This window comes from Alnus glutinosa, chromosome 4, assembly GCF_958979055.1.
Source record: "Alnus glutinosa chromosome 4, dhAlnGlut1.1, whole genome shotgun sequence".
Lineage (NCBI taxonomy): Eukaryota > Viridiplantae > Streptophyta > Magnoliopsida > Fagales > Betulaceae > Alnus > Alnus glutinosa.
In genome coordinates this window covers 28,763,704-28,835,792 of record NC_084889.1, presented here as the reverse complement: position 1 = coordinate 28,835,792, position 72,089 = coordinate 28,763,704, and the positions used below count along the sequence as shown (strand labels likewise).

General features: G+C 34.8%; 4 protein-coding genes, 1 non-coding gene and 1 pseudogene across 5 annotated transcripts; 2 read left to right on the top strand and 4 right to left on the bottom strand.

Moving 5' to 3' along the window:
- Positions 1-9,522: 9,522 nt before the first annotated feature.
- LOC133867147 (transcription repressor KAN1-like) lies at positions 9,523-12,416 on the bottom strand. The gene is made up of 5 exons (XM_062303838.1): positions 12,101-12,416; positions 11,936-12,012; positions 11,512-11,563; positions 11,048-11,099; positions 9,523-9,988 (listed from the first exon to the last, which is right to left on the bottom strand). The coding sequence occupies exons 1-5, from the start codon at positions 12,258-12,260 to the stop codon at positions 9,958-9,960; spliced, it is 372 nt and encodes a 123-aa protein (XP_062159822.1). The 5' UTR covers positions 12,261-12,416; the 3' UTR covers positions 9,523-9,957.
- Positions 12,417-20,993: 8,577 nt separating this feature from the next.
- On the top strand, positions 20,994-23,168 carry LOC133865989 (purple acid phosphatase 17-like). Its single transcript, XM_062302534.1, has 7 exons — positions 20,994-21,289; positions 21,511-21,667; positions 21,789-21,896; positions 22,023-22,150; positions 22,351-22,479; positions 22,590-22,657; positions 22,737-23,168. The coding sequence occupies exons 1-7, from the start codon at positions 21,095-21,097 to the stop codon at positions 22,948-22,950; spliced, it is 999 nt and encodes a 332-aa protein (XP_062158518.1). The 5' UTR covers positions 20,994-21,094; the 3' UTR covers positions 22,951-23,168.
- A 34-nt stretch (positions 23,169-23,202) lies between these two features.
- Positions 23,203-26,347, bottom strand: LOC133866278 (glucan endo-1,3-beta-glucosidase 11-like). The gene is made up of 3 exons (XM_062302806.1): positions 25,885-26,347; positions 24,677-25,321; positions 23,203-23,238 (listed from the first exon to the last, which is right to left on the bottom strand). Exons 1-3 carry the CDS (start codon positions 26,332-26,334, stop codon positions 23,203-23,205), a joined length of 1,131 nt encoding a protein of 376 aa, XP_062158790.1. The 5' UTR covers positions 26,335-26,347.
- Positions 26,348-31,512: 5,165 nt separating this feature from the next.
- On the top strand, positions 31,513-34,216 carry LOC133867093 (purple acid phosphatase 3-like). The gene is made up of 7 exons (XM_062303776.1): positions 31,513-31,817; positions 32,151-32,307; positions 33,066-33,173; positions 33,291-33,418; positions 33,519-33,647; positions 33,786-33,853; positions 33,943-34,216. The coding sequence occupies exons 1-7, from the start codon at positions 31,644-31,646 to the stop codon at positions 34,154-34,156; spliced, it is 978 nt and encodes a 325-aa protein (XP_062159760.1). The 5' UTR covers positions 31,513-31,643; the 3' UTR covers positions 34,157-34,216.
- A 630-nt stretch (positions 34,217-34,846) lies between these two features.
- Positions 34,847-37,745, bottom strand: LOC133866277 (uncharacterized; annotated as a pseudogene).
- A 4,631-nt stretch (positions 37,746-42,376) lies between these two features.
- LOC133867519 (small nucleolar RNA R71) lies at positions 42,377-42,483 on the bottom strand. Its single transcript, XR_009900078.1, has one exon. It is a non-coding gene; the product is annotated as a small nucleolar RNA R71 (small nucleolar RNA).
- Positions 42,484-72,089: the final 29,606 nt, after the last annotated feature.

Genomic DNA, 72,089 nt, shown 5'->3' with positions numbered 1-72,089 from the left:
ATGTACACCGCTAGATAGCAGTGTACATGTTGATGCAGATGCAGTTATTTGCAGCATCCGCATTCGCATCCGCAACCACATCCGTAAAATGCAGATATCACTTTTAGATATTCACATCCGTATTTAGGGATGTAATTGAGCCAAACCGAGCTGAGCTTTAAAATTTCAAGACTGTCTCGTTTATGAGTTGTGTTCGAACTCGAGCCGAGCTATTAAATCTATGTTGAAACTCGGCTCGTTAAAATGCGGATATCACTTTTAGATATCCACATCCGTATTTAGGGATGTAATTGAGCCAAATCGAGCTGAGCTTTAAAATTTCAAGACTGTCTCGTTTATGAGTTGTGTTCAAACTCGAGCCGAGCTATTAAATTTATGTTGAAGCTCGGCTCGTTAAAAACTCGGGCGAGCTCAAGTTCGAGCTCATTGAGAATGCCGTTTAAGCTCGTTGAGAATGCCATTCGAGCTCGTTGAGAATGTCATTCGAGCCGAGCCGGGTTACTTGATAAGCTCGGCTCAACTAGAGCTCGAGCTAGGTTATAAAATTTTTCAATGTGTGATCAAAACAGAGTTCAAGCCCGAGTTTGTGAACAACCTTTATACATTTATTTATAGCATAAATATATAATATGTAACTATATAACGCATATTACAAAATATAGTACATAATTATAGTCTATAAATAACAAATTAACAATCTGTTATTAAATATAATTAGAGAGTATAAACTATGGTATATGTATACTGTGAGTAAGTAATAAGTCTAATATATTCCATATAACTAAGTAATTATAATATGATCAAGTATAATATATAACTATTGTTAATCATGTGTGATCACTGTGAGATATATGTGTATATATATATACTAACTATTAATAACTTATTATGTTAGTTTAATATACTAAATACTACTATAAGCCTATTGATTGCAAATGGCTTTCAAAACCAAGTGCTGTTTTATGGGGACATTAAAAGATATAAGATAGGGAAATTGAAATGAAGAAAGCTAAAATTTATATTTTTATCTTACCACTAATTCATTATGATGATGTTGTACAGTTAATCTGCTCTTAATTTTTTATTTTCCTTTTAGCTAGGGCTGATTCAAAGATTAATCGACAGTACCACATCAGCATAGTGGAATTTCTAGATTACTTAATTGAAAGATATAAGACCAAATTTGTGGTCATGTGAGTATCCTCATAATGGATTTTCTAAATTTCTATCTAAAATAGCTGACCAGAGCTTCTTCTTTTTTCTTTTTCTTTTTTTCTTTCTATATTAGCTGATGGCTTTTTAAAAGCATTTTTCATCCAATTATCTATTATTTCTTTACACCATTTAAATATCCTTTTATGATTCTTTATTTTTTTTTTTAACCCAAATAGTAAAGAGAAAGAGTGAGATAGAAATAATAAAGAAAGAGAGTGGGAGAGAGAAAAGCATAAAATACTTATTCATTGATGCACAGTACTTCTCCACATTTGGAGAAACACTTAATTAGTTCAAATGCAAAATGCATTTGATTTAGAAAATTGGATAGACACATTTTTTAGGCTTTTGATTAGCCATTTTACTTCCAACTCTAAAATACACAGGCCACTACGAATGTGTCGTTGTCCATAAAATTGTATTTGTTATAAGAAACCTTGTCAACAATCTTCATTAAAGATTGGGTAATCATGATTTTGGAAAAACACAATTGGGTTAATCATGACTTTAAGTATAATCTTTTTCATTTCTCTTATTTCTTTTTGTCTACGCAACTTTTTTTCCTGCTTACGTTAAAGATATGCATGTTGATGATAAGATAACTTTGAATTGAAATTGCTTGAATTGGATTAATTATGATGTCTTAAGCTTCCTCATAATAGACTATTACATAAATAAGAGATTCCTCATTAATCTCCAATAGTTACAAATGGAAAAGAAATTATTAATTGGCCTTGGTCAAGGGTTTATTTGGGCATATATTTACTTCTACGTACGCAGTTGCTAAATTAACATGAGTAATTTGTTGAAGAATGAAGCAACGGTCCAAAACAGGAAATCCTTCATTAGTAATTATTTAAGTTATTTCTTTGCTATGGTCTATCGAAAGGTCAAAAAAAAAAAAAAAAAAAGAAAAAAAAAAAAAAAGACTTGAATAGTTTTTAGAGCATTCTAATTCCGGATTTTAGCTAGCTGTGATGCTAAAATGAGAGCAAAATGCTGCATTCCGCTCAGCAATTTGGAGAAATATTTAGCGAGCTATTGCAATTAGGATCCGAATCCTCTACAGTTCATTAGAACTGGAGAGTAGTCAGTTGACAGCTTAGATCTCTTTAAAGAGATCAAAGCCTAAAAATAAGCTACGTGGTTCTCAAAATTTACAAAGAAAAAGTAAAACCATTTTGGCCTATCACCCAAAGTAAAACAATAGCTCACACGACTGCTTTAGGAGGGCACAACCAAACCCAAGGATTCTCTCCATTTCTTCCATTTTTCCCTCTCCCACCGAAACCCTCCTCCCTTCCCCCCAAGTTCAGCCTACGCCACCAAAAACCACTGCCGCCACCAACAGCTAACCTAACCCACTGAAAACACCATTGGAAAACGAAAGCGTTGCCCACCACAACTGGCACCATCGAATGAAATTTGGCTACCCCGACGAACGTACAGCACCACCTAAACCTATCGGCTTCCGCCACCAACAACCACTGCCACCACCGACATCCAACCTTACCCATAGAACCCACCATCGGAAGACGAGAGTGTCGCACACCAGTGAAAAAGGGCTACAACCAAAACAATGAAAATGTAAACAAGAAATAATCGTAAACTTCTGTAAAAAAAAAAGAGGGGGGGGGGGGGGGGGGGGGGGGAGGGAATTCAGAAAAACCTAACATTGGTCCAAATCAGGTCTAGTTCTCAGAAATAATCTACTCAAAAGGACGCCAGTGAAGAACGGCTACAACCGGATCTGGGCGCCAATTGGAGAGAGAGAGAGAGAGATTTCTCCAATGCTAATCTTTGTTTTTAAATAAGAAAACGAATAAATAAATAAATAAGAAGTCATGTGAGATATGGAAAAGGATCTTGGGTGACAGGCCAAAATAGTTTGACTTTCTCTTTGTAAATTTTGAGAACCACGTGGCTTATTTTTTAGCTTAGATCTCTTTAAAGAGATCCAAGTAGTCAACCGTCTACTCTCAAGTTCTAATGAACATGAGAGGATTTGAATCCTTACAATCAAGGTTGTATTTAAGCTTAGCCGAGTCGAGCCGAGCCGAGCTTGGGGTTGTCGGATTCGGCTCAAATACATAGAATAAGAGTTTGAGCCGAGTTTTGAAGGGTTGTTCGAATTCGACTTGTTAAGAGCTCAGTCAAGCCTCCAATCAAGCTCGAGTGGCTCAAGCTCAATTGGAGTTTTATAATAATTTTTATTTTAAAAAAAAAAAATATTAAAATTCAGTACAATTTTAACTTTCATTTATATTTCACATTCTAAATGGAATATTTGTAATATTACATATATTATGTTTACTAGTTAATATTTATACACTATAATTATAGAATCTTTATATATATATAAGCGAGCAAATTATTCGAGCCGAATAAGTCGAGTCAAACTTATACAAGTCGAACTCATGAGCTTTGTTCGAGCCAAACCGAATTTATACGAGTATGTCTCATTTAATAAACGAATATATTATTGTGTTTACGAACGGTTTATTTATTTTTTGAATTAAAACTAAATTGAATTTAAGCAAATTGAGTCAAACTGAATTAATGAGCAGCGAAACTCATCTGCTACTCCTATTATTATAATGCTCACCAAATTTTGTAAGTATTGTTTACTCGCCAATTGTTCTCCAATATTTACTATACTTTCACCGGAGGTCGAATAAAGAAACTATCTCGAAGAAGAAGAAAAAAAACTTTGGGCAATCAGTTGTGTGTTTCTCACGAGACAGACAGAGAGAGATGGATGCGGAGATTCCAAGGTAATAGTGAGGTGAGGGAGGTACAGACTACAGAAGAGATGAGTGAGAGAAATGCATGATTATGCAATCGATTGCTTTATGATTGAGAGAGAGTAGAGAGAAAGAAAAAAGCTTTTTTTTTCCAACAATTCCACCCATCTTTTTTGACACAAAAAAAGAAGCGCTAGTTGGGCTACGATGATAGCCCCCCTCTTTCTTTATGTCTTTCTTTATGGTGAAATGGGTGGTTTTGCTTTGCCTTTATTTGGGATTTTCAAGTTTTTATTTGACTTTTTGTTCCCTGCTTCCCTTTTCCCTCTTAACCCGAGGCAAAGGGCAACAGCCCCAAAAGACTGAGAAGCAGAGTTAAATGTAAAACTGGTTGTCACTGACCTTTCACATCACATGGAATACTGAGAAGTTAGCCCTTTTCCACGCTTTTCAGTTCTTTCCTGCTTTCTCCTCTCCATCTGCTCTCCCCCCATTTGCAATTATGCTGCAAAATTTCAAGGCCATTTTTCTAGGCTGTAGCTCTCTCTTTCTCTCTCTCTCTCTCTCTCTCTCTATATATATATATATATATAACTTGAATACGAGAGCTTTGTTTGAGTAGGGGGCTCACCTGCGAGCTCTCTATGCGCGGGTAGGAGCTCCCATGTCAATTCTCTAGTTATTACCTATACTATTCTCTTTTGACTGAAAATAACATGATATTTATATCCCATCTAATTAGGCACTCTAGTTGAGGACGGCGTGTTTTAAGGATGAGTAATGCAATTTATACTTAAAACATTTTTCTAATTTGTTGACACGTGTCGGCATGTGATTGGAGTCACATCAACCACTACAAAAAAAAAAAATTTCAATCACATGCTGACATGTGTCAATGAATTGTAAATTTAATAAATTAAGTTGAAGAATTTCTTCTAACTTAATTTAAAGGAAAACTTTATACTATGAAGATATCTTCTTCATGTTTTCTTGCTACAAAATTTCATCTTAAGCGCGCAATATTATTACAGAAACATTTAATTCAGTGCATTTATTGCACCTTCGTGTGAGAGATTTTGGAGTGATTAATCGGCACAAGGAACAAAAGGATTTGATCACACAATCATCCTATTTTTAAGCATGAGATCGATTGCCCAACAAAGTCAAAGTAGTGAGTGTCGCAAAGAAGCAATTGTAGGCTTATCCCTCCCTATCCAAATTCTCCAAATTCACAGCTATGAATATTTAACCGCTACGTGATTCTCTCACAGGCAATGTTTCGGCCCAGATCTGGTAGTCTGACTTGAGCCCAATCAGCCCTTTGGCTAGACTTGGAAGCATTTAAATCCAAAAGAATCATTAGATCCACCATCAATAACATGGAAAGTATGTATCTTATCAATATTATCAATAAGCTTTCTACATCTTCATGGCCGGCCCAGCAAGGTTGTTGTGGCGGCAATAGCAGCAGCCGTGGTGGAAGATATATATATTAAAGACCAATGGTCTAACTCATTCATAAAAAACGACCTGAGAGAAGGAATGCCTATGACTTACAAAACTTGTGACAATGTGACTCTTTAATAAAGACCTTGGCCTATCAAGACCATAAGATCCAGACCTGCACCAAGCAACCCAGGTTCCACGTCACCCTGGGTCGTGCCGCCTCAGTTGTGGCCATCGATCTGAGAGTGGCGCCGAGCAGCTTGAGCAGCTCGGCATCCAAGAAGGAGCTTCTAGCCACGAATTCAATTCAACCTGTGCCACCATTAGTAAAGCACTGGAACAAGGTGCATGCATGTATAGTTATGGATTAAAGAAATCATTTCTTTGCCGATCGAATTACCAGACAAGGATTTGCACCAGTATGATGTGAGTCGCCATCTCGCAATTGGTTCTGTCATCGATTTGTGGGTTTGTGAAATTTTCTTTTCTCCCTTCAATTACAGGTTACACTTATTGACGAAGATGATGGATCTGGTGGACAAAGGGTCGTATTGAGTGTCTTTTTATCTTTCGTTTTAGTTTTTATTTAATAATTTTCATATTCGTCTAGGTGTTTTATTAATATGATATTGCAGAAAATACATTTAACCCTCTGAATTAAGTATATATAATTACTTTTGTGCTTTAGCCTTTAAATTTCAAAAAAGTGATATTCAATCCTTATAACTATCAAATTGTGGCAAGTTAGCCCAACCATTATAGAGGAGGAACTACCTTGAGAGAGAGAGAGAGAGAGAGAGAGAAGAGGGAGCCCCTGTGAGTATGGTTTTCACCGGGAGGAGGGTGGCCTCACGCCTCCCTCCTCCCGGTGGTAATTTTTCCTCTGGCTCCTCGTGAGCCAGGGTAGTTTTTTGTTACCCTCTGGTTTGTTTCAGTGGGGATAGATTTCTCCCAACCACTAGGGTTGTTGAGCTTTTGTTTACCCCGGCTAGATCCGATGGTGGCTGTGATTCTCCTAACTTTAAAGCTATGGAGTTTGTTTATTTGCTTTGTTTTTGCTTCTTTTTCCTCTTGTTTTAGCATATCGGAAGGCTGGATATGGTTTTGAGGAGTAACCTTAGCTTGTGTCTCCGACTACTTTCGAGCTAGATCTACAACATTTCGTTGGAGACCTTGCGACATGACCCGCTCAGCCGTGTTCACCGTCCGCTTTTGAAGCCACCACCTCAACCACTGATGGTGTCAAGCCTCCACGCACGGAGCGTGGTCCTCACATGCACGCCGAGGGTGGCCCACGCGTGGAGAGCCACGCTCCACTCTTCCGACTAGGTTTTGGGGGTGTTTCAAGTTGGAGGGGTGTCTAACGGCAGTAGGGGAGGTCCAAGGGTGGCGCGTGTTTTACACGCACCGGAGACCGGGCAGTTTTCTTCCTCCTGCAGTATCTGGGCTTCTGTGATCTTTGTTTTTTTTCTCATTTTTGTACATCCTTGTCTTGTTCACAGTTTACCTTTGTAATTGGCTGTAAATTACTTGAATATTTTAAGTGGCTTGTAAGCTAGACCAGGCCATGTCAAAAAAAAAAAAAAAAAAAGCTAGACCGGCCCTCTCATGTTAGTTGGGTTGTGCTTTATTGTAAAGAGTTGAGTTTGTTCCTAGCTTAGTTGTTAGGGATTCTGTATCTCTATTCATTACCTTGGCCTACGTGCTTGTGTTTGTAGCTTTCGGGCTGATTGTTTGTCTTCAGATTGTTGTATTTGCCTTCGGGCTTGTTATTAATAGAAGTTCTAGTTTCCCATTCAAAAGAAAAAAACAAAAGGTTAGCCCAACCATTAACTTTTTTCGTCTTTTCGGATGAAATACAAATTATGTGCGTTGCACATAACTTTTAACGACCTAAACCCAAAAATGCTCCATGAGTAAAGTGTTAAAAACAAATTTTGGGGATATGATGGCTCAACCAACCCCTATGGCCGGCCTCGTAGTGACCAAGCCACTCTTAAATGTTTGTGGGGTGGTTTCGGACATCCTTATTTGTTAATATGGGGTGGTATAGAGACACGTCCATTTTTTTTTCTTTATTCTTTTTTTTTAATTTTGTATTTAATCATTTTTTAGAGTTTAGATGGTTAAAAGTCACGTGTGACACACGTTATTGACATTCCATCCAAAAAGACAAAAAAGCTTAACATATGGGCTAACTTGTCACAGTTTGATAGTTTGTAGGAGTCGAATGTCACTTTTAGAACATTGAAGGCTAAAATGCAAAAGTTGTCATACTTGGGGGGGGGGGGGGGGGGGGGCGGAGTTTAAGTGTATTTTTCCTAATGATTTTCCTTTTCTTGTCGATAGATAAAATTTAAAGTTGTGTGATAAAGTTGGATGCACGTACATACTTGCACCATTTAATTAGGACTCTTTTTGCAAGGTCAGCAAGCTGATGATGCATTACATGAAACCATCCAACTTCTTGATATTGTCTTGAGTTGAAGCGGATGAGGTTCGTTCGTGAAGGTGATCCATGCACAAGAAGGCTTGAGGTTCTGGAGTCACGATAGTGGGAAGTAAACGTATCATTTGTTGGAATTACAAGATTGGGTCTTCGAAATTACAAAAATTTTATAATTAAGTAAGAACAATTTGCAACACAAGTATTTTATAGTGGAGACTTTTGGAGTTGGCTGGCCTCCAAAGTTTTACTGTTGAATATTTCTTCAAATGTTTCCATTTCGTCATCAAAATCTTTGTGTTGATTGATTGTATGATTTCTTTGATTTTGGTATTGATATCTATGGTGTTTGGATTGAAGATTGATACTCTTGACAATCTGAACTATGCTTGATAAAATTGAGAGATTTTTCTGAATTGTTTAACTTAGGGTGTAAATCAGAATTTTTCATTTGGTATGAGAGCCTAGTTCACTTTGATTGGATTAATTTCTTGAATGTGATCTTTGAACCCTGTTGTCATAAAAAATAAAAAATAAATAAAAAAAAAAATGTTAGCCCCTTAGTTTGACTTCTCAATTTAGAAGACAACTTGAGGGTAAAAAGGATAAAATACTCAAGGCATCATGTGCCACCATTAATTGTGAAAACGACTTAATTTTTTTATTATTATCTCCTCAAGTATAAATCTCAAGAGTACTTTAAATTATTGAGTATCTAATATTGGAATTATGCTTTCAATATGTTTTTGGGTGAAAGTTGGAATTTGAGTTAGGGGGCGACTTGTTGTGTGCTTTGAAATTGCATTACAAGGTATTGCAAATTAAAGTTAGACATATTTATGGTTTGAATTTTACCTTTTTGTTGGGGGGTTTTTTTTTGGTGGTCCAAAAATTTATCATTTTATGATAAAAAGGGGGAGTAGGCTTTTGGTTAATATTATGACTAACATCGATAGTTTTTGTAGTTATGGGCTGCATGATGTGTGTGTGTGTATTTCATCTATGTACTTTTGACTGATGGTTTTATAATAGTTAATTTTGATGACAAATCGTTGTGTTCACGGATTGCTAATATTTGATCAAAATCTGTTTATTATAGAGTGTTATTTCAGGAAACATGGTCTTCATTAATGAATAATTAGTGGTTTGATAGATTTTTTTTGTAATTCATTGTAATTTTTCATTAAGTTGTAATTTTTTTTTTTTTTTTTGTCACATTTCAATATGAGAGTTTGTTAGGCTTTTAGTGTTGGCAAATTTAGTATAAAAATATATTTTGTTGTAAGGTTTAGGTATAGGGCTGAGTCAGAGTAAAACAATAATATATATTTTTGATTTAGAAATAATATGATTAAACTCTTGGTGGTGTAAAAAAAAATTGATCCAAAGGGCTACAAGTTTGTATTCTACGAATATTTTTCAATTCCGATTATAATATAGATATCTGTGACGACATGCATGTGGTAGTCGTTACGAAAAGTGTATACATTTGCAATGACTTCTATTAGTCGTTGCAGATTTCGATATATCAGTGACAACGACAATTCAAAGTCATCACTGATAACTTATTTATTTATTTTCCAATTCCTGTAGGCCATTTGTGCTCTTTACTAGCTACATTATTGCATAATCCGTTAAAAGATATTGCATCACTACAACAAATTAAACATGTTCTCAAACCAAATAACATCATTACTGCATATATAGAAGTTCATTAATTACAATAAAAGTTGTCATCACTACAAAGTTTCTAAGCATAACATATAAGTTTCTTACCAAAGAACCCCCACACTCGTCACAAAAAACACCCTCACCCTCATTACAAAACCTAGCCACATTAGTTTTAGCATCAACCCACATCAACAGATCGAACACGTACTGTATTCAACAAAATAATATAGACTACCACCTCACATTCCATTACAAAACCTAGCTACATTTTGGCATCAACCCACATCAGCATAACACTATATATATTCAACAAATTAAAGTAATATAGGCAGCAAATTGAGGGACCTTAAAGTCATCGACAAGCTCATTAGCTGTTGCATGCTTTCAAGTCTTCATAGTACAGAGATGAAGCTTATTGCTTGGTTGATGATCAAATTAAAGTTTAGATAGTGGAATACGACCCCAACTGATCCATTCACAACAATGTACAACTTTGGAATTATTTGTTGGCCATAAAGAATAAAAAGAAAAAAGATCAAATCCAGACAAAAGATAGTGTAGGAATGTGATAAAGTTAAAGTCTCATATTGAGTGGGTGAATTGTGAAGGCATTGGATAGGTGTTAAGTCCTATATTAATTACTTATATTAGGTGAGATCGATTGAGTTATATAAGTGATTTTAATTAGAAAACTCTAATTATAAAATTGACTAATCCATTTGAAGTATAACATTTACGTGGCTATCGCTTCCCGCCTAGTTTTTGACAAGGTGGCATGCACTAACTCTTAATTATTTAAGATCACAATAAGATTATTAGAAAGGCATCAGTTTCAAAACATGGTTTCAATAATATTTAGCTGAAGTCCACAAAGAACATGGAGAAATGCAAAAAAAAAAAAAATGTAAGCACGAATCAACAGCAAGCTAGATTTGGCTCAAGATAAGTTGATCAGTTCTTTATAGATTTTTTTGGTTAAGCAGATTAAGGGGCGTGTACATTCTAATAAACTATTCAGACTAATAGGAGACAGTATGACCTATATATGGAAGGATTTTACACCCTAAAAGGAAGGATTTAATTTACACAAATGCCTTTTTAGTTATGATCGATCGAATATATATAGGGGATAGTATATATATGCAAATATGCAATTTTTTTCGTTGTGTTCTAATCGCTCTGAGTTCGACTCTTTATGATCGATCATCCATTAATTAAAAAATAGCTAGACATGGAAATTGATTTAAAAAGTAGTAGATCGATTCTTGCCGTCGTTTTAGTTATTTTTATTCCAATTCGATCAGTTCTTTAATTAACTTTTTCTTCTAATGTTAAATCATATAAAATGCATGTTAAATCACCAATTTTAATTTCAAATGGAGTTTAATTAATATTCTAATATCCCTTCTCTTACTATAAATTAATTCAAATAGATTCGTTTCTTATATATTCTAAATATATTCTAACATTGTATATCCATGGGAGGGAGAGAGAGAGAGAGAGAGAGAGAGAGAGAGTTAATTACCTGGACATAGCTGGTGTTGTGTTCAAGAAATCTAATTTATCTCCAAATCCATCTGATACAAGCCCCCAAGAATTAGGTCAAGATCTTAATATGAATAAAAATCAATACTTTTACTTAATTTGGAGTTTTCTTACGTCTTATGACTTGAATTTTAATCACATGTATGTTGACACTGTAACTGATATATATACATCTCACACAGAAAACGAATAAAGAAAAGCTTTAAATGTGGAAGCTTTAAGCATGCCTTCTACAGGTGCATGCATATATAAACATGTACATCTATATACCATAATTGTATGCTTGTGGTACATATGTGCATCTGTAAGCATGCATGTATGTTGGTAGAGATGATGAGAAGCATAAAGCAGAGTGATCGAGAGAATATTTAATAAAACAAACTTGCTGTAGAAGAAATCAAGGAATTAATAAGGGCAAAAAGATGGCTAAGCAATATGAATTACCTGAGTAAGCTGCAGGTTTGTCAGTGTTGATCATCTTAACAGTTCGATACATCTACCAAGCAAAACCAAATATAAAACAAGAAAACACCAATAAATAAACAGGAAAAAAAAAAATACAAGTAAAAACAATTATGGAAAAATTTCTTAAAGGAAAAAAAAAATGTTATAAAATCCCAGTAAAAAAATATAAAAAAATCGAATCAGATGCTTCGCTTTCTGGATTTTTCTTGGTTAATTCCTTTAATAGCCAAAAGGTTGATGTTTGGTAAGGTCAGTATAATTGCCTCTATTATTGATAAATGATGGCTACTCTCTCTCTCTCTCTCTAAAAGTAGAAGTTGTCTTGTTTCATAAAGAAGAGACTCAACTGTTCATTCATCGAAAAAAAAAAAGAGGAAGATGAGTGTTTTTTCAGCTGCAGTACCTGTAAATGGCTCTTGACATGAGAAAGTGTTAGATCTTTGACGTCCATTAGCCCTAAAACTGACTTTGGAGTAGCCCCTAATAGCCAACAATACAAGCAAAAGAAGAAAATCTAGGTTAAGATATTGTAAGAATCTCTAAAAGTAGCAGCTAGGGAGATCTGTACTTTCATGGCCACCAAGGAGCTCAGCAGCATCGATAAAACGGGCATGAAGAGTAGTTGTCCAACGCATTCTTGGTGCCCTCATGTTCCTCTTCAACCTTAATCTCATGAACCCATTTGAGAAATCCGAGGCCCCAACCCCATCTTGATGTGAAACAGACATTCTAAGGAAGAAGAGAGAGAGATGCGTGATGTTGCAAATAAACAATCGAAAATATGGTACAGCTAGCTAGATTGAGAAGGAGAAAGATCTTGGTTTGTGTTCTTCCTTCCTCGGAGTATATATAGGAAAAGAGCAAGTTAGAAATTACATTTTTAACTTTAGCTTATCACAATGTTTATGTGGTTATTTCAACTAATAATCAATTTTTGTTAAAAATATAAAATAAAAAATTATGAATTAATTAGCACCATCACGTTATTATCATATGATAATTATGAAATAACGGGCTTGTTTGCCAACTCTTTTTTTTTTTTTTTTGTCATTTCTATTAAAAATTAAAACATCAACAAATAACTTTCTTTACAAAAATTCAAAAAAAAAAAATTCACATTTATATCATATCGAAACATATACTTTTTCAACCAAAAAAAAAAAAAAAACACTTTCTTAAAAATGGTTATCAAACACTATAATAGTTTCTAACCTTTCTCCTGTATATTGAAAGGTCAAATTAGCTAAAACAAATTCAAGGGTTTCATTATAAAGTGAATAGTTTTAACTAAAAATTAATTAGTTATTTCAATAAAGAAAATGCATCAATATTATATAATGGATATAACAAAGACAAGGCAATAATAGGAGAATAAGATGTAATAAGTTGCAGGCATGCCCAGGCCCCATGCAGTCTACTGAAATCCATTCCAGTACGTTTAATCCGTGCTTCCAGTACTTCTGTGTTTCTCAAACACACATCGATCGATCGATCGATGCGGAGATTCCAAGGTACGTAAGAGATGAGTGAGAAATGATTTTGCAATCAATTGCTTTATGATGGTGAAAGAGAGTGGAGAGAAAGAAAAAGCTTTTGCAACGTACAATTCCAACCATCTTTTTGACACAAAAGAAAGGAAGCCCTATGATAGCCCTTGTGTGCTTTATGCTGAAATGGGTGGTTTTGCTTTGCCTTAATTTATTGACCTTTTGTTCTCTTTTCTCTTAACCCGAGGCATAGGGCCCCACCCAAGTATTTGGATCTATTTTAACTGAGGAGGACCCGGTTAGTTTAAGTGAAATGATAAAATTGTCAAAAAAAAAAAACAAAAATATGAAAGGATTATTTTATCCTGTTTTTTTATACTAACCGGCTCAAGAGGAGCAGGAGAGGATCCTTATCCGTAGAGAGAGAGTTTTTTTTTTTTTTTTTTTTTGAACAAAAATTATCATACTCTTAATTCAAAACAGAACAATACACTTGATCCTTAAAAGCAATTAAGGATATAGGGACAAACAGCTTCCTTAACAACAATGCTGCAGATACTAATGGCAGTTTCTTACAGCAAACACAAATCAATCATAGTACTAGCAGCCTCTTTTGCAAGACAATGAGCTGCACAATTGGCTTCTCGATAAACAAAATTGAAACTACGTGAATGTAAACTTTGCCGCTCAACATGAATACTCTCCAAAATATGGCCTGATCTCGAAAGGTATGGAGGATCTGAGTTAATCTCCGCAATAACATGAGCTGCATCTCCTTCAAAAATAGCATCAAAAAACCCAGCTTCTCTAACAAAATAAACAGCTTCCAACGCAGCTAATTAAAGATTCTGCAATCTTAGCATCCACCCGCAAATTTTTTGTGAGACTACGAACTCCCAAACAATTCCCCATGTAGTCCCTTGCTATGATTGCCAATCCAATCCATCCCTTTATCTTATTTATAGCCGCGTCCCAGTTAAGTTTTATGAAACCGTTCGGGGGAGGACTCCAAGAAGCTGTATCATGTCCATTGCCAGGTCCCAGAACAGGTTGCATGATGACTGACTGGTCCAATTGCTTGCTGTCCTTGTATTCCCGAATAAATCTCACTACAGCAGTATAGACTTCATTTGGATGGGTAAAAGTTCCTTCAAAAACAAACTTATTTCTCCTGAACCATATTACACTGGCCACTACTACCAACAGTTCCAGATTCTCCTTGCTAAAGCGTTGAAGACCGTCTTCAAAAATCCCCTTGAAAGTCACCCCTGAGACACAACACTTTTGGAAGGGTGATGTTTTACTTCTCCAAACATCTTGGCTGCTGGACAAGACCATAGAGCATGTATTAGAGACTCCTCTTCTACTCCACAACATGGACAGTTTGCTTCTTCAATTACCCTCCGCTTACGTAGGTTCAGGCGTGTGGGCAAAATATTTTGACAAGCTCTCCACGTAAACATTTTTACTGCATTTGGCACTTCCATTGCCCATAATGCCTTCCATAATTCCTGCCCTGTGCTCGCTTGGGAGCTTTGAGCTACCCTTCTCTCCTGTTCTTCTTTGCCTAGGTGGTAGGCACTCCGCACAGAAAAAAAAAAAAAAAAAAAAAAAAAAAAAAAAAAAAAAAAAAAAAAAACCACTAGCAGTTCCACGCCAGATCAACCTGTCTTCAGGCAGCAAAGAACTTAGTGGAATATTAGCTATGACTTGAGCTTCTTCTTCTATGAAAACTTCTTTAAGTAAAGCCACATTCCAATTCTTGGAGATGGGATTAATTAAAGAGGCCACCTTAGACTGGCTATCAATGATCCTGGGAGGAGATTGGACCTAAAAAGTTTGTGGCGTTGGGAGCCAACAATCTCCCCACACCTTTATATTGCATCCATTGCCCACCCTCCAAACCAAGCCTTGTTGCAACAATTCCCTAGAATTCCATATACTCCGCCAAACAAAAGAAGGGCGTGAGCCTAGGGAAGCCTCCAAAAAGCCACTTTTAGGATGGTGCTTGACTCTGATAATTTGAGCTGAAAGAGATGAAGGATTTTGAATTAACCGCCACCCTTGCTTAGCAAGTAACGCCTGATTAAATAACACCAAATCCCGAAATCCTAGGCCTCCCACTGCTTTGGAACGTCACATCCTTTCCCAAGACATCCAATGGATTTTTGAAGTTTGAGACATATGGTTCCACCAAAAATTTTGCATCAAACAATTTATCTCCTTACATAAAGCAATAGGAAATTGAAACACACACATGCTATATGTAGGTATCGCCTGAATTACCGCTTTTAATAACACTTCTTTACCAGCCTGGGACAGAAATTTTACCTTCCAATTAGTGATCTTCTTCGTGACTCTATCTTTAATAAACCCAAAGGACTTATTTATAATTAATTCTGTGGTATCAACAAGACTCAGGGGCTTGCTGCTCCCCAAGCCCAAAGGTTTTCCCCACGAAAGAAAAAAAAAAATTCTAAAAAAAAAAAAAAATTATCCATAAATTTCTTTTTGTTTTAGTTCCCCCCCCCCCCCCCCCCCCCCCTCTAATTTTTTTTTTTTCCAATTTGACCCCCCAAATTACAAAAGCTGGCTCCGCCCTTGAGTATCAAAATGAATTCAAATGTTCTAAGGTATGCCAAAAAAATAATTTACTTCTTACAGTCAAATTTTGTCTACTGACTTAATTAATGAATTCTGTTAGAGTGACATTAATTGATTTAAAACAAGATATGCGTTTTCATTTTATTGTCTTTGACATGTTACACTATCGAAATCTGTTAATTTAGTAAAAGACGATAGGTGAGAGACTGAATTGGATATTCATAAAGAAAATTTGACTATATAGAGTAAATCGGTTTTTTTTTTTTTTGGGTTAAATATAATTCACCCCCCTGAAGTTGTTGGCCATTTTCAATTTAGCTACCAAAGTTTAAAAAATTGCAATGTACCCCTCCAAAGTTGCAAAAATTTTCAATTTATGCACTCCGTTTGGTTTGACCGTCAAACCAGACGGAATTTTGACCACTCCAAAACGACGTCGTTTTGCCATTTTGGGAACACCCAATAGAAAGTTGACACGTGTCCATTAAAAATAAAAAAATTATAAAATTTAATAAAAATAAATAAAACAAAGATATTTTTAAAAAAATAAAAAAAAATAAAAAAAAAAAAAGGAAAATACTAAGGGGTGGCTGCCCAACCGACAACCACCCCTTTGGGGTGGCCTTCGGGCCACCCTCGGCAACCACTGGGGGTGGTGCACGGCCACCCCCATTGGCTAGGGGTGGCCAAGCCACCTCCAAAGGGGTGGCCAGCCACCCCTAAAGATTTTTTTTTTTATTTAAAAAAAAAAACAATTATTTTTAAAAATTTGTAATTTACCCCATAAATTTTTTTAAAATTTTAATTCACCTCCTAAAAGGGCAAAACGACGTCATCTTGCCCTCACCAAAACGACGTCGTTTTGGAGTGGTCAAAATGCAGTCTGGTTTGACGGTCAAACCAGACGGAGTGTCTGAATTGAAAATTTTTACAACTTTAGAGGGATACATTACAATTTTTTAAAACTTTGGTAGCCAAATTGAAAATGGCCGACAACTTCAGGGGGGGTGAATTTTATATAACCCTTCTTCTTCTTTTTTGTGCATATCTCAACAACCGCCTCAAAATTCATTTTAATTCCACATAAAACTAATTGCAAATCAAGTAATTAATCACGTCACATGGGATACTGAGTTAATGTTTGCTAATTCTTTCCTCTTTCTTTCCCTCTTTCTCTTTTCTACTTAAAAAAATTAAAAAATTAAAACATTAATAAATAATTTTTCTTATAAAATACAAAAAATAATAATAATAATAATAATTCAAACCTCCTTTTAGTCCTTACGCCTTTAATCTTTTTATACAATTTTGTTATTAGTGAAAGCTTTTTACCCTTGAGATTTGAACACAATACCTTTCTTTCAACAAAAAAAAAAAAATGGTACGAGAATATGTGAATTTTAACCCAGGGCATTGTCAACCAAATTAAGAACATGCAAAAGCAAAATTATACAAAGTTCGTGGCATATCGCAATAATGCTCGCGTTTCATTTTTTTCAATCTAGCTAATACCACATGATGGAGACCTCTAAATGATTGTGTGGTGCCTTTCTAGGTAGTTCTTGAAAACTTGGGTTAGTAATTTAGGTGCCTCCATGATAGCCTTGCTTGTTTGGATGGATTGAAGCCTATCATCACAGCCATCTACGAGATTTTTTTTTAAAAAAAAAATTGAAGATCCCTTCTCTTAAAAGCATATGAGAGGAGTTCGATCTCTTGTCTGAACAGGGGAGCTCTATCGTCCGAGCAAGGGGTTTACCTGTGAAATCTTCTGTGCGAGTAGGACATTCCCTCTCACAACTCTTATGTTATTACCCCTACCCCCTCCTCTTTGGGCGGTGAATAACATGGGATTCAGATCTCATCTAACGATGCAATTTTATTGAGAATTACGTGTTTTAAGGATGAGTAATGATACATCTACAACCATTTTTACAACTTATTGACACGTGTTAGCATGTAATTAGAGCCACAACAACCACTAAGAAAATTAACACCCTTCGATTACATACTAACACGTGTCAACCAATTTTAAAAGATTTGTTAGTCTATCATTTTTATTCAAGGAAAAATGTTCATTATGTTTTCTTTGAACTCAATTTAAATGAAAACTTTATACGATGAACATATCTTTGTTATGTTTTCTTGCTACAAAATGTCATCTTAAGCGCGCAATATTACAACAACATCTAATTCAGTGCATATATTGCCTTAGTGTACATGCAGGTGAATATTAACTGCTCGCATCTGCTATTCGCACATGCGGATGCAAATGTAGTTAGTAAAAACCACTAACCGTAAGTGCGAGTGCGGATAATGATTTTTAAGGTATGCGGATGAAGTTAATAACCGCATTCGCGTATTTAATATTTTTATATATATTATAATTAATATATTCAACACAACACAACGCTATCAACATCTACTTATGAATGTGTTATATTTAGACAATTTATGTTTTTTATTTATGAATTTGTAATATTATTTTTTTTATGTTGGATTTGTAATTTATGTTTGTTGGCTTGATTGTTAATCATGGACAAAAAAACATAAGGTGTTTCTTGTGATCATTGATTCTATGAATATTTTGAAGTCGTATCCATCATTCTTTTTTTTTTTTTTTTCTCAATTTTATATATTTTTGGTATTGCATTATATTTTCAAAACAAGCCCAAAAGACTAAAAATTAGTCAAATTATTTTTAAAAGCTTTTAAAATAAGCCAATTACCTATTTGCACAATAACCGCCCGGATGCAGATAGTAAAAAATGACACGAGTGTGGGTGCGGATATTTAAAAATGATATTCACATTTTGTGGATGCAAGTACAAATATTACAAATAACCGCATTCGCACGTATACAGTACCCCTAATACATTGCATCTTCATGTGAGAGATTTTGGAGTGAAATAATTGGCACAAGAAACAAAAGGATTTGATCACACAATCATCCTTTTTTTAAGCATGAGATTGCCCAACAAAGTCAAAGTAATGAGTGTCGCAAATAAGCAATTGTAGGCTAATCCCTATCCAAATTCACAACTACATGATTCTCTCACATGCAATGTTTCGGCCCAGATCTGGTAGGCTGACTTGACCCTTGCAGCCCAATCTAGGCTGAACGATTGAGCCCAATCAGCCCATTGGTTCGACTTTGAAAATCCAAAAATCAATACCAACCAACAAACCCACTTTATAGGATAGCGACCGACACCGTTGTTGGTCAAACAGTACAGCTCGATTGCTGTGATCCGGCCCGAGAAATGATACACTTACATTTCTTATATATTTTCTATACATTTATTTTTATATTTAGTTTTAATGAAACATGTGAATTTTACATGTATTTTAAAAATAGTAATATTATATATTATATTTTTATCTTATAATTATCCAACAAAGTTGATATGATATTTCAAATCAACATTTTTTTTTTTATTTAACAATGATTAATTAATCGAATGATTTGTTGAGAGTGTCAAATTAACCTTGTAGGATGATTGGTGGGATAGAATTATGGTATCAAGAATTTATCTTTTTAAAAATACATGTAAAAAATTATATATATTTTGAACACATTAATTTAATATACTGAATTGAAATAATTTCTCCTATACAATTTGAATAAATAAAAAATTAATCAAGATAGTCTACAATTATCTTGCCAAACTACTTAAAGGATTCGCCTGACCAAATAAAAATTAAGTTGTCCAATCACTTGCTCGGTCAGACGTATCTCATAAATAATTTCTTATAATCATCTGTCTAAATTTTTTACCTACTAAATAAATAATTGTAGACGATTATAATTTAAAAATTATAACCAAAAAGAGAAAAATGAAGAAGTGTGACTGTTGAGCTCCGAATATTCTATGGGCTCTTCGACAGGATCCGTATTCCGACCAATTATCCGGTGGCATATTCGCATATATCTCATCATTGTCTTTTCGGCGATGTAGTGGGTAACCAATCGTTATCCACCGCAAAGCATGTGCGCTCTGTTTGTCAGTGCCCACATTACTTCACAGCAACCTCCAAAATCCAAACCCTGCTGCTGAGGAGGCCCATCAAACAAGCAGCGTATCTCTCTGTCAAACCAATTCAATTCACTGAAATTCAAAACAAAGAAAAAATAAAAAAAAATAATATATAATTTGAATATTGTTGGATAAATTAGGGTAGTTTCTAGATAGTTTATAATCACAATGAAAAAAAAAAAATTGTACGAACTAAATAATAAAAAATAATTTTTAATATTATTTTTGGGATCTTAATCAAAAATGGAAAGGGAGTGATTTTCTCTAAAAATATTTTTCACTGAAAATATTTTCTCGAATGAACCATATTTTGGTCTAAACAAATGTACCTATTGAACCCATTTTCATGCAAAATCAATTTCTTTCCTTACAAAATTTAGACGATAAGTTATTCGGTGTGCGGCTTGAGTAGGATCATTTATAATTATTTATCTGAATTTAAAAGAATTCGGGCAGGCGATTGTGAGAGGCTACTTATAGAACCTACCAAACCGGATAAGTAGTTGGGTAATCCAATTTTTATTTGGTCAGGTGGGTTCTATAAGTAGTCTCTCACAATCACCTAAAAATTTGAATAAATAATTATAGATGATTGAGATCCTAATCCGTGCGGCTTGCGTATCTTTATGGTATTATTAGATATTCGTTATTGTCTATCCTCTCTTTTTCCTTCCAAGGATTGGCTCACATGTCGAATTCTCTCTTTCTCCCTAAATTTAGCGACCCTAGGTTAGGAAATTTAAACCTGGTTACTGCATTTGGGTGTCACCTGGTTGCACCCACATTTTCCATAAAGGATCGTTACAATCAGTTTTGTTGGCAGCGATCCCACCCAACACTATCTTCAACGAAGATTCTTATCAAGACCGTTGGTGGTTCGATCGCTGTCAAAATTGACTTTTTTCTTTTAGTCTTTCTGCATTTGAATTTGGTTTTTTTTCTAGCTTGCTTTTTTTTTTTTTTTTTTTTTTGGTAGGTGTGATGTTGTTGTTCCTTGTTCTTATCTAATGTACTAAAAAAAAAAAAAAAAAAAATTCCTGTTTCAAGAAGTTTATAATTCTGTTTGTAAAATCCTAGGATTTTTATTTATGTATTAACAAGCCTAATAAAAAACTAGAGATTTCTGATGTGAATTTAATTATTTATATTAACATGTAATATTCTCCTTCACGTGTGTGAGATGTATTATCTCGAAAACCAATAGAAAAAAGTTAATTTAATTATTTAAATTAATATTTTAAAATTCTGGAATTAATTTCTTTCGTCATCTTCTTGTTTAATTTGCCAACTTTTTCCTGCCTATAAAAGGGCAGTGCATTTAGACGTTGCAAAGATACCTACCAGTCTTCCATTGTTGAAATATTTTATTCGTTACATTATTCGAGTCATTTATTCTTTGGTCTCTCTTGGATCTCCTCTGAAGTCTGAAGAGAGATGGCAGCTTGGTATAAAAAATCCATGGCTCTGTCCCTTCTCTTCGCCATTACCTTTGGCCTCTGTTTCTTCTTCACATCTGCAGAGCTTCAAAGATTTGAACACCCCACAAAGATTGATGGATCGCTTAGCTTTTTGGTCCTTGGGGACTGGGGACGAAGAGGGGCTTTCAACCAATCAGAAGTTGCTCATCAGGTTCTAAATCTTGTATTTTTTTTTTTTTTTTTTTATTTCCAATGTTTTGAGTAATTTGTATATATGACAACTCAGGAAAGCTTTTGTTGAATTCATGAAGGTTATGTGTTTGTAAAAACCAATAATTTTTCTTTCTCTTTTATATTTGTTCCTTTGTGGGTTGGGCAGAGCAGGCATAAATATATTTTTACTCGTGTGTTTGTTATGGTTCTTGCTTGCAGATGGGAAGGATTGGAGGGAAGCTAGACATAGATTTTGTAGTTTCCACAGGAGATAATTTCTATGATAATGGGTTGACTAGTGAAGAGGACACAGCATTTGAGGAGTCATTTAGCAGAATCTACACAGCCAATAGCCTACAGAAGCAGTGGTACAGCGGCAAGTACCAACTACTTTGATTATATGGATAAAAGAAAAATCACTATTTGCTTTTCACTTATTTGCAAAGCATTGAGCAATTATATTTAATTTAATTTAATTTAATTTAATTCCTATGCAGTTTTGGGAAACCATGATTATAGAGGCAATGCAGAGGCACAATTGAGCCCTGTCCTTAGGCAAATTGATAGTAGATGGCTTTGCCTCAGATCTTTTATTGTGAATTCTGGTAATTAGCTCTTACATTCAAGCATATCTCAATGCAGGGCTATAATCTATTATCTAATGACATTGAAACTTTTGAAACCCAACCATATTTAGCTTTCTTTCCTCTTCATCTGCTTCTTTTTTGTAGAATTAGCTGAGATTTTATTTGTGGACACCACTCCTTTTGTCAAAGCATACTTTACTGATGCGGAGGGCCATACATATGACTGGAGGGGCATCCACTCTCGCAAGGCTTACACTGCCAACCTATTGAAGGTATATTACCGATAGTCTGTTTCAAATTGTTAAATCCTCACTTATTCAAAAGCTTAAACTGATAGAAATTGTGGAATCAAGGTTTGAACTCAAGAAATCTGGCTCTAATACCTTGTTATATCACATTTAATCAATACTTTAACGCTAATTGTATGTTAATAAAGACCACTATCTATATTCTTTATGAATTTTTGTAACAGGATGTAGAATCAGCATTGAAGAAATCAACTGCAAAGTGGAAGATTGTTGTTGGTCACCATGCCATCAGAAGTGTTGGACATCATGGGGATACAGAGGAACTTAAAAGGCGGCTGCTTCCAATCCTTCAGGTTACTGAAATTGTCACTCTCTCTGTTCTTATAGACAATGGAAGAACAAAAGGGTTTGAAAATTTATTAATTGAATCTAAAAAAAATTTAGTTTCATTGTAAAATCGCAGGCCAACAATGTTGATTTTTACATGAATGGCCATGACCATTGCCTTGAGCATATCGGCGACACGGACAGGTAAACAAAATGTAACTTTTGCACCATTTGTTAAAACTGAGAGCAGTGCATTTGGCTAATGCTGTGAAACTTGTTGCAGCTCTATACAATTTCTAACTAGTGGAGCTGGGTCCAAGGCATGGAGGGGAGACATTAAAGGACATAACAAAGAAGGTCTAAACTTCTTCTATGATGGACAGGGTTTCATGTCTGTCCAGTTGACCCAGTTGGATGCAGAGATTGTATTCTATGATGTTTTTGGCAACATTTTGCACAGATGGAGTACCAAGAAGCATTTTCACTCATCTACATGAAGTTTCGAACCAAGTGCATGGCAAACCTACCTTGTTCTAAATTTGTGTATGCCTTGGTGATTAATCAATAACTTCATACATGTACTCCCATGTACTTCAAAATGTATAGTGTGAAATGTTGCTGCCTTTGACACACAGGCCATTGGAGTACATGTCTGAAAAATGAAACTTCCAAACATGCTTTCAGGGCATAATTATGAAGAAAAGCTTTTGACAAAGTTAATTTCACAAAATGCCAAGAATCTCCGAGAGTTATAATTGAAGCCCCAATAAAGGGTTGTTGAGGCCCTGCAAAATCAGATGCACAATATTAGATCATTTTACCATGACTTTGCTCTTTAAATCTCTACCAGACTACCACAATAGTAGCTTTCTGGGATGCCATACCTTCTAATTCCAGGCACTCAGAGAGCTGGAATTCTATGAGAGAAACTTGGCAGCTCTGCCTGTGGAAGAAGGTTTTGATACTTCTATAAAGTTTCACTTTTGGGAACAAAATGAACACCAACCATATAAAGTATAAACAAACAAAGTAAATAATGCCTACAAATTTCACTTTTGGGTAGCTTATGACAAAGCTTCATCATTATTTGCACAAAAAGCTGGTCATCTCATTACCAGGAAAAAAAAAAATGATTTTTCACTCTTTAAGGTGTACATTCTTCAAAAGCACCACATCATAAATGAAGCCTCAGAGTCCAAACTTTTCGTTAATAAAACACTACTGCTGTGCATTGTACAAGAGACGGTGGCTTTAGGGATTACCGTGTTTGACATCGAAATTTTGAAAACATAATTCTGATTCTACTTTTTTAAAAAATAAATTATATTTTATTCTACTTTTTCAAAACAAATAATATTTTATTCAACTTTTTTTAAGAAGTCAAATCTCAAAACTAGTAAATAGAATAAGAATTTAATTCTGATTTCAAAAATTCAATACCCAAATGCACCAAAAGAACCCAAAAGAGGAGGGGCGGAACTAAATTTTTTTGTGTGAGCGGCCAAAACTCACATTTTACTCATCCTTCTATTTATTTTTTTTAATTTTTTTCTTATCAAAAAAAAGGAGACACGTATGGTATCATTATTGGTGCTAATGTTACACTTTGACCGTAACGGAAGTTTTGGGTGGGGAGTATTTGTCATTTATGGTTATTAATTATGAAGAGTTTTAAGTCACTTTTTAAACTCTAAAGAGCTTATTGCAAATTCGGTATAACCACGTAAATTGATTTTGCATTTTTTTCCTTTAATTTAACTCTTATTCATAAAATAATAATAATAATAATAATAATAATAATAATATACAGTTATACTAGCAATAAGATTGCCTTTTTTTAGTATATTATGTTCTTAATTAGTAATTCAGGTGATCTTAAGTAATTGATATAAAGAAGTTGTGGAAACCAAAAGCAATCAAATTAAAGTGGATTATTTAAGGATGAATGGAGCATGTTAACTTGTATGCCAACGGATGCTGGAATGCCAAAAAGTATTTATCTATTGATTAATAATAAACTTGTGGAGAAAATTGGGTTATTGTTATAACTTATAATATGCAAAAAAAAAAAAAAAAAAAAAAAAAAAAAAAAAAAAAAAAAAAAAAAAAAAAAAAAAAAAAACCCTTCTCCGATTACATTAAAACTTCTATGTATAGATCTACTTTCACCTTCTGCTTTTACAAAAAGAATAAAATAAAATAAAATAAAGACCAAGTTATCACTTTAGCTAGCTTTAGAGCAATGCAGTTGATGCCAGATGAATTGAAAACTAATTCTGCTGGGGTCTGTCGTCCAACGGAATAGACCGGCGATGTGTCAGGCTTGAACAGTCCATAGTTCCTCTCTGACATTGGCCCGGGCTTCATGTTTTCGTTAAACAACGCAAAAATATACACGTCTAAATCCGAGCCTGGCCTCATTGGTGGTGTCACCCTATTTTCAGCAATCATCTTTATCAAATTGCCGTTGTACTTTGCTGCGTTATCACGTGTAGCTCCGGCCTCATCGGCGTCGCCCTTCGATGGCCAACCAGTCTCCGACACGCAAACAGAGACATCCTTATAACCCAACAGAGATAGCGCAAAATAAACAGCATCAATCTGCGCAAATAACATGTTATCATAGAGGAGATTGGTATTCGAATCCACAACCCCGTTGTTCGGCTCAAAGAGAACGTAAGCAAGAGGAATTTCCTTTGGGTTTGCCTTGTATGCAAAATACGGGTAAATATTGATGCAGAAAGGTGAACCCGTTTGCTTGTGGAACTTCAAGATTTCAGTTATATAGCCGGTTAGATCTTGATTAAAGGCTCCGGCGGATGGAGGATAGGAGTTTCCGATCACGTTGAAGGAGTGTGCCGTGGTTACCTGTAAAATTACCACTTATGCCATAAATTTAAGCTACTAAAAAAAAAAAAAAAACAAACAATTTAATTATTCGATTTCTATATTCTAATACTCGTCTTCACTCACGTCACCACGTGTCTTCTCTCCCTTAATAAAAATATTTAATTGAAAGAAGAGATTACTTACGTAGATCTAATTTCTTTGATATCATGTTAAAACGCTACTTAAAAGTATGTTTGGCATTACGATTTCATAATTAAACAAAGTGCGATTTAATTTAAATCAAATCACATTAAATATATGGTTTGGTAGTGTGTTTTTAAAAAAATTACGATTTGAAAACATAGAAAATTTACGTTTTCAAATTGCAGATAAGGGGATGCTTTTTAAAAATACACAATTCTAAATACTAAACTGTGATTTTAAAGGTCAAACTATAATTTTGCCAAAAACTTAATTAATTATATGCATTTTCAAATTGCACTTTTTAAAATCGCAAACTCAAATAGACCCTTATTCTATAAAATTAAACTGATAAAAATAGATTAAATTTAATCATTTAATTTATTTTTTAATATACCTACCTTGATCTTCTCGTCTAACCCTAAAGCAACGAGTGCACCGTATATGCTTTGCATGGCGGCGACGAGGCTGTCGCTCAAAGCAATGTCGCCTAGAGTCAGAACTTCGTTCCCAACCATGATGCGGGTAATTTTCGTGTCGGGCAAGTATTGTTGGACGTTCGATCTCACCCAAGTTAAGGCGTTCAGTGGATCGCGCATCTCCGATAAGCGTTCGTTGCCAAGCGCGACGGTGAACTCAATGTCGGTGTTGGCGAATGCACCAAGAACCAGCGGATTTGCGTCGTAAAGCTTCACCTTTGTGGCACCGATGGACTGAATGAGAGGAACAGCGTGCTCGGGCGCCGGAAGATTGTCTCCAATCTGACCGTAGTTGATTCCAAGGGAACCGGAAACCATTGCAGGCAACACGGTAGTAGAAACAAGAAGAACAATAAGCAGACAGAAGTCCATGATGGATTCTTCGCAACAGAGACTCGCGAATCAATTGGAATAACACACAGCAAAATCCTCTTCAATCTTTTCTATATATATACATCACAAATAAGGCTCTTTCTAGCTACTACTACTTTTCTTTCCGGTTTCGGAAATCTTACCTTTTGGGTTGACATTGGAGCGTGCAAATTGCCACAGTTGTCCGTGAGTCACAAGTAAATCTTTCTTTTTCTTTTTCTTTTTTTTTTCTTTGTTTTTATTTTTTATTTTTTCCTTTGGCAAGAAGGAGATCTGTTAATTTGAATTGGATCAGATCTCCGACAAATACAATGGTCGTTCGGATTGTTTGTGGAGCCCACTTGTTCGGGCCCTAAAAACATTCTTAGAAGCTTCTAAACAATTTTTCTTAAATATAAGGAATAAAATTACTTTTTACTTTTCTATCAAAAAACATCCAACAGCAGCTTCCCTTCATTTTTTCCTATATCATTAAAATATTATTTTTTTAACTTTTACTTCATTTAAAAGTAGGAAAAAGAAGATAAAGTATGAGAAAGATAATATATTTTTTACATTTACTTTAATTAAAAGTATAAAAGAGAAATAAAATAGGAGAGAGATAATATATTTTGTAAATAAACAATTGAATTTTAGGGAAGCTGCTGTGGAGAGATTTTTGTAACTTTATTGAAATTTTCCCTAAAACTTAGAGAACAAGCCCCCTTTAGAGCACTAGCAGCAGATTCCCAACCATTTTTCTTATATTTAGGGAACAAAAATACTTTTTACTTTCCTATAAAAAAAAAAAACCCACAATAAGTTCATTTAGAGCATTCACAGCAGCTTCTCTAAAGAGGTCTGTTCCCTAAGTTTTAGAAAAAATTTCAAGAAAGTTATAAAAACCTCTCCACAGCAGCTTCACTAAAATTTTTGTTTCCCTGGAAAGTGAATAGTACTTTTTTAAAAGCAATATTCACTTTTCATTCAATTGTTTATTCACAAAATATATTATATCGATCTCTCATACTTTATTTCTCTTTCTTACTTTTAATTAAAGTAAAGGTAAAAAAATATATTATCTCTCTCCTACTTTATCTTCTTTTTCCTACTTTTAATTAAAGTAAAAGTAAAAAAATAATAATAATTTAATGATATAGAGAAAAATAAAAGGAAGCTGATGTGGAGTATTTTTTGATTGGGAAGTAAAAAGCAGTTTTGTTTCCTATATTTAAAAATGGTTGGGAAGCTGCTGGGGATGCTCTTACATTTCCCTATATCAATTAAATATAATTTTTTTACTCTTATTTTATTATTTTTCTCTCTTTCCTACTTTTTCTCTCTTCCCTATATCAATTAAATATATTTTTTTTATATGAAAATAATACATAAGGAATAAATAGTAGACATGTATATATAGAGAATTACTATTCATTCACAACCCCTTCGTCTAAATATATATAGGGCATCTGTTGTTGTAGGTTTTTTTATGTTTTTCATGAAATTTTTCATAAATATAGGGAAGGGAACCAATATAAGGTAACTGTTGCTAGTGCTCTTAAGGAAGCTGCTGTGAATGCTCTAAGAAATATAGGATCTTTTTTGCTTGAAGTGAAATTGAGAGTATTTATTTCATTGCATTTAATTAATAGTGTACATAATGATCAATGCATTATTTAAAATTTTAAATAACGTGAAAATATATACATTAATTATTAGATCTATTAATCTAATATGAACTATTTTCACTTGAAATTGTAATTCGGTGCGGTAGGACGACGGTCCAGATTTAATTTAAATTCTTTATGAGAAAAAAAGAAAAAGAAACTAAAGTTAAATCTGGATTTTTTTTTTTTTTTTAATAGCACATAATCCAAATCCGAGAGTTGAGAGGCTCGATCTTAATCCATGTGTGTGTAATACATTTAAAAAAATAAAATAAAATAAAATAAAATTACCCTTAAGAAACGCAATTGACATGTTGACGTACGTACACCTACAACTATCCAAAGTTCCACTATTTCATTAATATTTTTAGCTTCTGATGGTGTTCGGATTACTACAGTGACTTCAGGCCGCCTTTTAGGAAGGAGCTCCATCTGCAATGGAGAAAAAGTGATTAGAGTATTTCACTGGTGCTCGCCGATGAAGCACCTCCGATGCCTAAGTTAATACGAGAATAATAGAATGTTTAACCGATGGTGAAGGGAGAAGAAGATGATGATGCATGCCTCACATTTTCTCGTCCTACTTATATGCGGTGTTATTGACCTAATCGAATGCTCCTAGATCTGAGTGGCTAACTGGGCAATTGCTCCGAGTTCATCGGGTTATCGACCTCCTTTAGTGGATTGAAATCCGATCCTAATTTCCTGGGTTCGATCATATCGACATAAAGCGTCGCCGGGTTTGAGGGTTTGGGCCATGCTTTCCAGGTCCAACCGGGCCCTCTCTTGGGTATTGGCTTTAGTGATTCCTGCTAGGTCCTACAATTTCTGTGTGTTGGTTATGGTTTTAATATATATTGATAATAATTTAATTTCAATACAACCCCGTGAGTCACGGTCATTCAATTCGTCTTTATTATCAGTATTTACATTTATTTATTTGTGGCTTTTATGTCATTTTCTGACGTGGCATTTTTTTGTAATTATTTTGTTAGAGGTGGAATTATAATTTTGTTAGGCCTTCATTAGAAGAATAAACAGAAATCTTACAGATCAGTTGGACGGAAAAGGATTGATTTGAAATATATATATATATATATATATATATATGTAAATTAATTGTAATACACGTAGGATTTACACGTGTTATAATCGTACAGCTAGATCCTCTTCCCATATAATGGAGCTGCAAGTTGCATATATTACCCCCAAGCTTCCATCCTCGAGATTCCTTGCTTTAATTAGAGGAAGAAACCAAAACATGCATGGGCGTCCTAACATACGAAGTTGCTACGAAACTGACATCAAAGTCAGACCTATATACCACCAATATTGACCTATTAATTCCTTAAAAAATAAAATAACAAATAATTGCCCCATTAATTAGGGGCAGTTTCCAACAAAAATTACTTTTTAATTTTTAATGGAAAAAAATCTTCTATAATTATTTGTTTAAGTGATAGTAAGAAATTACTTATGAGACCAACTTGACCGGATAAGTGGTTGGACAACCCAATTTTTATTTAGTGAAGCGGGTCCTATATAAGTAGTCTCTCACAATCACTTACCTGAATTCTCTTAAATTCGAACAATAATTGAAAGGATTTTAATCCATTTACAATAGCTTCTCTTACGACTTATCTTTTTTTATACTATTCAAATATTATTTCTATACAAAATACAAATTTCTTACTTACCCTCACATTATTTACAAAATTTCAACACAATTCTATATAAAAGGCAAAGTGACGAGAGAAGAAATAAATATTTTATATTAAAATAAAGAAAAACAATGTAGCATTTTCAATGTTTATGAAAACAAACAATAAAAAAGCTGCTACAAGTTACTTTTTTTTTAAAAAAAAAAATCCTACATATAAAAAAGGGAATATTTGCTATTTGTGCTCTTATTCCATTTATCATGTGGTCGGAGCAAGCTAACATATATAGGAAGTTGCTACGAAATTGACAGGAAAGTGACCCTTAGCTTGCCTGATACGACGACCCACTAATATAAAAAAATAAATCGTATACGCCAAAATATGATTAATGAGAGGTCAAATTTAATTTTGGCAAGAACCAAGTGTATTTTTTAAGCCTAAAAGTTATATATATATATACTATGTGTCTGATAGGAAATATTCTGAATAGCGATCAGCTAAATGGGCTTATTGAATTTATGTAAGCCCATTAATATATAAACCTCAAAAAACTAATTAAGATTTCGGTATGTCAAGAGGCAACGTTCAATAGAAGCCTATAAATATTTTCAAAGTATTAAATCTCTCGAGATATTAGGGTTGGACGTTGGAGATATGGATTCTGGATATGTTGGGAAGGAATTTCGGAGTCAGAAAATCAGTTCACACCCTATCCGTAACAACAATTGAAATCACATCTATAAATAAGTTCAAACTACAAAGTATGAGATAGAGAAATTTTTGTTGATAAAGAAACTTATTTAGGCATCGAAGTGGGTCCGGCTAGCAACCCCGATGAGCTCGTTTGTTGATATTTGTTATTTTACACAGGAAAAGAAAAGACTTTACCAAAGCTTGTGTTGCTGTATTGGAAACTCTCAACAGTGTCATTTGTGATTTTGATCATTATTGTTAGTATATAAATTAAATGATTAAATTCATCTTTTTTTCTTAATTTAAACTTTTGATTTTTATGATAAAGCTATTAAGACATACGAAAATAACGTGCGATAGTTGTTTTGAATTCCATTTGTAACTCTCATGCACTACTCTCATAATTCTCATATATTATATTGATTATATGCATCTCCTAATTTTTGTAAGTTATATATTGATTATATAATTATTGTATTCATGCATGACCTCATTCAACTATAAATATGCTATTTTATTGTATAGTTAAAAAATAAGAAAGATGTAGTCAAGAAAATGCTTTACTTTATGGATATAGACCATAGGTCGAACCACCTTAATTTTGTGTCTATTTTTATTGTTTTCATCACTTTCTTCAATTATATGATTTAACAACAATGAAGAGAAACACAAAATTAAGGTGGTTCGGCCTATGGTATACATCAACACAATAAAGCATGTTAAATCGTCACTTAAAAGTAGCGACGTGCCAAATTGGGCACATTGCTACCACTTTGCTAATTAGCAATGTGCCCAAATTGCCACGTCACTAATTAGTGAGGTGCCAATTTTTGCATGTTACTAAATACTATTTAGCGACAACCTGATTAACAATGTGGGAAACATGTCACTAACAGTTAGCAACGTGTCAAACCCTCAAACATGTAGCTAACTACACGTTAAAAAAACAAAAATTGTAGTGCTTATCTCAAAAGCTTAATCCGATAAAATAATAATAATAATAATAATAATAATCAATATTTAACCAATACTTAACCAACGTAGAAATAGACAAATGTATCTCACAGGGGATGGGGGATCCGTTTCATGTGTTTGTCGTAACATATTTTTTTAAGGAAGTTGCCAGGAAATGGATATGCAGTAACCCTTGCCTATATAAGACCAAGGATTACCCTATCCCAGCTATTATATTGTCCCATATTGTTTAGATATTCCCATTTTGATCATTACATTTCTTCTTCGTGGGTTCTTACGTACGTACTCCATCTGAGTTGCTGCCGGAGCTCTCTTGTACAATTGCTTGCATGTCATGTCCACCATGAGCCTTCTCTGCATGGTTTTTTTCTGTGTTTGCTTTCTTTCTATATCGGCTGAGCTTCAGCGGTTTGAACACCCCATTAAACCCGATGGCTCCCTAAGCTTTTTGGTGATCGGAGATTGGGGAAGAAGAGGACATTACAATCAATCTAAAGTTTCTGATCAGGTTTGTTTAATAGCGGGTTATAGTATTCAATTTTTCTAAGAAAAATTAGACAATACTCCTTCCAAACTTCCAATTGAAGCAACGAAAGCAACCTACGATGGCAGTCGGTCTTACGTGGAGACCCCACCAGCTTTTTTTTGAAAAAAATTATAATAAAAAAAAAAACAAATTTTGAGATTTTTTATTTTATTTTATTAAGAATATTTTTGTCATTTTTAGAGCGGAGGAGTACATTGCAATTTTTTGATAGTTTTGGAGAGGGGGGGGGGGGGGGGGGGGGGGGGGGACATTTTCAAATTTATATTGAATTCTTAATGAATGCATATGTTGTAGATGGGGAGGATCGGGGAGAAGTTGGGCATAGATTTTGTGGTCTCTACTGGAGACAATTTCTATGAGGATGGCCTCACCAGCATAAATGACCCTGTTTTTGAGGAGTCATTCACCAAAATCTACTCCGCCAAGAGCCTGCAGAAGCAATGGTACAGCGGTAAATTTCCTGACTTCACATACACATGCATGCATTGATAGGATTCGGCTTAGATCCAGTTTTAGTTGAAATTTTGCCCGTTGAGATTAAAATATGAGTCCCATAACAAGACATAAGGAATACATGATAGAATTCCAACGGGCCGAGTATTAGTTGACCTGTTGGGATTGGGACATGTTTCATAAGAATACAAGTCACAGGCCCAATGGGTCCAGTTTTAGTTGAAAGTAGACCTGTTGGGATTGTAATATGTGTCCCCATAACAAGACACGAAGAATACATGTCTCAATTCCAATGAGTCTAGTTTTAGTTGAAACTAGATCCGTTGAAATTAGACACATGTCTCATAACATGACAAAAGGAATACATGTCACAATCCCAACAGGTCCAGTTTCAGTTGAAACTAGATCTGTTGAGATTGTAATATATATCCCATAACAGGACACTGAGAATACATCTCAATCCCAATGGGTTTAGTTTCAGTTGAAACTAAATCCGTTGAGATTGTAACACATGTCCCATAACAGGACAAAAAGAATACTTGTCACAATCCCAACGAGCCTAGTTCAGTTGAAACTAGATCAGTTGGGATTGGAATGTGTCCAATAACAAGACACAAAAGATATATGTCTCAATTCTAAGGGGTCCAATTCTGATCCCAAACCAACTCCTATGTAACTCATACTGTCATGCATGTGACCCTTTTGTCCCTTTCCCAATCTAATGTTCAAAGCAATAAAAAACCATATTGGTTCCAGTTTTGGGCAACCACGATTACAGAGGAGATGTTGTGGCACAATTGAACCCAATCCTTGGGAAAGTAGATAGCCGATGGCTTTGTCAAAGGTCCTTTGTTGTCAACTCAGGTAAAAGAATAAGGCAATTTTCCAAACTTCCTTTCTGATGTACCTTCAATTTACTTCAAATAAAAAATAAAAAAATGAACGTTTTATATATAAGTTCATTTGTCTTGCAATTCTTAGAAATTGTGGAGATTTTCTTCGTCGACACAACTCCTTTTGTTGATAAGTACTTCGTGAGGCCGAAGCACCATACGTATGATTGGAGAGGTGTACTTCCCCGGAAAGAATACCTCACAAAGCTCTTAAAGGTAATTCAAATGGTGATCTAACAAGATTATCTTAAGGAGACAAAATCATTTTTCTTCTTTATATCAAAAATCTAATAGATTCAATTGGCTTCAAAATCAGGATCTTGATTCGGCGTTGACAGATTCAACGGCGAACTGGAAAATTGTCGTTGGACATCATACCCTCAAAAGCATAGGGCATCACGGAGACACCGCGGAGCTTGTAACGCACCTTCTACCAATACTTGAGGTAAATCTTATACTCTTGATGTGTCGGTAACTTGCGCGCACACGCACACATGACTGCACGTGTGAGAGAGAGAGAAGAACATTGATGTGTTTTGAAGATGAAGCTTCTGAAACAAATTTAATCCTATATAACATCCAGGACCACAGCGTTGATATGTACATAAATGGGCATGACCATTGCTTGGAACACTTGACAAGCACAAGCAGGTATACACAATCAACCAAGCATTTATATGTAAGAGGGGACCTAAAAGTCTTTTTATCAGGATCAGTGATGGAACTTGATTTTAATGCAGCAACATCCAATTTTTAACCAGCGGAGGTGGTTCAAAGGCATGGAAAGGTAACATCGGCAAATTAAACAAAGACCCAGTGAAATTTTACTACGATGGGCAGGGCTTTTTGTCCGTTGAACTTAAGCAGGGTGAAGCAAAGATTGTATTCTATGACATATTTGGCAAAGTTCTGCATAATTTCGATCTATCCAAGGAGTTCTACTCCACCATGTAGAAGATATATTCAGAATATGACGTCTCTTAATCTTTAATAAATGAATTCCCTTGGTAATAACTAACTCATCCCTTATCAATTTGTGCTTTCACTGCAGTTTGCCCCAGTTTCTCTTATCAGTTTGCTATAAAAACAGATAAGAAAGAGAACCAATCCACGTGTATCCTAACAACATAACAACTCACTTTTTTCAGTGCCTATAAGAATAAAACAATGAGGCACAAACATCAAGTACATTTCACATAGAAGACTGTCTATAGCTGCACAATCCTGAAGTCCAACAACTTTTGTTATGTACAGAACAATTAGCTCCAAATTACCTGGTACCCATCACCAGAATTACACTCGAACAAGTTAAGGTCAGTTGTGCGTCCACTAACGATTTGCTTTGCCAGGGATATAAGTGAACAATACTCAATTCAAAACAAAATGGTACCTTGAATCCACGTACAGAAACATTAAAATCCTCCTTTTTCCAACACACCCAAATACGACCCAAATAGTGCTGATCATAGTTAAAACAAAACCTCCAACCTGGAAGCATAGAAGAACCAATAACATCTGCTTTCTCCTCTTTAAATTTGGTCTCAATCAAACAGGCCAAATTAATCTTCTTTTGCCTTATAATACTCTGAACCTCTCTTTGTTTGGAGGGGTGGTTCAAGCCCCTCACATTCCAAACTAAAATGTTCATGAATGAGGCGAAAAACCTCTCATCAACCTCTCCTCTTCTTCCTCCAATTTCCCCTTCCCTTTGTCAACTGAACAGGATGAACTAGGATCTATTTCTGCATCAAGCAACAATTGAAGAGCCTCATTGGACTTTCTTATCTCACTATTATCAAAAGTCCTACCATCAACTCGAGCCAACAACTGAAAAGAATTGGACCAGTGGTTACTATTATCAGCAATAGGTGCACGAGATTTAGGTGTTTTCTTGGATCTACTCACCACCTTCCAAGTATCACCTGCAGGAGGACCTGAAGAAGTATCTCTACCAATGCTAGGTTGAACCTGTGGGACAGGAACAGGATGAACTGGTTCCTTAAGACGCCACACTGCCTTCTCAATTTTAGTACAAGTATGTGTTGCATGCCCAAAAGTAAGACACTTCTTACATTTTATGGGCAGCCATGGATACTCAATCCCCACCTTATTTATCTCACCATCAACTCCTATGAGTTCAATTTCTTTAGGGAAAAAAGCATTAACATCCACTTCCACTAGAACTCTAGCAAAACCAAGCCTAAGTTGCTCCATAGTCACCGAGTCAGCACAAATAGGCTTACCTATTCCACTAGCAATATGCTCAAACAGGTAGAATTCCAGAATTCCATAGGAAGATTATGCAACTTAATCCAAATAGGGACAGAGGCTAAAGACAGCTTAAGCAATTGCATACCTGGAGCCCATCGACGAAGGATTAACGGTTTATTAGCAATGTGCCACAACTTCTCCTCCATCACTGCGTCTCTGATACTTTCATTGGCAAATCGAAATAAGTAGAGACCATTCTCCAGCAAGAACACCTCCACAATCCCAAATGCCGCCCAAATATTTTCCACAGTTCTCTTAACCACATAAAATGGAAGAGGATTATCAAGAAACTGACCAATCAAAGAAGAAGACCATTTCGAAATCCCCTCTTCAATAGCTTCCTTAGGCGGCTGAACAATAATCCGCCCATTCTAACGTTTAGGTTCAAAATACTGCAAAGAGCCTAAAGACTTATCAGTTTTAAAAAGCTGCCTCCAATCCTGAATCCTTCCTGCCTCAACATCCTTCCCCCCCTTTTCATCCTTCCGCATATGAAGCGAAGCATTTACATTTTCCACCTGATCAACCTTCAAGGTACTACCCTGCATAACAACAGGAGAACGAGCCTCCCTGTCTTCTTCATTCAACACCAAGGAACCATCACGTTTTTCCGGAGGAAGACGACAATTCATCTCCCTACATTCAGGTATTTCGCCTTCCTGAGGGATACAACCCTTCAGCTCCCTATGAACAGAGACCTCTCCTACAACAATATCCTCCACCACACCATCCAGAGCAACCTCGCCAACCTCATGCTCTCAACATCCCAGAGAAAAGAACCAAAAGTCACTGCCTCCAAGACAAGTCTCTTCAAACCACCAAAGCTAATCTTGATTAGTTCATCCTTAGAAGAATCCACCGTCCCATCAGATGTTATAACAATTTCAGGTCTTCCAAACAATGCCTCTGTATGCTTCTCAATGATGCTAACAGCCTCCTTGGATCTTATTGTGGCATATCTCTGAAGCATCTCCCCATCCAAAGACATTACGTAAGTTCTCAGGCGAGAAGCCTTTAACCCATGACCAAACCCCCCAGGACTGATGCCACCGGCCCAGGAAGAGACTTCAGGATGGGATGATGCAGCCCGGAAAGAGACCTCCTCACCACTGGGTCTTGTGTCTCCCCCCACAGCAGGCTGAATATTACTCTCTTTCTCATCCGACGCATTTGAAAGGATTTTCATTGTCTTCTCAAGCTGAAACCTCTGGTCAACACGCTTGAGGAAATATTCATACATCACAGATGCTGCATAGACTTGCCCAACCCTGAGTTTGCTTATCTGCGCAACAGAGGTTGAATCACTTGCACGGTTCCCCAGAATCAGAGCTAGGTGGTTCTGGATCATCTCATAGGCTTCAGGAGAGTGAAGCTCCTCAAGCTTCTCATCTTCGCTTGGCCATATATCAACTCAGCCAGAAGTATCTGAGGAAGAGGGGGCTATGGCAGGTATCAAAGAAACATTAGCATGCATGAATTTCTGCACCACCAATGCATATAAGATTTCTTCCAAAGCCTTTTTCCTTTCATTAGCCTTAACCTCAGCGAATCTCCTGACAATTTCAAAACACCATTAACACAATCAATATTTCTCTTCAAAATTACAATTCATTGTTCAGTTCTCAAAGAAATTAATGGAGACAAAAAGAATGTTAAAACTTCCCCTGTTTTATTTCTGTCCTGTGTTTAATGATCAATCTAGGGACAATCTTACTAATAACAATGTAAAAAAATACGCAAGAAATTAAAATTTTTAACTAATCTACACTTTGTACAATTAACATGGGCAATTTGTATTTTAAGAACTCGAAAAGTAAGCAATACCAAAATTCGTATGCAATTGACTACTAGTTGTTTGTGAAATGTTAAACCAACCTGGATAGAACTAAGTCAGTCCCAGAAGCAGAAGGCTCTTCCTTCTTTTTCTCAGCATCACGATCAGTTTGGAGCTGTTCAAGCTGCTGCTCAACAGCAGCAGGCACAAGATGTGGGTGGCTTATTAGGATCTCTGACAGAAACTGCCCTATCGGAGACTCCAGCTGAAGCAGAGCAATTGGAGCACTCGACCCTGATGAGTCCGGAGACGATGATGCCCTAACCAGCAGGCATCTCCTACTTCCAAAACCCACTCCCCGATGTCCTGACTTTGGGTGAGAAATTGAAGCGCAATGCTGCAAAGCATCAATCACGTGAAAAATTAATCAAATTTTGACGCACAAAAAAAAAAAAAAAGGTGAGGTGGACCAACTATGGTAGACCAAGCAGCCTCCATCAGTAAAAGTAACGCACACGATTCATCCAAAAGAGGATATTCAAACTTTTTTGTTTTTGGATGGCTAAACATTCTGCATACCCTCATACAGGATTGAATTCATGTTTCACCCAAAAAGTGGGGGGAAAACACGAGTCTCCAAACTTCTTTTTTGGGGGGGATGAGTAAACATTACTCACGCACTCATATTGGATTGGATCCATGACCTCACTCTTCACCATATTTTCTAATTTTCACATGCACTAACTATATTTGTCCCTTTGGCGTGTCTATAGTTGGATCAACGCATACAGGCTTCTATGCTCGAGTTCTAGCCTGTTGAGGAGCTTCAATATTTGTTCTGTTAAGACGCACATCAACAGAACACTGTATTCAACAAAATAATATAAACTACCACCTCACGTTCCGGCCGTTACAAAACAAAGCTACATTTTGGCATCAACCCACATCAGCATAACACTATATATATTCAACAAAGTAATATAGGCAACAAAGAGGGACCTTTAAGTCATCGACAAGCTCATCAGCTGATGCTTTCAAGTCTTCATTGTACAGAGATGAAGCTTAGCTTATTGCTTGATCTACATGGTGGAATACGACCCCTACCGATCCATTCACAACAATGTACAACTTTGGAATTATTTGTTGGCCATAAAGAATAAAAAGAACAAAGATCAAATCCAAGACAAAAGATAGTGGTATAGGAATGTGATAAAGTAAATTAAAGTCTCATAAGGGTCAGTGAATTGTGAAGGCATTGCATAGGAAGTAACATTTATGTGGCTATCGCTTCCCGCCTAGTTTTTGACAAGGAAGCTAGGTGGCATGCACTAACTCTTAATTATTTAAGATCACAATAAGATCGATTATTGGAAAGGCATCAGTTTCAAAACATGGTTTCAATAATATTTAGCCGAAGTCCAAATATATATATATATAAGAACATGGAGAAATGCAAAAAAAAAAAAAAAAAAAAAAAAAAAAAAGCACGAATCAGAAGCAAGATTTGGCTTAAGATAAGTTGATCAGTTAATCATGACTATGTAATGTCGTCATCATCATCATGATATGCAATAACATCATGATTTAGACATGAGAGAGAGAGAGAGAGAGAGAGAGAGAGAGAGAGAGAGAGAGAGAGAGAGAGAGAGGGAAGGGGGAAAAGGTGAAGGGAGTCCCGGGGATCAGGTTAAGAATGGCAGGAAAACATGTGAAATAGAGCTCGTGAAAATGAAAAATGTAGTGAGGTGGGTCTTATTGAAAGCCATTCTCTCTCTCATTCACTCACTAAAACTTGAAGCCAATTAGATTTATGGAGAACCAACGCCCATAGAATCCAAGGAGGAGATAGTCAGACCTCATTCAAAGCAGCCGCTGTTTCTTAAACATTAATTCACTTCGTGATTCAAAAGCAGTCTTTACAAAATATTCCATCACCACCTCAACATTTAATGCAACCTTACTATTGTTCACTCACTTGTTCAAATATATATTGCCACTTCCACCTATAACAAAAAAGAGAATTAAAAAAAAAAAAAAAAAAAAAAAAAAAAAAAAAAAGGAAAAGAAGAGAAACTACTCTGCTGCCTTTACTGCTATACATATCAGTCTATTATGTTAAACCATAACTCTTTAATTTCGAGAACCAAAAATAAAATACCATAGAGAAGTACACAAGTGACAAATCACTAAATGGTTATGAAATACGAATCCCTGAGATGAATACATGCCTCCATAGATATATTTTCAATTATCTGATTGAATGTCCTATGTCACAATCACCTGTTTTGTGTTATGAATCTTAAGCTCTTATAAGCATATTTATTGGTAAGGATGGATTTTTCAAATGACTGGGATAAAATGGCTAACTCTTTAGACACGGCTGGCTGCACCTATTCCATTGCCTCATCTTTTGTTGCTTGATTATTGATTGTTTTGCTATTTTTGTAAAGACTAAATTGACTCTTGTTTACTTTTTGTCTACCAGATGCCCCCTTAGCACCTACTTTTAAAAAATGATTTTTTTTTTTTTTGGAGAGCTCTCTTAAGTAACTTCTCTTTGAAGTATTTCTGACATTATTATGTTGTGATTTTTTTTCTAGGCTAATATAGTGCACTATAACGAAGAAACATTGAAGAAAGTGCATAGTTCAACTTATACCCATGAGTCGGTGAGGTCTCAGTTACCAGATAACTTTTCGAGGATGTTCCAGAAATAAGACTTAGAACTTTTAATCATCTGCTATCAGTTGGGTTTTCCGTCAGTTTAGACCTGATTAGCATGCTAGAATGAACAAACATTTAAGAGGGCATTTTGATAACCAGAAACTGAAGAGTGCTACGAGGGTACTACAGCTTTTTCCAAAAAATCTATACAAGTTGTCTTGTAAATTTAATTTGTTAGTGAATGACTTGCCAACCATACACTCTTAATTATTTCACCAATTATAAATTGGCACATCAGTTAATAAGGAAATTGAAATAAAAGGTGCAGTATCCTAAGCAATTTCCTATATTGAAGTATACAGAGAACAAAAGGTATCAAATAATCAAATACCGTATCGGAATGCAACTTACAAACAACAACACGACAGAGCATCTTTAAGTAGTTTGAAACAATGTGACGGTAATAGTAAGAGTTTTGATAGAGATAGTCTCAGCATTTAGTAGGTTGGTACAAAAGATAGAGAAGCCACACTGATAATAGCTTAAAAGTGCTTATTTTTCCTATTAAAATAAGTATTATCATACTTTATTATAATTTAATTCTTGCATTTTATATTTAATTGTGGAATATTGTTCAAATATTAATATTAAGATTAAATGATATATTAATGCAAGAAATTGTGTTATGTAGGAATTAGAAAAGAAATCAAAGAGTAAAAGCCAAGATGTGGGTAAAAAGAAGAAGTATATCATATGCCCAAGATAGAGTCCAATGTGTAAAATAAGAAGAGGTGAAACCAAACTGCTAGACCCACGAATTGGATAAACATTCTAATACTACTACATGACAAAACCAAGAAGAAAAATGTGTCTTTGGCTCTTATAAAAAGAAGCGGAGTTTTATTTCAAATGTAATAGAGAGACATGGAACAAAGAGAAGACTGAGATTCTTATAATAGTACGAATCCCAAAAGAAGAATGACTCTTATCTTTATAAGAGAAGCAACACGGCAACAAACAAGAGGGCCGAAAAATTGCAGAAAAAAAGAAGAAGACGTTCAGCTCAAGATCAAAGAAGACAGCGACGACGGTTCAAGATTTATTTTTATTTTCTTCTTAGTTATTTTATTTTGCTAGCACGATGTTTATGATTTTAATGATGAAATTTATTTACATAATCATGTCTAGCTAAATTTCTAGCTGAGGCTAAGGGTGAAACTTTTAATAAGATTGTAGTATTTATTTTTCAACTATTTTATGGTTTTTAATGTAATATCTTTTTAATTGATTGCATGATTTATTCTTAGAAAAAGGTTTTTGTTCTACAAAATTCATTAATTCATTGTTAACTACGGCCTACGGGTATAGTGAATGCTTTGAATTCCCTGCGAATCAAATAACCAATTTTGCGTAATAAAATCAATCAATTTTAAGATTAATCTTTCGATGATATTTTCTCTTGGTATTCACTGATCTATTCTTCGATTATCACATGAGTTGCAAAATAAATATTATAATTTTGTTAAAAGTAAAACCTCAATGCCTTAGCGAACCCTTTTAATTGTTATTTTCATTATATATTTTATTTGCATCATTCAACTAAATCATCTATCATAAATTTTTCTTAATTTTATTTTTTTAGTGTTCTTTGTTTCCCAAATCCCTGTGGCTCGACACTTGACTTCCAAGAATTACTACTTCACGACAACCTGCACTTGGGTTCGCACACTTAAGTTGTCAACAAGTTTTTGGCGCCGTTGCCGGGGATTTCGGCATTGATAAAGAGCACCAGACTGTTTTAACGAAGTTTGCTTCGATTTTCGATTCGTCACATATCCGGTAAACTCGTTCCATCTTTAATTTTCTTTTTCTTTTTTCTTTTTTTATTTATTTTATTGTGTGTTTGTTGGTGTATGAATGCTTGGTATCGTGATCAGAGTAGTCGTTTGATAAAAATAGAGTTTGAAGTGTGTTTAGAAAATTTGTTTGAGTCTTCAGTACATTCTCAGACACTTGGCACGATGGCTGATGATGGTAGTAATCATGGGGAGAATGAGAATTTGAATCATAATGATCCACCAATGCGGTCATTGAGTGAATATTTGCAACCCCCTCACAGCAGTACCCCTTCATGCATTATTTTTCCTCACCAAGGTAATAATTTTAATTTCAAACCAGATACGATTCCATTACTTCCTAAATTCCATGGTATTGAGTCTGAAAATCCTTATTTGCACGTAAAAGAATTTGAGGAAGTATGTTTCACTTTTCATGACCAAACTTGTAGTGAAGAATTAGTTAGGCTTAAATTGTTTCCTTTCTCTCTAAAACATAAAGCTAAGACTTGGCTTAATGCTTTGAAAGCTAAGACTTGGCTTAATGCTTTGAAACCTAGGACAATAGGCACATAGCAAGAGATGCAAACTGAATTTTTCAAAAAGTTTTTTCCTATTCATAGGACAAATGCTCTTAAAAGACAAATCATGAATTTTGTTCAAAAGGAAAATGAGACATTTTATCAATGTTGGGAACGTTTTAAAGATTTGTTAAATTCTTGCCCACATCATGGCTATGAAATTTGGCGCACCATTAATTTTTTCTATGAGGGTTTGATGCCCGAAATGCACCAATTTGTTGAAATGATGTGCAATGGTGAATTTTTAAACAAAGACCCCAATGAGGCTTGGGAATACTTTGACCACCTAGCTGAAAATGCTCAATCTTGGGACACCACTGCCCCTGAAAGTTTTAGTAAGACCAAGCCTCCTACCACTACATTTAGTGGGGGTATGTATTACCTTAGGGAAGGGGATGACTTATATGCTAAAATTTCAAGTTTGGCCAGAAAAGTTGAAACCATGGAATTAAGGAAAGATAATGAAATCAAATCTGTGCAAAAAGAAGAAGTGTATAGCATTTGTGAAGTCAGTGGACACACAACACGTGAGTGTCCAACTATTCCAGCTTTTAAAGAAGTATTGCATGAACAAGCAAATGCCATAAACACTTACAAAAAGCCTTTTAATTCTCCATACTCTGAGACATACAATTCGGGGTGGAGGGATCACCCCAATTTTAGTTGGAGACAGGAGAATAATGCACCACCACCACCTCAAGAGCCCTCTAACTTTGTTCTTTATCGTCCCCCACATAAGAGGACTCTTGAGGATACGTTGCAAACATTTATGCAAGGGCAAGACACATTCAATAATCGAACATCACAAGCCATCGATGACATAAAAATCACTCTCACCAAGATCACCTCATTTATGAGCATTCAAGAAAAAGGAAAGTTTCCATCTCAACCTAAACCTAACCCACGGTATGGGGTAAATGAAGTCCAAAATACTCAAGTGAAACATGCTAAGTCTGTCACTATCCTTAGGAGTGGAAAGGAGGTTAACAAAGAAATCCCAACAAAGGTTTCAGAACCCAAGAAAAATTTAGAAACCAAGGATGATGACATGTCTAGTAAGGTTGAGGATGTTGAGGAAAAAGTGTATAAGCCTATTGCCCCATTCCCCCAAAGGTTGCTTGCACCTAAAATGGGGACAACAAATCAAGATGTCTTGGAAGTGTTCAAACAGGTAAAGATAAATATCCCTTTGTTAGATGCCATCAAACAAATTCCATCATATGCAAAATTTCTGAAAGATCTTTGCACTGTAAGCTTTTTGTGCAAAAGAATGCATTTTTAACAGAGCAGGTAAGTTCGATAATTCAGCAGAAAATCCCTTTCATGCATAAAGACCCTGGATCACCCACTATCCCATGCATCATTGGTGATTCTAAGATTGATAAAGCATTGATTGATTTAGGATCTGGTGTCAATTTACTACCATACTCATTTTATGAGCAGTTAGGTCTTGGTGAATTAAAACCCACCAAAGTTGTTTTGCAACTTGCCGACCGATCTGTTGTTATACCGAGAGGGATAGTAGAAGATGTTTTAGTTCAAGTGGATAAATTTTACTTTCTAGTGGATTTCATTGTTTTAGATACAAAGCCTTTTACACCATCTAGCATTGACGTTCCTGTCATTTTAGGACGACCATTTTTAGCTACTTCTAATGCTTTGATTAATTGCAGGAATGGAATCATGAAGCTCACATTTGGAAATATGACCGTTGAGTTGAACATCTTTAACATTTATAAGCAACCTGCCATTGATGATGATGAGGAAATTGTTGAGGTATACATGATCCAAAATTTGGCGGAAAGTAAATTTGCTCATTCTATGATTTCTGAACCAATAGATGCATGTTTACTGAATCCCAATAGTGATGATATAGAATTGGACATGGCTAATGATATTTTGGATGCTAATCCAATGATGGACACTAATGGAAGGAACCCATGTTTTGAGGACTTGTATAGTCCCATTAAAACTCATCCATCTAATTTCATAGCACCGAAAATTGAAAAATCAAAAAATGGCAATGCTTTTAAAGAAAAATATTTGAAACCATTTTTTGAAGATTGTAAGCTTAAGAATGAGTCTTTTAATCTGGTGGATCCCGTTTATCAGGATTTGCCAAACACCTAAATGTGATTGGCAATTGTAGTAGTAATGTTAGTTTGGGTTGTGTTTAGGGTACTCTTCTTAACCCATACTTTTTGCTTCCTTTTGTTACATTGATGACAATATAAGTTTTAGGTTGGGGGGAGGAGTTGACAGTGATTGAAAAAAAAAAAAAAAAAATTGCAATGATGTCTTGACTTCTTTAACGGTTATGTTGAACTTGAATACCTGAGTAAGTCATTTTTGATAGTGTTGTGGAACCTTAATTTTGATTCGAAGTTCATTGGCAAGCTTAAATTCACGAATACATGATTACAGGACTAGGAAATTTGAATTTTGCTGCTTATTTTTAGCTATTGAATACTTCACTCGTTTCACTTTGAACTTAGCACAAGCACACTAGCATATAGTCGTGGGGTATGAATTGTGAAACCAAATAAAGTCCTCAGGCTTGGGAATCATTGGTTTAAAGCTCGATACATGGGTCAATTAGAAAACTTAAAGGAGCTAAGCATTGCACAATCCACACATGGTAAAGAGAGAGAGAGAGAGAGAGAGAGAGAGAGAGAGAAAGAAAAAGAAAAAGAAAAAGAAAATAGAAAAAGTAGTTTAATTTCTGCCTTGGTTGTTTCATCTAATGGAGATTCCAATGAATTTTGGGGTATTGAATCATGTATATAGGAATTACTTTGAAGCCCCATGATTGTGTGATAGTTCACTCTACACCAAAAGAGGACTTGTGGCGTTTCAGTAGCCAATTATAGGTGATGTGACCTATTTTGGATGTCCTAAACTTGTGAAAATGAAGTTTGTGCTTCTAAGCTTGTTAATGAATAAGAATTATATTTTGTGCTACTCCACTCTCACAGATAACATAGTTTGGCATTTATTAAATTTGAAGTCAAGACTGAGCAGGTGGTTGGAAATAATATAGCGTTTGTGGGTATCGCTTCTGGTAAGCCCTCACGAGACTATAACTCGTCCACTAGGGACACCTAGGGGTTTAAAGGCTTGTTGCATTTGCTAAATGCAATCGAGAATGCCAGCGAAAGTGGTGTAGTTAGAACTTTTATTTTAATTTTTTTTTTCTCTACATTTAAAAAAAAAAAAAAAAGAAGAAAAAAATAATTCTTTTCTTGAGTCTGTTTTAGTTTGTTTGAAGTCGCTTGAATTGCTAGGGACTAGCAATAGGTTGGTTGGAGAGTGTGATAATAGCTTAAAAGTGCTTATTTTTCTTATTAAAATAAGTATTATCATACTTTATTATAATTTAATTCTTGCATTTTATATTTAATTGTGGAATGTTGTTCAAATATTAATATTAAGATTAAATGATATATTAATGCAAGAAATTGTGTTATGCAGGAATTACAAAAGAAATCGAAAAGTAAAAGCCAAGATGTGGGTCAAAAGAATAAGTATATTCTATGCCCAAGATAGAGTCCAATGTGTAAAACAAGAAGAGGTGAAACCAAACTGCTAGACCTACGAATTGGATAAACATTCTAATACTACTACATGACAAAACCAAGAAGAAAAATGTGTCTTTGGCTCTTATAAAAAGAAGCGGAGTTTTATTTCAAGTGTAAGAGAGAGACATGGAACAAAGAGAAGACTGAGATTCTTATAGTAGTACGAATCCCAAAAGAAGAATAACTCTAATATCTATAAGAGAAGCAACACGGCAACAAACAAGAGGGCCGAAAAAATTGCAGAAAAAAAGAAGAAGACGTTCAGCTCAAGATCAAAGAAGACAGCGACGACGGTTCAAGATTTATTTTTATTTTCTTCTCAGTTATTGTATTTTGCTAGCACGATGTTTATGATTTTAACGATGAAATTTATTTACATAATCATGTCTAGCTAAATTTCTAGCTGAGGCTAAGGGTGAAACTTTTAATAAGATTGTAGTATTTATTTTTCAACTCTTTTATGGTTTTTAATGTAATATCTTTTTAATTGATTGCATGATTTATTCTTAGAAAAAGGTTTTTGTTCTGCAAAATTCCTTGATTCATTGTTAACTACGGGTACAGTGAATGCTTTGAATTCCTTGGGAATTAAATAACCAATTTTGCGTAATAAAATCAATCAATTTTAAGAGGGTTTAAGGTTAGGGTGTTTGTTTTTTTTTAGGGGTTTAGGGTTAAGGTTTTTGTTTTTTTTTAAAGGGTTTTTTTTCATTAATTATTGATTTTAATTTTGGTTGAAATTGTCGGATACGGTCATTTTATTATAAAATGATATGGAGTTTGTTCTAAATAGTTTTTGTAAGAAATAACCAAAAATGATTCCTTCAATTTTATTTTTCTCTCTATAGCCAAAAATGTTGAAATAGTACGATATACTTGTTTCAATTTTATTTTAAACAATTCCATAATTTTATTTTTAAAAAGTGATTTTGTATATGAAGACCATTTTTATGAGTCATTTTTTCATATTTCAGTTTTTTAGAATTCCCAAAAACCAAAATATGATAATTGCCAAAAATGATAATAACAACACAAATTTGTAAATGGTAAAATATATCACCAAAAAACATAAAACTGTACGCATGCATATTTCCCATGCATAATAACCAACCACAACAAAACCAAAAAAATGACACAACAATATATATACAAACCCAACAATATATAGTAATACTGAAATGATAAACAATTAGGAAAAATATATAAACAAATACAGTAAAATGTATGAAATTTATTGTAGCCAAAAAATTAAGGAAACAAAATTTGGAAATTACTCACAATCCTGTACTCTGTGGTGTAATATATGGTTCTTGTATTTTTTGTACCTGCATTTTTTGGGAGGAAAAAATTAATACTAACAGAAAAAATTAAAAACAAAAACAAACGTTACATTACAAAGAGAGAGAGACATAGAGATACAGAGAGAGAGGCAGAGAGAGATAGGGAAAGAGCGAGCGATAGAGAGAGAGACATATAGAGATACAGAGAGAGATAGGGAGAGATACACAAAGAGAGAAAGAGAGAGAGAGAGGTAGAGAGAGAGAGAGAGAAAAAAAAATGGCCAGAGAGGGTACTGAAAGCTTACCCTAAGTGGTGGCTGGCCGGAGTTTAGACAGGTAGAGAGAGATAGAGAGGGAGAGAGAGATACAGAGAGAAAGGTAGAGAGAGAGAGAAAGAGAGAGAAAACCGAGCAGAGAGAGCTGGAGAGAGGGCGTGTCACCGGCGGGAAGGGCGGACGCGCGATGGTCAGGGAGCTGGCCGGTGCGGCTGTGAGAGAGAGGGAGAGAGAGAGAGAGAGAGAGAGAGAGAGAGAGAGAAAACTCAAATGGAAGCTACCCATTTCAAATATATATATATATATATATATATATTTATAAAATAATATATTATTTTAATTTTAAATAATTTATATATATATAATTCGCAGTATCCGGCCAGGTGGCGCGCGGGAGAACTCCCGCGCAGCTGTCCTGGCCAAACAATTGGACACGTGTACCAAGTACACGTGTCCAATCAGGGACGTGGTATTATGCCACGTCCCCAATGGGCGACGTGTATTTAAAATACACGTCGCCCATTGTAGCATTTGTATTTAATAAAAAAAATTATATTATAATTATATATATATATTTATATAATTTAACCACGTAAACAAAAATACAAACCTATGCAGCCCTAAGTGTATGTATTGTACATATAGCTAAACCCTAAGCTCTAAAACTAAACCGTAAACTATAAATTAAAACTAAACCCTAACCCTAAGTGCATATACTATATATAGCTATAAACCATAATCCTAAGTATACGTACTATATATAGCCATAAATCCTAACCTTAACCAGGGTTGGCAAATCGTGCATTCGGGTCGGGTTCGGGTCAACCCGACTGACCCGACTATTTTAACGTGTCAACCCGAACCCGACCCGATTATTAATCGGGTTGTGACACGCGACCCGAACTCGACCCGATTAATAATCGGGTGACCCGAACACGACCCGACTAACCCGACTATTAACCGTGTCACCCGTTTACCCGACACGACCCGACACGAGAATTCCTAATATTTAACTTAAGCAAAATTAAAGTATTAAACCGAATAGATTAGAACTAAATTAACTAATGTATCGAAAATTTAAGAAAAATGAAAAACCACTTGAATTCCTAATAATATGTTTTTATTATTTACAATTTTACACTTTGTTACTTAGGGTCCTATATAATATATATTATAGTAATTCTACAAATATTTTATCTATTTCGGTTTATCTATATATTGATTATATTCTACAAATATGAGAGGATGTTAGTAAATTTGTAAATAGTAAACATAGTATAATATATATAGTATTACATATTAATTATAATACTTTGATAACAATATTTAGTATGTTAAATTAACATATTAAGTTATTAATAGTTAGTATATATTATACTTATATTATAGTTACTTAGTTATATAGAATATATTAGACTTACTATTTGTTCACATTATACATATACCATTGTTTATACTTTGTAGTTATATATAATAACATATTATTAATTTGTTACTTATAAACTATAGTTATGTAATATATTTTATAATATGCCTTATATACTTACATATTATATATTTATGTTATTAATAAACGCATAGAGGTTGTTCATAAACTTGGGCTTGAATTCTGCTGTGATCACTCATTGAAACATAGTATAATATATTAGTAAATAGTAAACATAGTATAATATATATAGTATTACATATTAATTATAATACTTTAATAACAATATTTAGTATGTTAAATTAACATATTAAGTTATTAATAGTTAGTATATAACAATATAACAATATTAAATTAAATAGTTAGCATATATATATAAACACATATATCACATCACACATGGTTAACAATAGTTATATATTATACTTATATTATAATTACTTAGTTATATAGAATATATTAGACTTACTATTTGTTCACATTATACATATACCATTGTTTATACTTTGTAGTTATATATAATAACATATTATTAATTTGTTACTTATAAACTATAGTTATGTAATATATTTTATAATATGCCTTATATACTTACATATTATATATTTATGTTATTAATAAACGCATAGAAGTTGTTCATAAACTTGGGCTTGAATTCTGCTGTGATCACTCATTGAAACATAGTATAATATATTAGTAAATAGTAAACATAGTATAATATATATAGTATTACATATTAATTATAATACTTTAATAACAATATTTAGTATGTTAAATTAACATATTAAGTTATTAATAGTTAGTATATAACAATATAACAATATTAAATTAAATAGTTAGCATATATATATAAACACATATATCACATCACACATGGTTAACAATAGTTATATATTATACTTATATTATAGTTACTTAGTTATATAGAATATATTAGACTTACTATTTGTTCACATTATACATATACCATTGTTTATACTTTGTAGTTATATCTAATAACATATTATTAATTTGTTACTTATAAACTATAGTTATGTAATATATTTTATAATATGCCTTATATACTTACATATTATATATTTATGTTATTAATAAATGCATAGAGGTTGTTCATAAACTTGGGCTTGAATTCTGCTGTGATCACTCATTGAAACATAGTATAATATATTAGTAAATAGTAAACATAGTATAATATATATAGTATTACATATTAATTATAATACTTTGATAACAATATTTAGTATGTTAAATTAACATATTAAGTTATTAATAGTTAGTATATAACAATATAACAATATTAAATTAAATAGTTAGCATATATATATAAACACATATATCACATCACACATGGTTAACAATAGTTATATATTATACTTATATTATAGTTACTTAGTTATATAGAATATATTAGACTTACTATTTGTTCACATTATACATATACCATTGTTTATACTTTGTAGTTATATCTAATAACATATTATTAATTTGTTACTTATAAACTATAGTTATGTAATATATTTTATAATATGCCTTATATACTTACATATTATATATTTATGTTATTAATAAATGCATAGAGGTTGTTCATAAACTTGGGCTTGAATTCTGCTGTGATCACTCATTGAAACATAGTATAATATATTAGTAAATAGTAAACATAGTATAATATATATAGTATTACATATTAATTATAATACTTTGATAACAATATTTAGTATGTTAAATTAACATATTAAGTTATTAATAGTTAGTATATAACAATATAACAATATTAAATAGTTAGCATATTTAATTGCAGTAAATTCATCTTGTTGGTTAAATTGCAGTAATTTTTGACAATTACATTGGCTCTTGGTAAGTGCAAATTAAATCAACATTATTTCCATTACTTCAATTGTCCAACAAATTAATCAATTTTTTTAAGCAACCCATAGTATTAGAATATTACGAGAATTGTAGTATATGGTTTATACAAAATATAACGCATAAGTTGTCATATTTATTTATCTTACCAAATTTCTGCATGCCTTGTGAAAGTGACCAACTACCAAAAAATGAAAAAAATTTGAAACCTACTCTACTTAATTGCATTTTCTTTTACTAATATTAGGTAGTGAATCTACCAACTAGGGGGGCCAATTCTGAGTTAATAATCGGTTATATCCCCATCAAGTTCATCAACCATATTTAAGCTTCTTTATCAAATATTTAATATTTAATTATCTATATTCTGTTAAAATTTAAGAGGAATACAAAAAGAAAAATGATAAGCCATTCCTCTCAAGTTAAACTTAAGTTAACTAAACATAACTAAAATTTTTACAACTATTAACTACTAAGGGCAAGACATAAGTTACATAATTCAGTTTCAGTTCGTAAGGGCAAAACAAAACCCATAATTAAAGAAAACGCATCCACATATAAGCAAATGTCAAGGAATATTAATAGAAGCTGTTCCTGATGAACTTGGAACCAAAACATCATTGGAATTGAGATTCAAAGTCAAAATATCTTCTTCAAGCTCTTCAACATTCATTTTTGTCAATTCTACATCAAAAGATAAGAGGAATTAGTGTAATAAAAAATAATAATATAAGTTAATGAAAAAAAATAAATATACAAATAACAAATATTACCTTCCTCTTCAAATAACCAATCCCGAGTGCATATCAGTGCCTCAACAATATCAGGTTTGAGCAAACTCCTATATTGATCAATTACACGTCCACCAACACTAAATGTAGATTCTGAAGCAACCGTGGAAATAGGAATGCTCAAAATATCACGAGCCATTGCAGCTACAATAGGATAACGACATTCATTTCCTTTCCAATAGGAAAGAATGTCAAAATCTCCACCCTCAGCAATTATCAGTCTGGGTTCATCGAAATAAACTTCTAATTGACTCTTATTTGCATGAGCATTCCCGCCAGAATTAATAAACGCCTACAATAAAAAAGATAACGTGAACATAATTTACTAAGGAGTTAAAAGTATATATATTATATTCTAAGTTACTAACAATAACACATAAATCACAACATAAACATATAATTTTACCTTCATCGTTGCGGAAGTCCGCTTGACAGCCTTGACTTGTGGTTGGGATGCTTGGGAATTAACATTTCTTGTATCAAGAGAATGAAGAGATATGGCGCTTGAAGATGTAGATGAGGAACCACCGTACTCCAAAAAAAGATAGATCATTTTGTCACGAACATGACAATACTCTCTACTATTATTAGCTCCATAAAGCCTCGTATAACAGAAATTTACAAGTTCAAGCTTGTAACGAGGATCCAACGCAACTGCAATAGCCAATACTACACTAAATTCTGACCAATATTTCTCAAATTTAGAGAGCATTTGTGCTGACATTAATCTCTTATATTCATCTTCGCTCTCAACTTCTTCCTTCAAGGTTACATAAATATCAAAGATCACAGGAAAGTAGAGATTGGCTGTGGGATACTTGGTACCAGAAAACTCACATGTAGCATGGTAAAAAGGAGCCAAAAAACTACATATATGAGTAGCTTGTTCCCACTCAAGTGCAGTAGGGCAATGCTGATAGTTTGAATCAATCATCTCTAAATAACTAAAAGCACTCCGATAATGAATAGCAGTCTCAAGCATAAGATATGTAGAATTCCATCTGGTTGGCACATCTTGTTTTAGCCCCTTTCTACTATCCAATGACATTTTATTCACAGCCAAAAGGAAATTTTGTTTTCTAATTTGTGATCCTCTAACATACTTCACACTGTCACGGATCTTTTGAAGTGCACTATTAATCTCTTTCAAACCATCTTGAACTATCAAATTAAGAATGTGTGCACAACAACGAATGTGAAAAAACCCGCCTTCACAAACAAGGGCTTTCTTTATGTTCAATTGATTTCTTAATAAACCAACACAAACATCATTAGAAGAAGCATTATCCAATGTTATACTGAAAACCTTGGTCTCAATCCCCCACTCTTCTAGCAAATTATACGTCTTTTCACACAAAGATATACCATTATGTGGTGGGGGCATGAATGAAAAGTTTAACACCCTTTTAGTTAAAACCCAATTCTTGTCAATAAAATGTGCTGTGAGACACATATATCCATCAGTAGTCAAAGAAGTCCACAAATCAGATGTTAAACAAATCCTACCAGGACAACCTTTCAACATAACTTTCACTTTTTGCTTCTCCCTCATATGCAAACTTTTCAAATCAGCCTTAAGGGTATTCCTAGAGATAAGAGGTGCATCAGGATGCAAGTATTTTATCATCTCTCTCCAACCATCATACTCAACAAATCGAAAAGGCAAATCATGCTTAATAACCAAAGCAACCAACAGTTCTCTAAATTTTTTGGGACAAAATTTAGAGTTACTTACAGACAGAGATCCCTGACTTTTAGATAAGAGCATCTGCCCAACATCACGAGTGCTTCTCCTCGGACAATTTTCTATGTGGCGCTTCAAATTTCCAGTTCCATAAGTACTTGGAGCCAAGTACACAGCACCACACAACTTGCATTTTGCCTTTAACTTCTCACCCTCCTTACCATGAATGGCATCAAAATGATCCCAAACGGCTGAAGTCTTTCTACGCTTCTGGCCTTTTCTCGAATTTTTCCCTTTCTCCTTCTCCACACAAACAGAGTCGTTTTCTTCTTCTCTCGTAGTTAATTCAATCACATCATCTTCAAAGTCTCCAACAATATCATCATCACCAAGTACTTCATTACTCATCTGCAAATATCATTATTAGTAAATTAGTTCTTCAATCCAAATTAGATAGTATATAAAATCTAGCTCACAAAGACAACTTGAAACTTAAAAGACTAATAATTTTACCTGCTCAGGCTGCTCTTGATCTTGATTCATGATTGGACACAAGTCATACAATAGATGACCGTCTATAAGCTAGCGATCGAAAGAAGTACAAAGAGACTTGAAACAATGAAACCTGCCAAAAATATCATCAAATACCAAGGTAAATTTGTAAATCTTATAAAAATTTGTCAAAATCCTAACAAAGAACCCTGCCTCCATTGAAAATACCAACACGCTTGCCCCTTTAACTAAAGACATAACAAAGTTAGATTTACAGGCTACCTAGTATTCAATACTTCACATAATCCTGGGTCTAGGCAGCGTATATATGTGTTTATATTACAGTCACATAATTAGAGATCCATCAAGTACATTAAAGCTCCACTAAGTTTGCTCCAGCCTTCCTCATCACTTAAATCTCAAACCTGACAGACCAATTGACTACTAACAGGGACAACCAAAGAAGTAATTTGCATGCAAAAACATCAAATATGTAAGAAACGATTCAAGGCAGCTTGTTGGCTCATAAGTCATAATGTAGTTTTCAACATAGATGGCAGAACATGTAGCTTTCAATATGAAAAATTATTACTCATTATCTAGTATCTACACATCACTCTCAAAATGCATGGTTTCAGTCATTGATCGACACTCGTTCAATAAAAAATGTTAGGGGTGGTAAGTCATTTTTATGTATCGAATTCAGATAATAGAATATTATTATATATGTTAATCTTAATTCAATTCATATAATCAAACGGATAAAAATTATCAATTCTAACTACTAATATATTGTTAAATTCGTGCATATGTCCAGTTTGCTGGATCACATAAAAGAAATTTCAGCCCTGGAAAATATTGGACGAATTGCAAAATTTAAATCAATCAATCCAGCTACAAATATTCAGCCACCGAAATGGACCATGGAGTCATGGACCTCATTGGATACCACGGGTTAATACTTTCAGAGCTTGCCAAAGAGAAGAGTGGACATTTACAGATTTACTGGACAAAGAACATTCAATAGAGCAAAAAGAATTTGAGACAAGATAAACTGAATCAACTGATAAAGCATACTTTTTCGATCTGTAGCGCCGGTCGCCGGTCGGGCGTGCGAAGTGCGGAGTGCAGTGGCCGGTGGGCGGAGTGCGGGCCGGCTAGGGTTCAGCCGTGCGGAGTGCGGTGGCCGGTGGGCGGAGTGCGGAGTGCAGAGTGCGGGCCGGCTAAATTCGTGCGGAATGCGGTGGCCGGTGGGCGGGCGTGCGAAGTGCGGTGGCCGGGCGTGCGAAGTGCGGTGGCCGGTGGCCGGGCGGGCGGAGTGCGGGCCGGCTAGGGTTCAGCCGTTCAGTCTTCAGAAATCAGAAATCAGAATAATGAGAAATGAGAATATCATCTGATTTCAGATTTTTGTCATTTTGAGATTTTCTCGGGTTAGTCGGGTTAGTCGGGTTAGCCGGGTTAGTCGGGTTAGTCGGGTTAGCCGGGTTAGTCGGGTTAGCCGGGTTAGACAACTTACCGAGTTACCGTTAGTCTAGTTTTTTTTTTAAAAAAAAACCTAATCGGGTCACATTCGTGTCTGGCGGGTTGACCCGCCAGACACGATTATAATCGGTCATAATCGGGTTGACCCGATTATGACCCGAACCCGATTACAGTAAACCCTAACCCTATTTTCCCGTGTCGTGTTCGTGTCGGGTTCGCGGGTCGTGTCAAAAATTGCCAACCCTAACCTTAACCCTAAAAGTATATACTATATATATATATATATATATATATATATATATATATATATAGTTATAAACCATAACCCTAAGTGTATGTACTATATATATAGCTATAAACTATAACTCTAAGTATATGTACTATGAGTAATGCTACATGTCATACCCATGTCCCTCTTGTGTCCCTCTAAAAATGAGGTGGCTTTTAAAATCACCATTGGACTTGTGATTGATCATCACATGGTGATTTTGAAAGCCACCTCATTTTTAGAGGGACACAAGAGGGACATGGGTATGACATTTAGAATTACTCATGTATTATATATAGCCATAAACCCTAACCCTAAGTGTATATGGATATATATATATATATATATATATCATTTTTATTCCCTTTTTTTGGAAATTTAATATTGTATTTTATAAAACTCACATATAGTACATAAATTCAATGATCGATTTACACATCTCTTGTACAAACATGGATAAGAGATGTGTAAGAGAATGAAATTAAACATTTCTCTTTAAAGAATGAGAAAAATCAACATTTAGCTTTTTAATTTTTAATTTTGTAATTGTTTGAGGAGATTCTCTTTTTAACTTGATTGAATAAAATTCGACTTAAACGCTGTAAAAAAACTATAAGATATACGCTATAGTTTTTTTCATTTTTCCAACTGTTTAGATTTAATATCACAATCTTTCTCATACAAATTTAGGGTAAATATACTGTAGTTTTTTGTAACAGCACATAAGCTAAATTCATTCGAATTTCTATAATATCGGAACAATCTAATTATAATCAATCTAGGATTTAATGTTATATTTAAAAGTGTACAATAATGACACGTGAAAATTATATTGACATTATTATTCATAAAATGTAAAATCAATTAAATTATAACTCATAGCCCTAAGTGTATATATTATATATACCTACAAACCCTAAAACCCCTAACCATAAGTGTATATACTATATATAGCGATAAACCCTAACCATAAGTATATATATTATATAGAGCTATAAACCCTAACCCTAAGTGTATATACTATATATATCGATAAACCCTAACCCTAAGTATATATACTATATAGCTATATAACTATAAATCCTAACCATAAGTGTATATCCTATATATAGCCATAAACCCTAACCCTAAGTGTATGTACTATATATAGCCATTGACCTAATTAAGTGTATATACTATATATAGCTATAAACCCTAAGTGTAAATATTATATATAGCTATAAACCTTAATCCTAAGTGTATATACTATATATATCGATAAACCATAACCCTAAGTATATATACTATATATAGCTATAAACTCTAACCCTAAGTGTATATACTATATATAGCTATAAACCCTAACCCTAAGTGTATGTACTATATATAGCCATAAACCCTAATTGTATGTTTTATATATAGCCATAAACCCTAATTGTATGTACTATATAAGGAACTAAACCATAAGTATTTAATTTATTATGTAGCACGGAACCCTCAAAATAATTGCATTTACTATATATAGCCATAAATAGCAAGGTTAGGGTATATATATACTAGTCATTATAATGTATATAGTTTCTAAACCGCTTACATGCATGCATATCTATATATATAGTATTAATTATAGGTTTTTTAACTTTGTTATGTTTTAAATTTTTTTTTTTTTTTTGTTTCTAGACGTAGATGGTGTACAAAACTAAACCCTAATTTGAACTATTTGGTTTAATTATATATATATAGCACCAAATTTGGTTTAATTATGCATATAGTACAATATATAAATTAGGTTAGGGTTTACGTACTTATCAGTATACCATATATATATATAAATAAGGAACCTAAAAAACATAAACTCCAAGTATAGAATTTACATATAGCATATAGCTTTAAAACCTAACTTTATGTGTATATGCTATGTACACTGTAATTTCACATATTTATATAGTTAATAAGATAAGGAGTTTTTTTTTTTTTTTTTTTTTTTTTTTTAAAAAAAAAAAAAATGAACACAAAACAATTTTTTTTTTTTAATATATATTTGGAAAAAAAAAATAACAGTTGGCCACGTGTAATAATACACGTGTCCTAGGTAGACGCGTGTAAAAATACACGCGTCCAATTGGACGCGTGTATTTTTACACGCGTCTACCTAGGACACGTGTATTATTACACGCGTCTACCTGGACACGTGTAGTAATACACGTGTCCAATTACACGCATCTACCTGGACACGTGTAGTAATACACGTGTCCAATTGGACACGTGTATTACTACACGTGTCCAATTGGGGTGTTTATACAACTAGCCACGCTGTCAAAAAGACGAGTGGCTAATTGGACGCATGTCTACAGTAGCCGGTACTGTAGACACGCGTCCAATTGTAGAGTTTTTTGTAGTGTTAATAAAAAAACAAATTTTTTAAAGAAAATGGGGTGACAAGGGACGGTAAAGTTTTCTTCCCCTGTCTAGCAGGCCTAGGCCTTATACACGTCTGATCAAGTTTTCTTCACGATGAAGTTTTGTTGTCACTGGTCTATATATATTGAAGCTGAGCAGTGATAGGCAGGGGCCAATTTGCCCGCCCATTTTCATTAAAAACCCATTTTTTTATTAAAAAAAAGCCTGTTAGGGGCCGGCAAGTTGGCCCCCAACTATCATTTCCCATTGAAGCTTCATTCAGTTATTGGGTAAGCTGGAGAGCTGAAGTCAACTTCGTGTAGAGAGAGGCAGCAATTAGTGGGTTTGTTTGTTAAGCTCCGGGACATTACAGAATAGTGCTGGTCACTATTTACATTTTTTTTATTTTATTTTTACATTTTTCAATAACAATCAACATCAAAACATTCCCATTTTTTTCACTTCTTATATCACATCAATAATTTTTTTATTACTATTCAAATAAAAAAAATTCACTACAATACATAACTTTTTCACTTTTTTATACAAATTCTTTTTATTTTATATCACATCATCGCTTTTTACTAATTCCAAAACTAACAACTCACTACTCTGTTCTGTTCTGTTCTTTGCCAAACAAGCTCAGTATCTCACGTTTTGGAGTGCCAAAAGGCTTAGAGAATTAAACGATTATTTTTCTCTTTTGTATTCAATTCTTTTTGTGTGTTTGTGAGATTTGGGTGTATTAAAACTTTTGGGTTTGAGTGGTTTTGTTTGTACTACTCTTTGTACTCCATCCTTTTGATCAGGGAGGAGAGGCTGGAAGGGGCCATGGCCCCCCAATTTCCTAAAAAAAAAAAAAAAAAAAAAAATTTAAGGTAGGAAATTTTTAAATAAAATTAAAAAATAAAAAATATAAGATAAAAAATAAAATTTTAACTTATTGGCCCCTACCAAAAAAAAAAAATTTGGCCATTGGCCGTTGCCCATAAGAACTTTTGACTCCATCCTTTGCTTTTGATAGTGGATTTCTCTTGGATCATCTCCGCCAGTAGATATAAGCTTGTTAGGCTGAGTCACTTAAATCTTAGTATTTCTTGAATTTGTGTTGTGGTTATTTGTTATTCTACTCTTTTTCCGCTTCATTGGTGATCTTGAAATATTAGTTTTGTCCCAACATGCTTGCGGTACATATGCATATGTAAGCATGCATGTGTGTTGGTAGAGATGATGAGAAGAGAAACAGAGTTAAATGTAAAGGGAAATGTTAGTTTTATTACAACAACACAAGATGTGCACAATACCCCCTTACATGAGGGTAAGGCCTAGAATGTGAGGAGGTGTTAAACACTGAGCCCCCTCACATGCACACCTTGCACTATTGTAGTAATCAAAGCCCAAATGTAAAACTGGTACTTGTCACTGACCTTCCACATCACATGGAATACTGAGAAGTTAACCCTTTTCCACGCTTTTCAGTTCTTTCCTGCTTTCTCCTCTCCATCTGCTCTCCCCCCATTTGCAAATATGGTGCAAAATTTCAAGACCATTTTTCTAGGCTCTAGTCTGATGCCTGTAGCTATATATATATATATATATAGTAGGGGACTCACCTTCGAGCTCTCTATGCGCGGGTAGGAGCTCCCATGTCAATTCTCTAGTTATTACCTATACTATGTTAGAGGATAAAATCAGCGCCTCAACACTAGCTTGAAAATCAGCAAAGGAGAGCCTTCTTACAGCAACAGCTACTTGTCAGACCAACAGCCTGCAGCCTCCCTTCCCCTGGATTCCTGCTCCATGTCTTCCGGATCTGCTCCTCAAACTCAGCACAAGCCTCTTTCCTCTTTCCTGACTTGCTCTCTCACAGCAGCTGACAACAGAAGCATGCAGCAGCCTAGTCACCTGGATTCCCGCTACAAGCTGAAGCTCCATGTTTCCCGGATCACTTTCTGCTCATTAACACAGCACACACTCTAGTCATAGCATTTCCCTTTTCTGCATTCTGTGATTTTTCTGTTTCTATAAACCTTGTACTGATTTACCTTGAGTTGCTCTATAAATAAAAGACAATTATCTGGCTTTGGTAAGTTAACCAAACCAGTTCTTCCATCAATTCTTTCATGGTATCAAAGCCCTTTGGCTAACGCCCTGATCCTGTTGTTCCTCTTCCTTTGGCTGTAGCACAGCCCGTGTGAGCCATGCTCACACAGCTCACACGGGCAGTGCCTTGAGGAAGCTCTACAAGAGTTTTCCTTACTCTTTACTCTCTTTGAGGCATTCTATCAAAAACCTCTGTTTCTGTTCTCCTGCTTATCCGTTGCTGTGCCTTGAGGAACCATCACCTGGTTCGGCCTTTCTACTCCCACGTGCTCCTCCTTCACCTCTGTTTCACCTCAAAAACAGAGCTTCATCTCAGGATCTTTCCCCAAATAACCTCTCCTTCACCTTCTCTGCCCTCTCTTGAGCCACTTTCTCCAAAATTCTCCCAAAATCTCTCCTCTTCCACTCAAAAAAAAATAAAAAAAATAAAAATAAAAATTGCTTACTGGCAGAATCCCTGGCGCACTTTTTCAGCCTCTTCGTCGCCGTCTCCGTCGGTGCCAAAAACTCCGGCGGCCATGTCAACTCGAGTGTTGCGCTTTCTCTTCTCCTTCTCTTTATTCTTTCATGGTATAAAGTACTCTTTATCTCTTTATTTTTCACATTGGTCTACCGTCTGTATCCTTGAAGATGCAGACTTTTTATTTGCTTTGTTTTGATCTACGTGTCTAGAAGATGCTAGACTTTTCTTCATTTTTGTTTTGGTCCAGAAGCATCAGAAGATGCTAGAAGTTTATCAAAAAAAAAAAAAAAAAAAATCAAGAAATTACTTGAGGTATCTAGTTGCCCATTGTTGGCCCAAATTTCTTGCTTGAGGTAATGTTGAAAAACCCAAGCCCTTTTTAAGCCATTTGTTAGCTATTTTCTTTTGGCCCAATTTCTGACTTTGTGGTCATGTTCTAAGACCCAAGCTTATTTTTAAAAGCCATTTGGCTGATTTTGCTGTTTTCTTTTAATTTCTTCTCCTTTTATCTTTTATTGAAAAAAAAAAAAAAATCAAAGAGGCATCTAGCTGGCCCATTGTTGGCCCAAATTTCTTGCTTGAGGTAATGTTCAAAAACCCAAGCTTATTTTTATTTTGGCCCATAGTTGGCCCAATCTTGGCCTTGTGGTACCGTTAAAATGCCCAGGCCTTTCTTTTCTATATTTTGGCTTTGAGGTATTGTTCCAAAACCCAAGCCTTTTATTTACCAAAAAAAAAAAAAAATCTCTTGCCCATAGTTGGACCTCTTCTCCTTGGCCCATTGTTGGCCCAATTTCAAGCTTAAGGCAAATATTCAAAGGCCTAAGCTCTTTTAAGCTCTTTATTGTCTCTTTGGCCCATTGTTGGTCAAATTTCAAGCTTAAGGCAAAATGACAAATGTTCAAAGGTCTAAGCTCATTTAAGCCCTTTATTGGCTATTTTTCTCTTTGGCCCAAATTTCTTGATTGAGGTACTGTTCAAAAAAAAAAAAAAAAAAAAAAAAAAAAAAAAAAAAACCAAGCCCATTTTTAATTTCTTTTGGCCCATAGTTGGCCCAACCTTAGCCTTGTGGTACAGTTAAAATACCTAGGCTTTTCTTTCTTTTTAGCCCTTTAGTGGCTCTTTTCTTTTGGCCCAAAGTTGGACCAATCTTGGTCTTGTGGTACAGTTAAAATATCCAGGCCTTTCCTTTCTATTTTTGGCTTTGTGGTACTGTTCAAAAACCCAAGCCTATTTTAATTTCTTTTGACTCAATCTTCGGCCTTGTGGTACGGTTAATATGCCCGGGCCTTTCTTTTTAGCCCTTTAATGGCTCTTTTCTTGGCCTATAGTTGGCCCTACATTTGGCTTTTGAGGCACAGTTTAAAGACCCAAGCCAATCCAAAAAAAAAAAAAAATGATGATGATGATGATGAGAATCAAAATCAAACCAATGGAAGTTTCTCCCATCAGTTTGCGAGGGGGTGTTAGAGGATAAAATCAGCGCCTCAACACTAGCTTGAAAATCAGCAAAGGAGAGCCTTCTTACAGCAACAGCTACTTGTCAGACCAACAGCCTGCAGCCTCCCTTCCCCTGGATTCCTGTTCCATGTCTTCCGGATCTGCTCCTCAAACTCAGCACAAGCCTCTTTCCTCTTTCCTGACTTGCTCTCTCACAGCAGCTGACAACAGAAGCATGCAGCAGCCTAGTCACCTGGATTCCCGCTACAAGCTGAAGCTCCATGTTTCCCGGATCACTTTCTGCTCATTAACACAGCACACACTCTAGTCATAGCATTTCCCTTTTCTGCATTCTGTGATTTTTCTGTTTCTATAAACCTTGTACTGATTTACCTTGAGTTGCTCTATAAATAAAAGACAATTATCTGGCTTTGGTAAGTTAACCAAACCAGTTCTTCCATCAATTCTTTCATACTACTCCTTTTTGGCAGAAAATAACATGATATTCATATCCATCTAATGAGGCATTCTCGTTGAGAATCGTGTGTTTTAAAGAATGATTAATGCTACACTCATAACATTTTTACAATTTGTTTACACGTGTTGACATGTGATTAGAGCTACATCAATCACTACAAAAAAATAAATAAATAATAATAGTACCTTCCAATCACATGCTGGCATGTGTCAACGAGTTGTAAATTTAATAGACTGAATTGAAAAAATTTCTTCAAACTTAATTTAAAAGAAAACTTTATATCATGAACATACCTTCTTTACGTTTTCTTGCTACAAAATTTCATCTTAAGCGCCCAATATTATTACAAAAACATCTAATTCAGTGCATATATTGCACCTTCATGTGAGAGATTTTAGAGTGATTAATTGGCACAAGAAACTTGGATTTGATCACACAATCATCCTATTTTTAAGCATGAGATTGCCCAACAAAGTCAAAGTAGTGAGTGTCGCAAAGAAGCAATTGTAGGCTAATCCCTCCCTATCCAAATTCTCCAAATTAACAGCTACGTGATTCTCTCACAGGTAACGTTTCGGCCCAGATCTGGTAGTGTGACTTGACCCTTCCAGCCCAATCTAGGCTGAACCATTGAGCCGAATCAGCCCTTTGGCTCGACTTGGAAGCATTTAAATCCAAAAGAATTATTAGATACACCATCAATCAATTAGGGGTGTGCAAAACCCGCCCGTACCCGCCCCGCCTCGCACCAACCCGCCCCGTTAATAACGGATATAAGACATTTCTAAAAAAGTGCGAATCCTAAATATGCCAACCCGTGATTTATGGGGCGGGTTGTGGTATTAAATTTTTTCTCACCCGCACACCCGCCCCGCTTCGCAATCCTTTTATACTTGTACCATCAAATTTTTCCCAAAAAAATTATAAGAGTCATGACAAGGGATATGCCTTTGATTTCATCAAATTTTTCCCAAAAAAATTATAAAAGTCACGACTAGGGGTGTGCCTTTGATTTCATCAAATTTTCCCCAAAAAAATTATAAAAGTCATGACTAGAGTCACGAATTGCCCAGGTTGTGTACCTTTGATTTTATTCAATACAGTTTTGCACTATCTATTTCATCTCTATTCTTATTCCATTCTCATATACACTTTCATCTCTATATTCTCACATACACATACCCATTTAATCTACAATCATAGAATAGAATAAAAAAAGTTAATTAAATTTTGGGTTTGTTGGTAATTTTGGTTATTTCTTCTTGTTCTTGTTTGCTAGTAAGGTTGATTCAATTGGAATTTTCAAATTTTGAACTGGGTTAGCAAGATTGGGAATTATTTTTTTTGGTTTTGGGCCCCCCCAAAAAAAAAGAGGAATACTCGAACCCGCATGAACCCTTCTCGATCCGCGCTACCCGAGGCCCAGCGGGTTGACCATTCACTATGCGGGTTGCGGATCTCGATTTTCAAACCCGTTCACTGCGGGGCGGGTTGTGGAAAACATGCAAATCCGGCCCAATCTGGCCCGCGCTCACCCCTACCATCAATAACATGGAAAGTATGTATCTTATCAATATTATCAATAAGCTTTCTACATCTTCATGGCGGGCCAAGCAAGGTTTTCGTGGCGGCAATAGCGGCAGCCGTGGTGCAAGATATTAAAGACCAATGGCCTTAACTTATTCATAAAAGACGGCTTGAGAGGGGGGAGGAAAGCCTATGACTTACAAAACTTGTGACCATATCAGAATCTAGAGATTCAGAAGTGAAATAAGGAAGAAAAGAAGAACTAGAGTAAAGAAGCTTTGAGATTGTAGAAATGAATATCTGGATTGACTAACTTGTGTTCGAATACAAAAGTCTTCTATATTTATACAAGAATTGAACTAATAATAAGATTACACGTGTATAACAAACAAGCTAACTTAACAAACTGCTTAACAGTTTAAACAGAAACTGTTTATTATCTAATAGGCCCCCTCAAGATGAATGGAATAAATCAAGAACATTCATCTTGGAAAGCAGCCCTTGAAAAACTGGTCGGTGAAGAGCTTTTGTCATGAGGTCTGCAAGTTGATGAGCAGATTTCACATGAAGGGTCCGAATGATGCCTTGGTCAATCTTTTCCCGGACAATATGACAATCTAATTCAATGTGTTTCGTACGCTCGTGATAAACGGGGTTGGCTGCAATGTGTATAGCAGCCTGACTATCACAGAAAACCAAAGCTGCATCAGGATGAGGAAGCTGTAAATCTCGAAGAAGAGCAAGAAGCCAAGTGATCTCACATGTGACAGCAGCCATTGACCTATACTCAGCTTCAGCGGATGACCTGGAAACGGTGTGCTGCTTCTTAGACTTCCATGACACCAAAGAGTCTCCAAGAAACACACAAAATCCAGTAACCGAACGACGAGTGTCAGGACAACCCGCCCAGTCCGAATCACAAAAAGCTTTCAGCTTGAGATCAGAAGCAGATGGAAAGAAAATACCCTGTCCAGGAGAAGACTTTAAATATCTAAGTACCCGAGAAGCAGCGTCCATATGTGGCTTACGGGGAGAGTCCATAAATTGACTCAACATCTGAACAGAAAAAGACAAATCAGGTCTAGTGATGGTTAAGTAAACTAGTCGACCAACCAATCGTCTATAACTGGAAGGATCGGATAATAATTCACCATCAGACCTAGACAGTTTAATGTTAGGATCCATGGGAAATAAAACTGGTTTAGCACCCAAAACACCAGAATCTTCCAGGATGTCCAGTGCATACTTGCGTTGTGAAACAACAATACCTTTATCACTGCGAGCAACCTCCAATCCAAGGAAATATTTGAGAGGACCAAGATCCTTAAGACTGAAAACACTATGAAGAAACACAGTAAGAGCTGAAACTGCAAAAATATCATTGCTTGCGATGACAATGTCATCAACATACACAAGCAAAGCTATGAAAGAAGAATCCTGTGATCTAGTAAATAAAGAGTAATCAGCCTTGGATTGAATAAATCCATGAGAAATCAAAGTAGAAGAAAACTTGGCAAACCATTGCCTAGATGCTTGCTTAAGCCCATACAAAGATTTCTGCAACTTACACACTTTGGTAGCACCCTTGCTGTCAAATCCGGGAGGAAGAGTCATATAAATGTCTTCTTTCAAATCACCATGGAGAAAGGCATTATTGACGTCCAGCTGGTGTAAATGCCATTTCTTAGCTGCAGCAAGTGCTAAAAGACACCGAACAGTGGTAAGTTTTGCAACAGGAGAAAAGGTATCACTATAATCTAACCCTTCACATTGGGTGTATCCTTTTGCTACCAACCTAGCCTTATAGCGTTCTACCTCACCATTAGCCTTAAGTTTTACCTTGTATACCCATTTACATCCAATAGGACGTTTGTTGGGAGGAAGATCAGTAAGAAGCCAAGTATGGTTGGCCTCAAGTGCATGAATTTCAGCTGCCATTGCTTCACGCCAGTGAGAAAATTTCACAGCTTGATGAAAAAATTTAGGTTCAAAGTGGGTTGAAACAGAGAGACAAAAATGTTTATATGAATGAGAAAGAGAGTTATAATCAAGAACAGAGGAGAGATCATATTGTTTACCTGAAAATGATCTTGTAGAACGAGTTGGAATTTGAGTTTGAGCAGCAAGGTTACAATGATAATTTTGTAAGTATCCGGGTGGATGACGAAGTCTAGTGGATTTTCTGATAGGAGGTAATGAACTTGAATGTGGAATAATGGATGTAGGAACAGAGTTAGAAGTAGAAGAAATAAAAGACTCAGATGAATATCTAGCAGAATCAGAATTAGAAAAATCAGAAATTGGTTTTGGAAGAACAAGACAACCATCATAATTAAAAGTAGTAAGTGAGGAAGCAAAAGGAAAAACAGTCTCATGAAAAACAACATCACGAGATACAAAAACAGATTTGGTTACTAAATCAAACAGTTTGTAACCTTTTGAATTAGGAGGATATCCAATGAAAACACATGGTTTAGCACGGGCATTAAATTTTGACCGATTACGAGTAAGTGTGGAAGAATAACATAAACAACCAAACACTTTTAAATGATGATAAGAAGGAGGTTTAGAAAACAGTAAATGATAAGGAGATTTATTAAAAAAATTTGGAGTAGGGATCCTATTGATTATATGAGCTGCAGTTAACACACAATCACCCCAGAATTTTAAAGGTAAATGTGATTGGAATCTTAAGGCACGGGCAACATTAAGAAGATGTTGATGTTTTCTCTCCACAACAGAATTTTGTTGTGGAGTCTCAACACAACTTAGTTGATGAGAAATCCCTTTAGAAGAATAAAAATCAGTCATAGAAAATTCATGACCATGATCAGATCGTATGATTTTAATTCTGACTTGAAATTGAGTCTTGATGAGTTGATAAAAAGTTTGAAGCAAAGATCGAACTTGAGATTTAGATTGGAACAAATAAATCCAAGTAAAACGACTAAAGTCATCAACTATAGTAAGAAAATAAGAACTTCCATTTATTGAAGAAACCGAGAAGGGTCCCCAAATATCAACATGAATCATTTCAAAAATGGAAGTAGAAACAGAGGTACTTATTGGAAAGCTAAGTCGACGTTGTCGAGCCAACGGACAAACAGTACAAACATCATTGTTTTTACAAGGAATATCAGGAAGAAAATCATGAAGCAAAGACATACGTGATTGAGACAAATGTCCCAATCGAAAATGCCAAATGTCTGAGGAAACATCTTTGACATTATTAGAAACTAAAGCAGAAATAAAAGGTGATACAGGATTGGAAATTGAACCCTTGGATACTTGCAGATGAAATAATCCACCAAGCTCTCTACCGAGTCCAATCGTCCTCCAAGTGTGCAAGTTCTGTATAAAACAGAAACCAGCAAGAAATATAAGGCAACAATTTTCATTCTTGATCAATTTACTAGCAGAGATGAGATTAAAAGAGAATGAAGGAACACAAAGAACATTTGTAAGAATTAAATGTTCAGAAATTCGAATAGTACCAATATGTGTAACCTCAGCAAAAGAACCATTTGGAAGTTTAACACGAAGAGAAACAAGGGCAGTAATAGATGTAAACAAAGAAACAGAGCATACCATGTGATCGGTAACTCCTGTGTCTATGATCCAAGTATGATGAAAGGATTGAAGCTTAACATGTGCAGAACATGAAAAGACAGAATACTTCTTATCTAAAGGAAAAGAAGTATAAGAAGTATTTAGGTTACCTGCCATATTTGAAAAAATATGGTCCTGAGGAGGAGCTACTGTGGAAGAAGATGCACCAGCTGGAGCGGAAGTGGAAGATGAAACCTCATGCGGTTTGAGCAAGGCCAGCAACTGTTGACATTGTTCCTGAGTCACAGACAGCTGCACTGGATCAGAAGGCTGAATAGTACTCTGAACTTGATGAGCAGAGAAATGCGGATTATTGTGAGCAGAACCAGCAGGACGCGGTTTAGTAAACTTGTAACCAGGCGGATAGCCATGGAGCTTGTAGCACTTATCAACCAAATGGCCTAGAAGACCACAGTGCGTACAAAGCGGCCTTTCTTTACGAAAAGTAGCCTGCTTAGGATGAGCTGATGCAGACGATTCGACCTTAGACAACATAGCAACCGAATCGTGATTAAGTGAAGGAGCACACAATTCTCGTTTCCTTTCTTCTTGGATCACCAAAGAAAAAACTTTATTAATAGGAGGCAACGGATCAGCTAACAGAATCTGACCACGAACATTAGCAAAGGACTCATGTAATCCCATAAGGAAATGAAAAACGTACTCCTGGTGGTGATGATCAACCAAAACTTTCGAACCTCCACAAGTACAGTTAGAAATTGGGCGAAAACTCAATAGTTCGTCCCAAAGACCCTTGAGCTGAGTGTAATAAGCACTCACAGAATTACTTCCTTGTGTAAGAGATGAAATCCTCTTTTGCAATTGAAAAATCCGAGGACCATTACTTTGAGAAAATCTTTCTTGTAAATCAGACCACATAGCCAAAGCAGAATCAACGAAAATCACACTATTCGCAATTTCAGGAGAAACGGAATTCAAGATCCAAGACAATACCATTGTATTGCAGCGTGTCCAAATGAGAAATGATGAATCAGTAGAAGACGGTTTAGGAATAGTACCGTCAATGAATCCGAGCTTATTCTTGGCAGTTAGAGCCATTTCCATGGATCGCCGCCATGTGCTGTAGTTATCGCCATTTAGGGTTTGAGAAACCAGCACCGCACCAGGATTGTCACCATGGTGAAGAAAGAAAGGGCTCGAGAAATTCTCGTTGGAGAGAAAACCAGAGTTAGCAGAAGAATCACTCATTGTTGAGTGCTCTGATACCATATCAGAATCTAGAGATTCAGAAGTGAAATAAGGAAGAAAAGAAGAACTAGAGTAAAGAAGCTTTGAGATTGTAGAAATGAATATCTGGATTGACTAACTTGTGTTCGAATACAAAAGTCTTCTATATTTATACAAGAATTGAACTAATAATAAGATTACACGTGTATAACAAACAAGCTAACTTAACAAACTGCTTAACAGTTTAAACAGAAACTGTTTATTATCTAATAGACCATGTACGTGGAACTCTTTGATAGAGACATTCTACTGGTTGCCTATCAAGACCATAAGATCCAGACCTGCACCAAGCAGCCCACGTCACCCTGGGGTCGTGCCGCCTTAGCCGTGGCAATCGATCTGAGAGTGGCGCCGAGCAGTTTGAGCAGCTCGGCATCCAAGAAGGAGCTTCTAGCCACGCAATTCAACCTGTGCCACCATTAGTAAAGCACTGGAACAAAGTGCATGTATAGTTAAGCATTAAAGAAAATCATTAATTCTTTGCCGAATTACCAGACAAGGATTTGCACCAGTATGATGTGAGTCGTCATCTCGCCATTGGTTCTGTCATCGATCTGTGTGTTTGTGAAATTTTCTTTTCTCCCTTCAATTACAGGTTACACTTATATATTGACGGATGTGGTGGCCCAATTAAGGGTCGCATTGAGGGTCCTTTTATCTTTCTTTTTAGTTTTTATTTAATAATTTTCATATTCGTCTACGGGTGTTATTAATATGATATTGCAGAAAATACACTTAACCCTCTGAATTAAGTATAATTACTTTTATGCTTTAGCCTTTAAAGTTTAAAAAGTGATATTATATTGATCCCTATAGCTTTAAGGTGTTAGGCGCATAATCCCTCCCTAACCGCTAGGCCTTGGCGTGCCTTCATATATAATTTTCATATAATATTATCATTTTCGCAAATCACATTTTCCTTCCAAAACTCAATCATATCCTTTTGAAAACACATTTTCATTTAACACATACGTAAAATATCTCAAAATATATTCATACGTGTAATTAAAATAACAGGGCTCAAGAAAACATACATAACATGCTTTTGTAAAATAATGCAAGGTCAGTAAGTTTGAACTTACAATTCAGGCTTATACTCTTATGATAACTTTCTACGCCTTTGTAAATTTTCTGCATTAACACTGTATCTCCATATTAGCCTATATTCTTAATTTCTCATTCCTAAGCCTTATTCTAAATTCTAAAAATTTGGGCAGCATAACGCCATGTTTATAATGTCATAAATACAACTTGGGCAGAATGACGACATATCTAAATATTTTAATATTATTTGGGCATCATAACGGCATATCTAAAATATTCTAAAATCATTTGGGCATCATAACGACATATCTAAAATATCATAGAATTATTTGGGTATCATAACGATATATCTAAAATATTCTAGAATTATTTGGGCATCACAACAGCGCTGTTGTAAATACCTAAAAATATTTAGGCAACACAACGATGCATTTGTAATTTTAAAAGAATGATTAAATATAATATCATTTCCTGAGATATTCAATCACACTTTCCCCAACAATTTAGGCATTATATCAACATAATTTAAATTCTAATAACTAGAATGGACATAAACTAAGGATAAAAGAATTTAGGGAAAAGTACACATAACCCCCTCAAACTACCACTCAATTGTTAATGTACCCCCTAAACTACCAATTTTGTCAATCTCCCCCCTTAAACTACCAGAAAATGTCAATGTCCCCCCTAAGACCAACAAAAAGACAAAAATGACCCTAATTTTTTTTGAATAAGACAAAAATGTCCTCATAAATTCAAAAAAAAATAAAACTAAAACTTAAAAACTTAAAAAAATTAAAAATTAAATTAAATTAAATTAAATAAAAAACGAAAAAAAAATATTTAAAAAAAGAACAAATTTTTTAATTTTTTTTTTAAAAAGTAAACAAAAAATAACTGATTTTTTTATTAAAAAAAAAACAAATGAAAAAAATAAAAAAGAAAAACCAGTTTTTATTAAATTAAAAAAAGAAAAATAACAAATTATTTTAAACAAAAAAAAAAAACAAAAATAACTGAAATTTATTTATTTAAAAAAAAATAAAACAAATGAAAAAAAAAACCAGTTTTTATTAAATTAAAAAACGAAAAAGAACAATTTTTTTTTTAAAAAAAAAAAAAAAAAAAAAAAAAAACTGAAAATTATTATTTAAAAAAATAATAAAAAACAGTTTTAATTTTTAATTTCTTTGTTGGAATAATTTTTTGTTATTTTATATTTTTTTAATAATTTTTTTTAGTTTTTATTTTATTTTAATAATTTTATGAAGGGCATTTTTGTCATTAGGGGGACATTGATATTTTCTGGTAGTTTAATGGGAGAGATTGACACAATTGGTAGTTTGGAGGGTACATTGACAATGATGTGGTAGTTTGAGGGGGTTATGTGTACTTTTCCCAAGAATTTATACCTAGCAATTCCACTGCTCCAAGATTTCCTCACTATTCTAGATATATAAATATATATATTTCTATTACACTGCATAACTAAGAGGGAGAGAGTAAATTCATTACAAAAATTTCGTATATTTGCCACTTGCATTTCGCCACGTGTACGGACACTGTACACGTGGCGAACAGTTAGGCACGTGTAAATGGCCACGTGTTCAGTGCGTGGTAGATCCGATTGTAGCTAATTGTACAATTGGACACGTGTACACTAAAACACGTGGCCACAAAGCCACGTGTTTCAATGTACACGTGTCTGACAGTTGGTCACGTGTATATAAATACACATTGCTAACTGTCAGCCACGTGTACTAATATACACGTGGCAAAATTTTAGAAATTTAATTTTTTTTAAATTAATTAATTTTTTTGTTAATTTCTTTTTAATTTAATTAATTTTTTTTGTTAAATTCGTTTTTAATTTAATTTTTTTTTCTTGTTTCTTATTTTTGTTAAATTCTTTTTTAATTTGGACAAACGGACATGAACATATATCTTTGGTGCTTGCTGTGCTACCAGCCTGCCACTGAGAGAATATAATTTATATATATATTATAAAGTACGACCACCTTTTCCTCTTCCAGCTTCAAGACAGCTGGAAACCTGTCCTCAACATTACTTTGGAGAACATTTTTCCAATGTTTCAATCGTTCCGTCGGATCAGAAAGGGTGGCTGGGAAAGTAGTTGTGCTTTCTGGATCAAGATCACGTTCAAAATCCAGCTTGTACTCTCTCACAAAATCAACGTGCTTATTCACCGCATCTGCCGAGAAGCAAGCCCTACAAACACCAGATAGCTCCTTCTTGAGAGATTGGGGAACCTCTGCAGTAGTAGCAGTTGGGTACTTGTAACAGCGGTGGAGCAGTGCGTTAACCACTGCCA

Excerpts from the sequence above, each read along its gene's own strand:
- LOC133867147 (XM_062303838.1), bottom strand. The coding sequence starts at position 12,260 with ATGTCTGTTTCACATCAAGATGGGGTTGGGGCCTCGGATTTCTCAAAT. Across the intron at positions 11,564-11,935 it reads ATGTCAAGAGCCATTTACAG|ATGTATCGAACTGTTAAGAT; the intron begins GTACTGCAGCTG and ends TTTGCTTGGTAG. Across the intron at positions 11,100-11,511 it reads CAAACCTGCAGCTTACTCAG|ATGGATTTGGAGATAAATTA; the intron begins GTAATTCATATT and ends GGCTTGTATCAG.
- LOC133865989 (XM_062302534.1), top strand. The coding sequence starts at position 21,095 with ATGGCAGCTTGGTATAAAAAATCCATGGCTCTGTCCCTTCTCTTCGCC. Across the intron at positions 21,290-21,510 it reads AATCAGAAGTTGCTCATCAG|ATGGGAAGGATTGGAGGGAA; the intron begins GTTCTAAATCTT and ends TCTTGCTTGCAG. Across the intron at positions 21,897-22,022 it reads ATCTTTTATTGTGAATTCTG|AATTAGCTGAGATTTTATTT; the intron begins GTAATTAGCTCT and ends TCTTTTTTGTAG.
- LOC133866278 (XM_062302806.1), bottom strand. The coding sequence starts at position 26,334 with ATGGACTTCTGTCTGCTTATTGTTCTTCTTGTTTCTACTACCGTGTTG. Across the intron at positions 25,322-25,884 it reads GGTTAGACGAGAAGATCAAG|GTAACCACGGCACACTCCTT; the intron begins GTAGGTATATTA and ends GTAATTTTACAG. Across the intron at positions 23,239-24,676 it reads TTGCTCTAAAGCTAGCTAAA|GGCCTCAACAACCCTTTATT; the intron begins GTGATAACTTGG and ends CTGATTTTGCAG.
- LOC133867093 (XM_062303776.1), top strand. The coding sequence starts at position 31,644 with ATGTCCACCATGAGCCTTCTCTGCATGGTTTTTTTCTGTGTTTGCTTT. Across the intron at positions 33,174-33,290 it reads GTCCTTTGTTGTCAACTCAG|AAATTGTGGAGATTTTCTTC; the intron begins GTAAAAGAATAA and ends TGCAATTCTTAG. Across the intron at positions 33,648-33,785 it reads ACCTTCTACCAATACTTGAG|GACCACAGCGTTGATATGTA; the intron begins GTAAATCTTATA and ends TATAACATCCAG.